At 39.4% G+C, this 72,089-nt stretch overlaps 3 protein-coding genes, 1 long non-coding RNA gene and 2 pseudogenes across 10 annotated transcripts in view; 5 read left to right on the top strand and 1 right to left on the bottom strand.

Moving 5' to 3' along the window:
* Positions 1 to 4,526, top strand: part of LOC146454587 (uncharacterized) — a 4,539-nt pseudogene extending 13 nt beyond the window's left edge. The window contains exons 1-2 of the transcript XR_014859239.1: positions 1 to 1,763; positions 2,349 to 4,526. The exon at positions 1 to 1,763 is cut by the window's left edge and continues 13 nt beyond it. The product of XR_014859239.1 is annotated as an uncharacterized LOC146454587 (transcript). The remainder of the gene's footprint in view (positions 1,764 to 2,348) is intronic.
* Positions 4,527 to 7,159: 2,633 nt separating this feature from the next.
* On the top strand, positions 7,160 to 9,210 carry LOC146454586 (uncharacterized; annotated as a pseudogene).
* Positions 9,211 to 14,780: 5,570 nt separating this feature from the next.
* On the top strand, positions 14,781 to 16,277 carry LOC146454585 (uncharacterized). Its single transcript, XM_085095320.1, has one exon. It carries the CDS (start codon positions 14,789 to 14,791, stop codon positions 15,710 to 15,712), a length of 924 nt encoding a protein of 307 aa, XP_084951446.1. The 5' UTR covers positions 14,781 to 14,788; the 3' UTR covers positions 15,713 to 16,277.
* A 6,368-nt stretch (positions 16,278 to 22,645) lies between these two features.
* Positions 22,646 to 42,607, top strand: LOC146454583 (uncharacterized). Of its 6 annotated transcripts, none has more exons than XM_085095308.1 (5): positions 22,646 to 23,347; positions 33,116 to 33,787; positions 34,535 to 35,074; positions 37,354 to 37,602; positions 38,862 to 38,972. In XM_085095308.1, exons 1-5 carry the CDS (start codon positions 23,146 to 23,148, stop codon positions 38,888 to 38,890), a joined length of 1,692 nt encoding a protein of 563 aa, XP_084951434.1. In that variant the 5' UTR covers positions 22,646 to 23,145; the 3' UTR covers positions 38,891 to 38,972. The 6 variants fall into 6 exon arrangements, with proteins under 6 accessions (XP_084951434.1, XP_084951436.1, XP_084951435.1 ...); XM_085095310.1 differs by lacking the exon at positions 38,862 to 38,972 and adding an exon at positions 38,244 to 38,840; XM_085095309.1 differs by lacking the exon at positions 38,862 to 38,972 and adding an exon at positions 38,241 to 38,840.
* Positions 39,155 to 41,832, bottom strand: LOC146454584 (uncharacterized). Its single transcript, XR_014859241.1, has 2 exons — positions 41,039 to 41,832; positions 39,155 to 39,766 (listed from the first exon to the last, which is right to left on the bottom strand). It is a non-coding gene; the product is annotated as an uncharacterized LOC146454584 (long non-coding RNA).
* Positions 42,608 to 49,673: 7,066 nt separating the features above from the next.
* Positions 49,674 to 64,720, top strand: LOC146454582 (uncharacterized; the record flags this gene model as incomplete). The annotated part of the gene is made up of 2 exons (XM_085095339.1): positions 49,674 to 49,711; positions 63,560 to 64,720. Coding segments are annotated over 2 exons (906 nt in total), but the record flags the coding sequence as incomplete, so codon positions are not given.
* Between the last annotated feature and the right edge of the window lie 7,369 nt (positions 64,721 to 72,089).

The following is a 72,089-nucleotide window of genomic DNA, read 5'->3' as shown; positions in this document are numbered from 1 at the left end:
TTTTTTTCCCTTGCCCGACAGGGTGGGGGATTAGCCTTGCTGGAAGTACAGTAGAAAGAAACAACAGACCTAAAGAAATTCTTGCAATGTTTGTGACTCCTTCATACTTTTGCATTGACAAGCATGTTATTTAAAGATGTTCCTTCTTTAAGGAAATGAGTGGAGGTTCTTGTAAAATTTGTTCTACAAATGGCTAGTTTTGTACCATGTTCAATTTTCCATTCTAACAAGTACATGTGTATGAGATTTTGCACCGGTAGTTGATATTAGAGAGATTAAGAATTCTTCTTGTAACGGCTAGGGATTTTCCTTCTTTGAAGAAATGAGTGGAGGGTCTTGTAAAATTTGTTCTAGAAATGGCTAGTTCTGTACCATGTTCAATTTTCCATTGAAACAAGTACAGGTGGATGAGATTTTGCACCGATAGTTGATATTAGATAGATTAAGAATTCTGCTTGTGACGGCAAATGGTAAACGTGAGATTCACGTTTTTGTTTTCTTGAAAAAATGAGTACATAGTTGATAATAGTGCAAAACAATTCTGGGCTATTGCAAAACTACTCAATTTTACTGAGAACTGAAAACAGTGTGTGGCAAATGAAGGCTAAACATGGTCACGTAGTCATTTGTGTCATCTGCCATAAACGTTATTCTTAACCTCTCTATTGTGTCACGAAATAAATTGTGCGTTGCTTTTTTTTTCGGTGCTGATGGCCTTTCTGTGAATATTTTAATATCTGATAACTGTTGTTCAATCAGATTCTTTGGATAACCTCTAGCAAGAAGTCATGTTTTAAATTTTCTAATTGGCATGTATTAAAAGGTTTTAGTCTGCTTGAAATGTGCCATTTTTATATCAAGAATGGACTGGTCTTGATCATTTTGTAATCACTTACCTTTGTCAGGGCTCAAAGTAATTTTTATACACTTGTCAGTCATGTTGACCGACCAAACAAATTTTAGCTTGGTCATGTCTTCTTTCTGACTGGTCAAAATATTGAAAATATTTAGTTTAAAGTAATAGTCAATTAAAGAAAAAATATTGCCTCGTATGTTCAGAAACTCCTTTCTAAAGAGTATAAAAGTATTTATCGCTAAAAGTATCACTTATGTTGGCTATTTCCATTTCCATAGGCAATGGCCTCTGTGTCCTATTCAACATAAAACTTTCTAGTTATTTATTTGAAAGCTGTGTATGCGGCCGGTCAAAATGACCACCAAACCAAAATTTTCTCGGGACAAATTGTCATCCTGACCAGACATTGTCCCATGACTGGCCATTGTTTTGATCCTTGTTTGTATACAGCTAGCGCTGTGTCCAGAAATGTCATTTCCTGTAAATTTAATTAAAGGGTAATGTTAATTTCCTTGTTTGATGAACCTTTCTATATCGGGTTTACTAATTACCCACAGAGAAAAATATCATCTATAGTAAATATTGTTTTCAAATAGTAGGTTTTAGATACTTTGAGCAAGAATGGATAGGAGCACCAAATTGTGAGATAAACATGATAGTATGGGAAGTTTGCACTGCAATATGAAGTGGTATCATTTTTCTTGTGCAGGGATTGAAAACAATGTGCCAGAGGCAGACTGCCTGTGCATTGTCTTTAGGAAAAATGAGGGTCGTTTGCATCACACATGTGAAAGTTATTAATTATTTATTTATTTTATTTTATTTTTTATGCTATGGCTTAGACAGTGAATCTGTCTTCTGTATATATATGGAGATACATACTCACTCGATAGGGACAAAATAACCGGTAAATATCAGTAATTTATGTACCCTATATGCAGAGTGTGATCCTCATTTGCTTTTGCTTAAGTGGTTTATACCTAATTTTTCCTTAGGGTCGGGTGGTAAGTAAAGGGTGGGGGGGGGGGGGTTGGTTGGCATTTTGAGTGGCAATTCCGAGTGGAACAGAGCTTACTTCTAACACAAATGAAGTTTGCGTCACAATTTCAGTGAAATTCAAAAATTCATTTGTTACTTTTATTACTGAGCATCTTCCATTTGGTGGATAAATAAGTTAACCCGTTTAATATCTGAACCTTTTTTTTTTGATCTTTTGGTTCTTTTTAATTAATTCATACTGCTAGTAAATAATTCCAGTATGAATTACTTAAGTAGCGTTAATTAATTATAACGAACCTTAAGATCACAAAAACTTGGTCAGATATTACACTGGCTGACTAATTTATCCACACACAGGCATTCTCCTTTCCAATAAAAAGAATGCATAAATTTGCAGATCCCCTTTCAATTCATCAGTTACCATTTCTTTTTTTTTGCTGTTTTCTTTTATTTGTAGTTATTTGTCACTGATATATACATTTCTCTTATCAAGAGTTTAAAAGATGAAAGTTCATTTAAAGGATACAGGCAGGAAAGATTTCAAAATAATGCAGCACCTGCCGCAAGTGTTTTAAACAGTCACAAGGTTTGCAAAGTCACCTAAAAGTACACAGTAATTAGAGGCCCTACAAATGTTCTGTGTGTCACAAGTCCTTTAAAAAATCACAAGATCTCAAGACACACCTCAGGATACGCAAATGTAAACAATGTTGCAAAACTTTCAGCTGCTCAACAACTTTGCAAAATCACATGAGGGTACACAATAGCAGTAAACCTCACAAATGTGGACAATGTGACAAATCTTTCAGCTGTTCATCGATTTTGCAAAGGCATCTGAGGATACACAGTGGTGAGAAACCCTACAAATGTACACAATGTGACAAATGCTTCAGCCAGTCATCAGAGTTGAAAAGTCATCTGAAGATTCACAGTGGTGAGAAACCATACAAGTGTACACAATGTGACAAATCTTTCAGCCATTCATCAAATTTCAAAAGGCATTTGAGGATACACAGTGGTGAGAAACCCTTCAAATGTACACAGTGTGACAAGTGTTTTAGCCAGTCATCAAATTTGCAAAGTCATCTGAGGACTCACAGTGGTGAGAAACCCCACAAATGTACAGAGTGTAACAAATGCTTCACCTGCTCGTCAAGTTTGCACAGGCATCTTTGGATTCACCGTGGTGATTCACCATACAAATGTACACAGTGTGACAAATGCTTCAGCCGCTCATCAAATTTGCAAAGTCATCTGAGGATTCACAGTGGTGAGAAACCCTACAAATGCACGCAGTGTGACAAATACTTCACCTGCTCATCAACTTTGCAAAGGCATCTGAGGATTCACAGTGGTGTGAAACCCTACAAATGTACACAGTGTGACAAATCGTTCTCTCATAAGTCTGGCTTGCTTTATCACGACAAACATTTTCATGGTGACTCATCCCACAAGTCCACTCTGTGCAGTGAATCTTTCAGCAATGGCTAAAGAGGCATAACTGCAGCAAACGATCTGCTATTTACGAGAAGTCATATGACAGGCCAGTGATTGTCACTGATTTTCACGCAGGGAGAGGGGGTGTTGTGGACAGGCAGGTGTTTTGCAGGAATATCCATGTGTTGAGTCCATTGAATGAAACAATTACTTGAGTACTTATATTTTTCAACACTATTTTGAACACTTAAAATATTATGCTCTAACATTTGAGTAAAGTAAATTCTTGGCCCATTTTAGGCTTTTATCTTTTGTTTACTTCAAAATGTAGTTGTTTGTTTCATGGGTTGTCAGGGTAACTCCTGGGCCCTGTTGCTCGAAGGCCGATTAATGCTAATCCATGATTAAATGTTAACAGAAGTTTTCATTTCGCTTGTTAAGAATGTTCTTTAAAGCTAATTTTAAGCTGATGGTATAAAGGAAAGTCTTCGTCGAAACTGAGGGGCAAAAAATCTTTTGGCAAAATCATTGTTTGATAAGAAATAAAACTCGAGTCAAAGTTCACGTTAACTCAGGATTAGCTTAATCATGCTTTGAACAACTGGGCCCTGGTTGGTAAGATTTACTACTCAAAACTAATTTTTGTGAAAGTAATTGCCATGATGCCATTAGCCTTTATAAAGTGGTGAAATGCAAAGATAAGTCTTCTGTTTTGTTTTTTAAAATTTTCAAGATTGAGTGTTAAAGAAGTCTTGATTGTGTCTGTTAGTTTTGAGATTGAGTTTGCTACACACGTTGGACAATAGTTGCTTTAGATTAAGTGAATATGTTTAGAGTTTAAACAGCTGTATTGAAGGTTTAGTTATGTTAGAGTTTTAAATGGTACCCTACCGCTATTTCCAGTCTTGGACCAGCTATATATGCCAAACCGACCTTGTGTTTTCCTGAAGAGGAATGTTGCCGGGACAGTAATTTTCCTCTTCTTTGTCAGACAAACACCCTTTCCCCGTTTTCCTGTAGAAGTTCTAGTGTACGAAATACATTCTTGAAATTTTTTTACTTTCCATTTCAACTTGCTATGTTGGCTTATGGTTGGTTTATTAACCAACATGGTCTGATGTCTGCGGGTATTTCCTATTTCATGTGGAAACTGGTTGTTGTTGTGCCCTAAATTAACCATTTTGTTGCTCTGCAAAAAATAAATAAAGAGATAAAGCGATTGATAGTTAGGAAAGGCACGTTTTCAATTGTGTGGGGGGAGGGGAGGAGAAGATGATACCTGTGGGATTTTTCATTTTTTCTCCAAGAAATTTCGTGGCCCTCTCCTTTTCCTTACCTGTCAAACTGATGACCCTTCCCAGACAAGAAAGAAACCTATGACCCTCCCCCATCCCTGTACTTCCGTACCTTGTTGTCCTTCATTTATTTTCGATCAATTTTCCCTGGTATTTCTCCAAGCTCTATGAGAGATGTAGGCCGTGACCTTTGCGTGAGTGTTGTAATTTGAGCGTCACGGCGAGCATTGCGTAACAGCGAAATTATAAGGATTTGTATGGGAAAAAAAACAAAAAACGATTCCTACTTTAATTTTAAAAAACCAACGAATTTTCAATAAAAATATCCCCACCTGGATTCCCTTCTCTGCTGTCCTTTCTCTTAGTGGTTTTTGAAGAAATTGAGCGCGATTTCAGTGATTTTTAGTTCCATCGCTTTTCTCTCTATATATATCCCAACCCAAGTTTGGGGAGTTGAAGCCGGTTCCGCTGAGGGAAAACAGCCGTACATTCCTTTCAGAGCCTCCGGTTGGGATATAGAGAGAGAAGCGGTGGAACTAAAACTCACTGAAATCGCGTTCAATCGCTCCAGAAACCACATAGGAGAAAGGACAACAGACAATGGAGTTCAGGTAGGGATATTTTTATTTAAAATTCGTTGGTATTTTTAAATTGAAGTAGGAATCGTTTTTCCCATACTAATCCTTATAATTTCGCCGTCACGCAAGTGCCCACGGTGGCGCTCAAATTACAACACTCACGCAAAGGACCTGTGGTTACTGTGGCTGTCCTCCGGCGAGGCACGCCAAACGTACAAACACAAAAAGCAGTCAACCAGTGAGGCCTCGAGTACAGGTAATCAATGAGCTAGTTTCCAGAATCAAACGACGGATACACTTAATTCTGAAACACAAGGTTGCTTGGTTTCTACCACTCCTTTTGGGAGAACGTCCCTTATGAGGGTAGCTTTCCCCATAAATTATTCAGGAAAGGAAACGTTAATGGGACAAGAAAGAAAGTATAATAAGAACACGCATACTTAATTCTCACAATTTTTTGCAGTTTTGTACCGAATGGGGCGTCGCCGTATCGTCCCCAATCTCTTTCGCAAGTTACGAACACTGCTTACATCTTCGGACGAATTCTATGAACAGCTTTGGGACCCAGCAACTTCTCTCCAGGTGTTAGCTGACAGTTGTTGGCAAGTCATTTCAGTGCAAGTAAATTTACTATTCACCCTAGCCGTCTCAGCTATCACTTAAAAAATCTTCCATTTCTCAGAAGTTCCCAACGACCCTTTTAGAGAAAATTAATGGTATGTTGCACTAAACACCAGCCGAACGTCCCTACGTTAATCTTGGTTACTATTTGACGTTCCTGGGGGAAAAAATTAGACTGCAAGCAGTCCCTTTCTGGTTAGTCAAAAGGGTGCGCTCACAGCGCAGCGAGACTCGAGTGAGGAGAAAAAAACGACTAGAGACTGGGGGAGAGGCCCCTTCCCCAAGCCCCCCTTTCGCTCGTTCGCTCCGGTTGTTTCGCGCTCGGCTATTTCGCGCGACCTCTCGACTATCCTGAAAGGAACTGCTTGCAGTCTAGAAAAAATACCCGTTCTTCACTGCCAGTAAGCAAGATGTTTTAGAAATGAAAATTCCAGCCAGCTGGAAGTGTCATCCTTGTCAACTGGCCGGCAAGTAAGTCAGCTTCTAGATACGTAGCATCTTCCTGAGACTTGTTTATATATTTTTGTGTCATCGGCAAACATGGCAACAAGGCTCGCCAGGGGCCCGTTTCTCGAAAGACCCGGTAACTTATCGGGCTCGATAAGTGATTTTGGTGATAGGTGTTTCTTAGCAGAAGTCAATTTTTGTTAGCTTTGAATACTAAATTTTAAAATCTTGTAATTGGGTAACAACATTGGCCAAGTACCATGTCTGTAATCACTATGTAATCGGCGAAAAAACATTTAAAAATATACTTATCGGGCCCGGGACTTTCGAGAAACGGGCCCTGTAGGACCCGAATTGGGCAACTTATTTATATAGATCAGAAATAAGATCGGGCCTAAAATGGAGCCCTGAGGTATTCCGCAGCTGACGGGTAAAGTATAAGCCTGGTTTACACGTACGAGGCAAGCATAAGCATAAACACAAGCATAAGCACAAGAAACCTACGTGTAAACCGGCGCGACGCAAGCATAACCGCCTTGTGCTTGCGCTTGTGCTTATGCTTACGTACGACGCAACGACGCAAGCATGAGCACAAGCACAAGCCGGAATGGAACGATTTCCATTCTCTTGTGCTGGTGCTTGCGTCGTACGTGTAAACCGGGACGACGCAAGCATAAGCACAAACGCAAGGAAAGAAAAGTGAAAAACGGTGACAAGTTGTCAGTTACATTCTAGTTACTCATGCGTTGCCATTTGCAAAATGGCTGCGGCAAATTTTGATGCTTCTGCGCTTGCGTATGTCACCTTATGCTTATGCTTATCGCACGTGTAAACACCCTCGTGCTTATGCTTGCTTGTGCTTATGCTTATGCTTGCGTTGTACCTGTAAACCAGGCTTTAGAGGTTTCACTCAGCACTGTTACACGATGGTAGCGACCCATCAGGTAAAAGCTAAACCACTGCAAGAAGCTGCCTCCAAATCCGAACTCGTAAGACTTTTGCAGCACGCAGCCGTGTAGTTCACCTAAACAGAGGCCTTAGACATATCTATATAGATCATGTCCACCTGTTTTCCGTCGTCCAGTAGGGAGCCCACGTGGTCCAAAACTTCCAAAAGGTTGGAGGTGCATGATTGCCCTCTAATAAATCCATGTTGACAATCTCTTACCAACTCGAACAGTCTATCTTTGAAGTGTCAAATACATTGCCTTATTATATACATACCGAGATTTACGCGCCAAAAAGCATAGAGATAAAAATAGTCTCTTTGCGCCAGGTGATTGGTGATACGATTTTTTTCACTAGTGAAAAACGACGTATCGACGCTCTGATTGGCTATATCATTATTTTCACCAGTGAAAAAGACCGTGTCGCTCGCTCGCCGCTCCTCTTGACTGACAAAAAGCACATTTCCTCTAAAATAAGAGCCTAGGCGCATTTTTAACCGTTTTCAGAGCCTAGATTCATCAGTAGAAGAATTCATAGATGGACAGGAAAATGAAAACACAAAGAAAAAGACCAAACACGATGTTGCTCTGTTCCACGAATTTCTTGTTTTAAAAGGCGAGACGAGACAAATGGACGAATTGACTCCTAAGTAGCTGAACAAGTTTCTCAGCGAGTTTCTTATAACGGTTCGCAAAAAAAGAAGACAACGAGGAATACGAGCCTAATTCCTTAAGGGCATTCTTGGCTAGCTTTGAGCGCCATTTGAAGACTTTGCCTTCTGAAAGACGTCCAGTTCGAGCAAACTCGGAAAGCGCTTCAATCAAAGCAAAGGGATCTAAGACGGAAAGGCAAGGGCAACAAGCCTAATGCTTCTGCTGCTTTAAGAGAGAAAGATATTCAAGTGGCTGTATGAAAAGAATCTCTTGGGAGGTTTCACGGCAGACTGAGCGCTTTTAAACACTGTGTGGTTCAAAGCACAATCCATTTCGGGTTACGAGGCTGTAAGGAGCACAGAGAAATGTGTTGGGGAGACGTAAAACTTTGTCAAACTTCCACAGGGCAGGAGTACCTCGAATTCAATGAAAGAGAAACCAAAACTCGTTTAGGAAGCGATCCTCGGAATGTAAGAGCCATTGCACCGAAAATGTTTGCTGTGCCGAACAACGAGAAATGTCCAGTAAACGCCTACAAAGTCTACGCAGAAAAGCGACCCGCGGAAATGAAAACCGACGATGCACCGTTTTACTTGGCAGTAAACAATGTAAAATCTGGTTCCGGCAAACCTGGGTTCAAAAAAGCTCCAGTCGGTGTAAATAAGCTTAATACTTTAATGAAAACGATGGCACAGAAAGCCGGACTCGGGCCAAACTTCAAAAATCACAGCGGCAGATCAGAAAAACTATGATTCAAACTTTAGTCAACAACGACGTGCCGCCAACTGATATTATGCAACTGTCAGGACACAAAAACGTTCAAAGTATCACTAGCAACTCTACCGTCTCACAGAAACAACAGTTGAACATGTCTCACACTCTCACTGGACTGAGTTCGGGAGAAATAGCTCCACAGTCTGGCTCTTCTATTCCGGAGAAAAGAAAGCACGAGTTTGACGAACTCACTTATCCAACATTTCGTCCAACGTTTTCTCAGCAAAGCAAGCAAGCAGCACAGCAGCCCCTTTCTCTTTTAACAGGTGCTGTTATAAGCGGAGGGCATATTAGTGTGGCAATAAACGCTTTAAATCAATCGCCCACTCTTTCAGTGCGAGAGGAAAACCCTAGCAAAACTTATAAAAGAATCAAACCTCTTGATTCGGATTCTGACTAAGCATGCGGGTTCTGATAAACATCAAAAAATGAAGGCTCGGGTGTTCACTTCTGTATTTCAAATTTTGAGCTTGCGTAGAACTATTTCGACATATTTTCAGGATGTCTTATTTTATTCTAACTAGTTCTGCCTTTTAACGGCATTTTTGCTTGATAATTTGGATGTAAAGTATTTTACAAGGAAGCCATTTCAGTGCAACTCTCGAACTGTGAGGCGGCTTCACTTGACCGCGCGTTGTTTTCCTTTCAAAGAAAATAAAGATATGTTTATCTTTGAGTTCTGTTCGCTTATTGAATCTCGGTGTGTATATAATTCCTCGCAAAGCGAGGTTAATAAATTTGTCGGGCCGAGCCGGCCCGCGCGGAGCTAAGCCGCGCGAATTCGAGCGAAAAATATATTTATATATTTCGTTGAAGGTGTCAGCACTGTTGCCTAGCAACAGTGAAAAACAAAGTATGAATGACGTCAGACTGTCTGGCGTCGTCTGGAGCAAAATTTGCATACATCGGGAAAGCTTGCATGCGGGTCAAATTTCAACTGCAATGTTCATCAATTCACTGGATACAGAACTATCTCTCCAGAATCTTTTCCCTTTCTTCCAGAAATCTTTTTTTGTGAAAGATTACATTGAAGAAATAACACGTTTTGTAGCCGCGGTAAAATAATTTTCCGTGGGAAATAAATTCATCGAACACGACAGCGCTTCACGCGCGTTGTTCATTTCGTCGCGTCAGGAATAGCCTAGTAAAGAGGGCTTTCCACCCAGCCCAAGCTTTGCGAGGTTTTGCGAGTCACGTATTTCTAGTAAATAAGTTATTTCACGGTTAGTTCGCTTGTACGATTTTTATTCACTCGTTGTGTAAAACAAACTCACTCGCTGCGCTCGTTCGTTTGTTTTACACAACTTGTGAATAAAAATCGTACGCGCTCACCAACCGTGAAATAACCTATAATTTTTTAATTTCCCTCTGTCGTACTCCTGCCTAGTCTCCCTCGCAGCTAACACGGCTGCGAGGAAGGCTAACTCCTGCCAAGCTAGCCCTTAAAATTCTTACCGTCTGGGGAGGGGTAGGTGGTTGTATGGAATGTCTGGTGATTTTACTTTGCGTACCTGTGCTCATGTGGTTGGAGAATGAAGTGGTGATTTCTTCTGGTGCCGTTTGTTCTTGCTTTCAAAATGAGGTAGGTATTTTAATCTATAACAGCTTGAGTTCATTCTGTCAAAGTAAACAAAACCGGTTAATTTTACTTCGATTGTTTAATCTGGTAGCACCGCTCGTCAGTTCAAGGCTTGTGTGCGGTGTAATTGTCCCGCGTAACATGTCGATCGAAATCGATCATCGTTCACCGACACTGAGGTGAATAATTGTTTTAGTATATACCACACAAGCTGAATAACTAGTGGACAAAAAGTTGTTTTACTTCTGACAATACAGCCACAAATGGTATAAAATTTTATAATCTCGCGCGCCACACGGTAAGCGATTTCTTATTGCAGTTGTTTAGGCCCGGTTCATACGTCGAACTTTACATGAGCCGAACCTAATCATTTGGTTCGGCGCATGTAAAGATCGACGTATGAATCAGTTAGGATCGACAGATTTGTATTTGGGTCGACCCACCGTTCTATTCGAATGCGCCAGTCGAATGGAACGGCGAAAGATCGACTTCGATTCATACGTCGAACTTCACATGTGCCGAACCAAATGCATACATTACGTATAAATTATATAAATTATATCTATCCCAGAGGTCTGCGCGTTCCATCGACTTGGCATGCGCAAAGGACTTCATTTTGAACAAGATGGCGGGAAAAGAGGAACGTGCTTGTTCTTTTTGTTTAGAAACAACTAAATATACTTGTCTGAGATGCGAACGATTTTAAAAAAAGAATATATTCTTGATGTGCACATGCACTTCAAACCGACAGAAACTTTTCAATACAGGCTATATCAAAGGCCAAGCGTCAAGACTTCTCAGAACAAAATCTTCAAAAACAACATTTGAAGAAAACATTACTCTATTCAAACAGAGATTACGCTACAGCGGTCAACTCGATAACCTTATAGATAAAGCTCTCTCAGAAGTCAATTTCAGCGAGAGAATGTCAGCACTACAAAACAAACAAAAAACGCGCAAAAGCATTTTGCCGTTTGTTACAGAATATCGCCCTTCTGTGCCTAACGTAAAACCATTCAGATGAGTAAATGGCACTTGATAGAAAATCAGCCTCTACTAAGAGAGATCCATAAAGACCCTTCCCTACTTTCGTACAGAAAAGGGAGATCTTTGAAAGACGTACTCGTAAGAGCAAATTAGTATTGAAGGTCATATTCTTCCTATCTCGACCAATAGAAGCAGTGTTTGGCCTGTCTTCATTATTTTAATAATAATAATAATAATAATAATAATAATAATAATAATAATTTATAATTTTAACATTAACTCAAAAGCGCTTTACATGAATTTAAAAATTTTATATAAAAATATAATAACTATAAAAATTATAAGAAATATCAATAAAAACTAAAACTAAAATAAACTATTGACCACCCCCAATTCAATTTACCAAACAAGCTTTTCCATGTCAGAACTAATCTTTCCCGTCATTTTGAATCTTGTTGAGAAAAAACAACAGCCGCTGACCACGAAAAACTACTTTCTCACTTGAGCTTTAATTAAGTTCGACTTCAGTTAGGTTCGACGTCTGAATCAACTGCCGAACTTAATTATTTGGGTCGACCTTAATAGGTATTAGGTTCGGCTCATGTAAAGTTCGACGTCTGAATCGGGCCTTAGTTCCTTCAGTGTCATTTTTTCTGTGAAATTCGTCTTGTTGTTGAAACCATGCTGAAAAATATTAGATGTTTCATTGTTTTCATTGTAATTTTAGTGCTAGGCAGTTTTCGTAAACAAGGGCAGTCGTATTTTCATTTTTCGCTTTAGAATAAGAGGTTGAAAAGATTTAATAAGTTACCATTTTATGCCGTCAAAACCAAACTTTGTTGCCATCTATGTATTTTGTTAACAGCCGACTCGTACATCGCAATAATTTCGTCTGAAGTAACCGTTGCGAAACGGGAAGCCATCTTGTTTCTGCATACTGCTAGGATTGGAATGTTATATGGACAGCAGCAGTTTGCAGAATGTTTGTCCCATCTACCTAGGTTTAATGGCCTTATATAGCTCGAACGAGTCTGCTGTAGCTCAGTGGTAGAGCATCCGAACTAGTAGTAAGTTGGAAGGTCTTAGGTTCGACTCCTGACACTGGAGCACTCCGATTTTATTTTCCGAGTATGATATGCCTGTGTCACTTACTGAACAAGAAGCTGTTTCCAGCTTATACTCGGGCCATATTTGAATGTGTGGTGCGTAAAGCCTACAATCTTTTAACAGTGATAACCTCCAACATCGCCAATTCCCCCAAATTGATAGCCTGCGAGCAAGCTCTCTTGGGGGTGGATCCTCTTTCCCCCTCCCGCCCCCCACCCCCAAGACAGCTTGCTCGCGGGCTACCAAATAGATAGATACAGAGATATAGTGAGGCAATAAGTAACCACCAGATAGAATTGCATTTCTTGCAGTCAGAATGAAATACAGGGGAAATTGACATTTGTCATGCGAATGCTTTTTATAATCCTCGGGCTTTAATCCTTACATTTTCACCTTTCGTTTAGAGGCAGAAACCATTTGTACGGTCCTAATATGTATGCGACGCCGGGTCAATGACGGATCGTAATTTTCGGTATGATCTAGACCCGGGGGGGGGGGGGGGTACTCCCTTATGTGACCTTAACGGGGACGTGCGGCCCGATAGGGTATGGTTTTCAGGTGTTTTGTCTTGAACGGGGTATCTATTTCATCACTTCCTGTCTTAAACAGGGTATCCCTACATGACCTAATGGCTTAAACAGATTGTGATTGCCAATGCATTAAAATACAGTAAGAAACTAGTGTATTCTTATTTCATTCTAGTCTTAAACAGGGTGTGATTTTGGGTTAAATGTCTTAGAAAGGGCCTGAAAATTTTGAATTCTGTCTTATATGGGATAGGGAAATCGGAGAATTGTGTCTTAAACAGGGTCAGGGTTTGAACGCCCGGGCTGCACCTCCCTACCCAAGCATCTGTTCAGTACCCCCCCCCCCCCCCGGATCTAGAGTAACGTTACACATCACACAAACGTTTGTATACTTGTACATTTTTCAATGTTTCACTGTTTTTATTTTTAAATGAAATTCAGGGGAAAGCATTTGTTATTCACCTTCCGTTTGAAGACAGAAACCGTTTCTACATTGATTGATTTTCTATAGTAAACATAAGACATGTTTGTCTATCTTGGCCTGCGAGGTCATACACTGATTTAGTTGCCAAATTTTCGGTTAAACAAAACTAACCTTGAGGCACTCAGGTTAGCCTAAAAACACTCCGGTTAGCCTAAAGAGCACTTAGGTTAGCTTCCCGGTTACCTTAACGGTTAGCAGTTTATGTTGGGGTTCATGCCTCGCATGCCTCGCATGTTTTGTTCATGCCTCGCATGTCTGGCTTGCATATTGTAAACACTCCTCACGGCCCGAAAACAAAGAATGCGACCGAGAATTTAAAGAATTTGATAACACGACAGAAAACGTAACTCGTACCAGACGAGTACAAAAAAAGAGACCGAGAACAATAACTAGTGGCCCAAAGTCTTATCTCTCGGCCCATCGCGACCCCAAAAAGAAAAAAGAATTTGATAATGCTACCGAAACCTTAACTCGGTCTGCCTTACGGCTCGAGTAATAACTATACATCATTCTCAAATATGTACTTGTATTTATACAGGGACTGTGGAGTGGGTGGGTCTGGGGGGTTTTAGCCCACCCACTTTTTGGATGGTTAAAAAAATATTTTATTTTATTATCTTAGTTATAACCACATCCATCACTTACAGATACAATTTACCTTACATATTATTAAGTACATCAAAGTTTTCTCCGACAAACATGACAATTTCAGGCAGTTTTTTATAAGTTTTGCTGCTGAACAAACGACTAGATTTCAACCGTGTTATAATGGGATTTCAGCTATTGTTTCTATTTTCATTTGTCTTGGATCAGTGTTTCACGAAGATAAAATTTCATTACTGAATAAGTGCAAGGGAGTTTTTGCACAAATTAATAAGGCATTCATTTATGAAAGCTTCTTATTGCCGTTATGCGTAAATATTTGAAACAGAGATTTATGTGCAGCTACGGTCATTCCAGATCATTCAATCCTGCTTTCTTAACGAATGAAGAAGTACAAATGATTCATGGAAACAGGAACAAGGAAACTGGATCTTCACAAACCACTCCAAAATTTCTGCCTCATCGGCCTGTTGTGTTGGTCAAATGTAAGGGCCAGACTGACGCATGCCCCCGGTCCCCCCTAGTTGTCTCACACTAACATTTCCGCTTTAGCCTCCCCCCCCCCCTCCCCCCTCACTCCACTCCGCGGGCCTTGTTATATCATATCTATTTGTCTGGGTTATAAACGTTGTCATCATGCACTTGTCACTGTTAATTTGCCCCATTTTTCTTTAGGGTGGATGGGGAGGGGGGTTCCCAAGGGGATAGGAGATTAGTACATTTCAGTCCTTTCCCTTGCCCAAAGGGGTGAGGGATTAGCCGTGCAGGAATTGCCAAAAGACAACAGACCTACACAACTTCAAACAATGGAAACATTTGCAGTGACTTCTTCGTATTTTTGAATTTGACAATGTTGCAAATCTTTCAGCTGCTCAACAACTTTGCAAAATCACATGAGGGTACACAGTAGCAGTAAACCCTACAAGTGTAAACAATGTGACAAATCTTTTAGCTGCTTATCAAATTTGCAAAGGCACCTAAGGATTCACAGTGGTGAGGAACCATACAAATGTACACAATGTGAAAAGAACTTCAGCCATTCATCAGGTTTGCAAAGTCATTTGAGGATTCACAGTGGGGAGAAACCCTACAAATGTACACAGTGTGACAAATCTTTCAGCCGCTCGTCACATTTGCAAAGTCATCTGAGGATTCACAGTGGTGAAAAACCCTTCAAATATACACAATGTGACAAGAACTTCAGCCATTCATCAGGTTTGCAAAGTCATTTGAGGATTCACAGTGGTGAGAAACCCCACAAATGTACACAATGTGAGAAGTGCTTCAGACAGTTTTCACATTTACAAAGTCATCTGAGGACTCACAGTGGTGAGAAATCCTACACATGTGAACAATGTGACAAATATTTCAGCCGCTCGTCAGATTTGAAAAGGCATCTGATTATTCACAGTGGTGAGAAACCCTACAATTGTGCACAATGTGACAAGTGCTTCAAGAATTCATCAACATTGCAAAGGCATCTGAGGATTCACATTGGTGATAAACCATACAAATGTACACATTGTGATAAATCTTTCAGCCGCTCGTCACATTTGCAAAGTCATCTGAGGATTCACAGTGGTGAGAAACCCTACAAATGTACACAATGTGACAAATGCTTCAGGGTTTCATCAACTTTACGAAATCACCTAAGGATTCACAGTGAGAAACCCTACAAATGTAGACAATGTGACAAATCCTACACTCATAATTCTGGCTTGCTTTATCACAATAAGACTGTTCATGGTGATTCACGGATTTCACCCCATATTAGTGCACCCTGTGTAGCGAACCTCTCAGCAATGGCAGTAGGCTAAGGAGGCATAACTGCAGCAAACGATGTCATTGATGAGGAAAGATTTACATGTTGGATGTGCCAAGAATTCTAACATAATTATTGAGGAATTCTTTATCATATGTACAAACATATGGCAGTCCAGTGATTGTCACTGATTTTCACGAAGGGGAGAGGGTGTGTTTTTTAACAGGTAGGTGTTTTACAGAAATATCCATTTTTTGAGTCCACTCAATGGAACAATTACTTGAGTACTTTCGTTTTTCAACACTATTTTTAACACTCAAAATATTATGTTCTAACATTTGAGTTAAGTAAATTCTAGGCTCATTTTAGGAGTTTTTCTTTTGTTTTCTTCAAAATGTAGTTGTTTGTTTCATGGGTTGTCAGGGTAACTCCTTGGCCCTGTTGCTCGAAGGCCGATTAACGCTAATCCGCGACTAAATGTTAACAGAAGTTTTCACTTCTCTTGTTAAGAATGTTCTTAAAAGCTAATTTTAAGCTAATGGTAAATGGAAGTCTTCAAAACTCAGGGGCAAAAAAATCGTTTGGCAAAATCATTATTGATTAATAATTAAACACGAATTAAAGTTCACCTTAACTCAGGATTAGCTTAATCCGGCTTTGAACAACTGGGCCCTGGTTGGTAAGATTTACTACTCAAAACTAAGTTTTGTGAAACTATGCCATGATGCCATTAGGCTTTATAGAGTGGTGAAATGCAAAGATAAGTGTTCGGTTTTGTTGTTTAGAATTTTCAAGATTTAGTGTTAAAGAAGTCTTGATTGTGTCTGTTAGTTTTGTGATTGAGTTGGCTACACACGTTGGACAATAGTTGCTTAGGTGAATATGTTTAGAACTTAAACAGCTGTATTGAAGGGTTAGTTATGTTAGTGTTTTACATGGTACGCTACGGCTACCTTCAGTCGTGGACCAGCTATATATGCCAAACCGACATTGTGTTTTTCTGAAGACAAAACAGTTGCCGGGACAGTAATTTACATCTTCTTTGTCAGACAAACACCCTTCTCCCGTTTTCCTGTAGAAGTTGTAGTGTAGGATATACATTATTGAAATTTCTTACTTGGCTTATGGTTGGATTATAAACCAGCATGGTCTGATGCGTGCTAGTATTTCCCATTTGATGTGGAAACTGGTTGTTATTGTACTATACTGGATTTCGCCCCAAATTAACCGTTTTGTTACTCTAAAAACAAATAAATAAATAAATAAATAGATAAAGCGATTAATAGTTAGGGACGTTACGTTTCTAATTATGTGTATGTGAGAGGGGGGGGGGGACGACGCTGGCTGTGGGATTTTTCATTTTTTCTCCAAGAAATTTCGTGGCCCTCCCCTTTTCCTTACCTGTCAAACAGATGACCCTTCCCAGACAGAACAAAAACCTATAACCCTCCCCCATCCCTATACGTCCGTACCTTGTTGTCCTTCATTTATTTCCAATCAATTTCCGGTCACTCCAGGTAATCTCGTTCTGCTACCATGGGCAAGGATTCGCGTAAAATTGCCTACGGAAAATGAACTTGTTGCAAATGTCAGTGCCTTGAGAGAGACAATGGAGTTTCTTGTAGTTATTGTGGCTTTCCTCAGGCGAGGCATGCCAAACGGACAGGCACAAAAAGCAGTCAAACCAGTGAGGCCTAAAGTACGGGTAATCAATGAGCTAGTTCCCAGAATCAAACGGCGGATACACTTAATTTTCAAACACAAGGTTGCTTGGTTTCTACCACTCCTTTTGGGAGAACGTCCCTTATAAGGGCAGCTTTCGCCAAGTGTTTATTCAGAAAAGGAAACGTTAAGGACAATGGCCGTTTTTATACTAGAGGACGCATTATCCGTCTGGACGAACTTGGGCAAACATTTGTTGCTCGTCTGGTTATTCGTCTCTAGTATAAAGACAGGCACAAGACGCATTATCCGTCTGGACGAATTATCTTCCGTTATTCGTCTTGAACGACGCACAACGGAAAACAGATTGTCCAGAGGGATAATGCGTCTTGTGCCCGTCTTTATACTAGAGACGAATAACCAGACGAACAACAAATGTTTGCCCAAGTTCGTCCAGACGGATAATGCGTCCTCTGGTATAAAAACGGCCAATCTCGTTCCTCGAGTCTTCGTTCCTTACTGCGCAGGCTTGACGAAACGAGCTTCCCGACCGCTGGTCAAGGAGAACGAAGACTAGGTAAGAGGTTACGTTACGGACGGTGCCTACTATTGTTACCGCGCATACGTTCTGCGCATCTCGTGATACTCGGGTTTCCTACGGGTAGTGCTCACTAATATAAGGATATTTTTGCGCGGATTAAAACTATGCAGAGAAAGCAGAACTTAGCAAGTGCTCTTGGTTTCCAAAAAGAAAATTGGTGGTAACCATGCATTTTTCAGAGATAACTAAGCAACAATTTAGGAAAATCTGCCATACATTGCTTTATATTTTGGCGCTTTTAGAAATATTTTAGAATTCTATGAACAGCTTTGGGACACAGCAACTTCTCTCCAGGCATTAACTGACACAGTTATTGGTAAGTCATTTCAGTGCAAGTAAATTAATTATTCACTCTAGCTATCTTAGCTATCACTTAAAAAATCTTCCATTTTTCAGAAGTTCATAACGACCCTTTTACAGAAAATTACGTCAACCTCAAGTTGACAACTATTAAACGTTCCTGGAAAAAAAATTAGACTGCAAGCAGTCTCTTTCTAGATAGTCGAGTGTAACATTGCAATTATGTCCTTTGTTGCAGTTATGTCCTCTGTTGTTCTCTGACGTAATGTGATATGATGGGCCAATCACGTAATGCGATCTATCTTGGTCGACACGAATTAAGACTGGTAAAGAGACTCCGTTACAGTTCGGTCTTCGAACAAAATTGTTATTCGACGGGGTGAGGGTAAGTGGCAACTTTATTTGACTTGATTTGAAAGCGACGTAAAGGTGGACATAGAAGATGGCGCATCGCTTGCCCCGAACGCGGTAGCATTACACCCGCAATGTATCCTTAACGGGAACAGTAGAGGGTGCCTACGTTCGACCAGTGTCTCGGTTGAGAAGTTCACCTGCACTGCGCACGCTTTCTTCATTCTAATGAAGCACTCTGTGCATCAACCCACAAAGACAATTCAGTGATAGTTCACTTATTTGAGATGAGGACCTGGAAACGAATAATACGAAGAGTAAAAATAGGTACACCAGAGGTACATGTGTTCACAGCTCGAGTTTTGAAACCTTGACACATTTTTTAAAGAGGTGAGTGCTGGCAAAGAATGCAGTACCACTACCTTGCACGTACACAATATTTTTTCACAAGGACTATATCTCGGTAGTGTTTAGTGTTCAATCTCGTAGAAATCGAAAAGTATTTTCAGTTTAGTGTTTTAGGAAATTGGTAATCTTACATGGGAATTACTCGTCGAGATGAATGTTTATTCTGCCGTGCTTCTTAGATGTTTTGAAATATTAGATCGAGCACAACTTAGCGTAGCGTTATTCCCAACGCTCCCTGATATTCTCTTTGTCCTTCATCCGGTAGCTTATCCTGCCTCAATAACGCCAATTATCTTTAAACAAGTTTCTTCTGACGCAATTGTGTACTTAAAGCATAAGAAACCTAAGAATGTTTGAAAATAGTAAGTATTGTTAGCAATATAAGCAATAAGTATTGTCAGTATCGTAAGTATGGTATTTATTGAAAATAGTGTAAGCAGTGTTCAATATTGTAATTATTGTGTTATGTAAAGCAAATAAAACAAAATTGAAACAAACAAAAAAAAAAACAAAAACAACAACTTAGCGTAGAGCAAAACTTCCGATCGTTATTGCGTTATGAACGAAAGGTGTTTAAATACAGGTTCTTAGATTTTCCGTTCCAGCGACCTTTCGGTAATCCGTAACAAGTGCCACGCTGCAAATTCTTAGCGCTCTCCGAAGCTTTTATCCGCCGTTTATCCCTCCGACAACGCCAGAGTTATATCGTTTACCTCCGTGCATCGCCCGCGCAGAAAAACCTTCTCGCCACAATGCGTGGAGGACTTGTAGCCTAGAGGCCCCGATTCTAAGTCCCCTCTCTGACCATGAACTCGATTTGTTTCGATTTGTTTTCTGGAAAACTAGGCCAAAACCTCCCTCCAAGCATAAATTAAATCCGCTAACTCTTGGAAGATATAATCAATATAAGTATATACCGCACAAGCCGAAGCCGAAGCCGAAGAGAATCAAGATGGCTTCCCGCTTCGCTACGGTTACTCAAGAGGAAATTATTTCGATAAACGAGGCTGCTTTTAAAAAAATACATAAATGGCGACAAAGTTTGGTTTGTTGGCATTAAATGGTTAGTTAAATAATCTTTTCAACCTCATATTCTAAGGCAAAAACGAAAATACAATCCCTTGCTTACGACAACCGCCGAGCACTAATATAAAATTACAATAAACATCTAATATTTTTCAGCATGGCTTCAACAACGAGACGAATTTCACGAAAAATTGAAGAAATGACACTTTAGGAACTGAATGAGTGTCTCCAAAAGTTTTATTTGCCTGCAAGAAAGCGAGACGGAACTTTCTACAATGGTGAAATTGCTTACCGCGTGGCGTGCTAGATTCTAAAATTTGATACCATTTGTGGGTATATTGTCAGAAATAAACTAATTTTTTGGTCCACTAGTTATTTAGCCTCCCACGCAGTCGTTTTTAGGGGACTCGTAATACCAGTCCCTTAAAAACGACTGCGTGTGAGGCTACTGGTCATTCAGCTTGTGTGGTATAAACTAAAACAATTATTCACCTCAGTGTCGGTGAAAGTGATAGATAAAATAGGTCCGCAATGCGTACAGGTGTCTTCTGCAAAATTTCAGGCAATGGAGCAAAATAACTCATGAAATTCACGTTTTCTTTTACCAAGAATTAGAGAGGGTATTTGTACTAATTTTTCGTTTTGTTTGGGACCTATATCAATGTGACAGTGTGTGCTGTGTGGTTGTTTTTGTTTTATAAAGGTAGCGTTTGTTTTGCTATTGTTATATAGATGCTCGGGTATCTTGGCAAGAGTGTATAAATGAAGTACGGTATTCACGTCAAACGCAATTAATAGTGGGGTCTTGTGGTATTTACGCTCTTGGCATTTTAGTTTGTGAGATGACCAGACTTTTAGCGGACAATTTGGCGATTTTGCTTAAGAAATGTTTCGAAATATATCCTGAAGTAGTGTTGACCTTAATGACATATGTAATTTGCTCTTTCTTTGACAAATTCCTGAGTGTTAATTTTAGAGTTCTTCGAATCATTCGTTTCTTCATTGCTTTTAAAATCTTTTTCAAATTTATCCTAGATGGTTCACGGCTACTACTCTCATACGCTTTGTAGCCTATTTGTCTTTGTCTCACTGTTTTCCTCCAATTATTATCATGAAAATCTACTTGATGCAAGTATACAACAGATACATCACGACCTCCATCGCCCTTTGGCAAGTGCAAGCTCACCATATGTTGACTTTTGTCACACAGAGTCTCGAGATCATCGATGAATTTCATACGATACTTGCATTTAACACATTCTGTAAGGCTTGAAGAAAATTGAAGATTTAGGACAGGAATATATGGAAACAGTTTTCTTGAAGCCAGTTTACTCTTGTGTAATGTGCAAACTAATTTGTGGAAAATCAAATTGACATATTTTGTGTTGCTGTTGCGTAAAACGGCAACTGCTCGCATGCCTTTCTAACTGAAACTCTCTGCAGCTTTTACACATTTGGAAAGATCACGAACATATGGAAGGTAAAAACAGTACCTAAAAGACAATAAATTTGAAAATAGCCCAGAATTAAAGTTAAAGAAAAAAACATACTCTTCTGGAGAACTCACAACTCGTAGTAAGTTTACTGCTTCTTTGTTTTTCTCTAATGGATAGGACATTTTATTTGTGTTCTGCTTTTGTAACCGTGCTAGTGTGCCTTGACTTTGAGACCAAAGTGGGTCGCTTTGTGAATTTCTAATTATCTTCAAGGTTCTGTGAACAACAGACAGCGTTGCTTCATTCGGTGCTAGAAGAGCACAGTTACGATTCATGACTAATTCATTGGCCGATTAAACTTCTGCGAAGAAAATAACGCTCCAGCGAAGTAAATAACGCTCCAAAACATTAAATTGTTCCTCCAACTTTTTACGTAAAAAGTTAATTACAAAAACAAATTAAAAAAATAAAAACACGCTTCGCTTATCCCCACCGCTACAAGTCTTCCCCGCACGACTACAGTGAGTAACCTCGTTCCATGACTTGAGTTTATAGGGATTTATGTTCGGACATATTTAATCGCTCTGTTTTCACTTGTGAAAGTGTGATAATTAATTGATTTCCTACGGATTATCGATTTTAACAAACTTTTTCTTCGTTTTCATGATTTGATGGCTTAGTGTCTTCTGCGCAAGCGCAGTAGACACAATTACTGATATTCAAGTCAAATTTGTGTCGAAAATAGGTCGCTCATCTTCAAAACATTGGGAGTTAAATTGTTACTAAATAAAAAGACTTTTTGAAAGACACAACCAATCGATTGAAACAAACTGATCGATTGACACACAACTGATCGATAAAAAGCTCACCGGATTAATTGAACCACTGCCACATCGCTGAAACAAAACTGATCGATAAATACTTATCCATTGAACTGATTGAAATGATCAAATGATGGCTAAAGTGAAATTACCCGACTGATCAATCAGTAATAGATAATAGATTGATTGAACGATAATTATTTAAGTGGACGATTACAATGAACACCGTGTCAAACAACTAATGATTACTAATTATTACTGCAACAGATCTACTTATTGCAAACAACTCAAGGAAGCAAGCATTTGAAGGGTTAATATTTATATTTGGACGACAGAGAAGATACTTTGGCATGATAATACAGTGACTAAAAAAATACCGAACAGTTTTGAAACAAACGGCGCGTAGTACTCAACACAATCACCCCCAATGACAATGATCTTGAATCGCTAAAACGCTTGGATGGAGTTTCTTGTGGTATGAGAAAATTGTGGTTACTAGTTACTAATTACTTGTAAAAGTTTTCTTTTCTTTTAAGGACAGCTTCAGGACTACAGGTAGCCCGCTGAACTGTTACAGCAACGTGCACGAGAGACCACATGAAGCAGGTATCTCGCGGGTGCGAAAAAAGAGTTGGCGAATACCCAACTCTGCCACGCACGTCCTCCATGAACTCTGGCGCCTTCTCATGTGTTTTGATATCAATTAAGAGAACTTGCCTAAACGGATTTGAACTTTGTGTCGGATATCATGAGAAGGAATATAAATAGGATAAACTTTGCCCAGCATCCACGCTCGTGATGTGAGTATCACATATCGGGCTGAAACAGTATTCAACACTGAACATTGCTTTGTACAGAAGTGCGGATTGTTGAAATCACAAACATGACGGCTCAGAAGCACAGTTCGCCTTCCTTTGCTTCCATTATTTCAGTTTTATCCATCGTGTTGTACTGTGCCGGGTTTTTAAGGGTGGAATTGGAATTGAAAGACCAGAAGAAGAGAATAAACGCTCTTGAAAACGTCGCGGACACTAAAGCATCCTCCAGCGATTCAGACGTCATTAAGGTCATCGAGAATGCTCACGGTAGGTTTGTGGTATTGTTCATGTAAGAACGATTTCAGAAAATGTGTCACTTGGTTTGCAAAGCACAGGCTTCGTAATTTAGCCGCAAAAGTAATTCAACTGTAAAACATAATAACTTAGGACTGACAACGCAATGTAAAGAATCTAGCCATTGCGTGTTCTCCTATGTGATTAAAAAAACAACGACAAACAAACAAAGAGCAAGACACGTTCTTTCTTCATGCTAAATGATCTGTAATAAATTATTTCAATTTCGGAGGGAATAAATCATGGTTAGAACTATTGTAGATCACAAGATCACAAGATCGCTCAGTTGGCACGGAGAGTCTGATATAGGGTACAGAATATTTTTTTTTCGTTCTCAAATCATTTATTTATTTGCAATACTACAGTACAGTACTTGCATTACTACATTAGTTGAATACCGCAGTACTGACAATGATACAGTACTTGCTTTACTACATTATACTTACAATACTACAGTATTTACAAAAACTAAGGTACAGAATAATTACAGTAAATCTGTGTAATTCTTTCTCAGTTACCTACAATGATTCTGCGTATGAATTTGAAATGGAACTCTTTGAGTTTATTCTCCTTACAAATTGTCTTCAATGGTTTAAAAATTGTTTGCCAATCGTTGTCACTTACTGAAAGAGACCTGCTCCATTTCATCGGGGCAGTATGACAGCGGGGACTGCCATTGATGAACAACCAGTAAAAATCTTTTGCCTTTATTTTGTTTAGGTTTAATTGAGTATTATCATTAAGCAGGAATTGAAAGGTGTTGTCCATACGCAAATTGTCCGTGATTGCCTGTTCACAGCTTTTAGCTTTGATCAATTAATGCCTGGGTATAGCGCTAGTAACTTGGTAGAGTTGACGGAAGCTTGAACGGCAAGAGTATTTTTGACTGAACTCTTGAAATGAAAGAAAAGCGCCATTTTCATTCAATCAGCAAATGCCTGCTTTTAGCCATTCATCATAATAAAAAGATTTTCCATCAATGAAAATGTCTTTGTCATTGAATATAATCAGTTCTTGAAATCTGGCACTACTTTACAAGCCTTTCAGATCATTGAAAAAGGTAAGGATACCTTTATAAAAAGTTGGCATTTTGGGGTAATCGTTTTGGGTCATAATTACGTCTTAAGAGAAGATTTAGGCCACCACACTTTTTGAAGAAATGATCCGGAACCGTTTTCCAGTTTCGGGTCTCGGTTGACAGTAGTCTCGGAATCCAGGCTAGCCTTAGAGCTTTAATCATCACATCAAAATTGACCATGCGAATTCCCCCTGCTGTTATATCCTGGTAAAGACTTTCCCTTTTTATTTTGTCTCTCTTAATTTTCCAAATGAAGTTAAATTAATAATCTCTTCTTGACATTGCGAATGATTTCATCAGGTACATTGAGGTTGGAGATTTGAAAGAAAAGGCGTAATTTATAGCCAATGGCTACAACTAAACACTAAAGGAATGTACAGAATCTACACATTACATGTTCTTCTGAAAACAAACAAAACCGAAGGTAAACAGGTCACATGGGATCAACGATTTGTCCTACCTCCACTGAGACATATGTAACTCTCGCGTTAGCACTTCGCTTGCAAAAAATATACAGCATTACATGTAACCTGAGTACCAGGCTTTTCACCCTCCGTCCTCCCCTTAGGAGGGCCTGATATTCAGGTTGTGTAACATACTAAAAGTGTCTCACAGCGTTGCCTAAAGCAGATGACTTCAATCAATCAATCCATCAATTATTTACCCACATTACCTCTAGAAGCTAAGAAAGCTCGTTCAAAATACGTACGTGCATCTACAAGTTATAAAAATTAAAAAGAAATCTATAATACAAACTTAAAAAGAATTAAAAAGTTGTTGACACTGGCTAAAAATATATATATTGGACGTTTCGGCCACTACTGTTGCCTTCTTCAGCAAAGATAAAAATGCAAAATTTAACGGCGTCCTGCTTGGAATATATACACAATGTGTGATAAATAAATAAATCACACCTCGACGGAATTTCAAAGTGTAACAGTGGTCTCTAGAGTATTATAAAGACTAAAAAAGACTAAAAACTCTTAATGTTATTGTATATGTTTGGAAGCGCTATATGTTCATTTATAGAGTTTCTATCGCGCACGGAATGCCAAGCCTCAAGAATCAGTCTTTGTCGCCACGCCGATGACCTGTCAATGATTTCAACATTCTCCAAATCTATTTGGTGACCGTGAAACACATGGTGTTTGGCTAACAAAGAGTTTTTATCCAATGTTGCTATGGCCTTTGTGTGTTCTTTCACGCGTGTTTTCGGCGCGCGTGATGTCTGACCAACGTAAACAGAATCACAGTCTTTACACTTGATCTTGTATACGACTAGCCTCCCACGCATTCGTTTTTAGGGGACTCGTATTACCTCCTCCTTTGTGGGGTTGAGGTGATACGAGTCCCCTAAAAACGACTGCGTGGGAGGCTAGTATACGACTCCTCTGGAAGCCTCTTTCTCGATCTTGTCTTTTGGCTTTTTGAGTATGTTGGAGATGGTGCGAATAGGCTTATGGGCAACCTTGATGTTGAAATCTCGAAGAACTTTTGTGATTCTCTCGGAAAAACATCAAATTTACAATCGAGATAGAATCTGAAGGTTCCATTACCTTTCTCGACACCAAAACAACCAGACAAGAAGATGGCTCGATCACCGTATCTGTCTACAGGAAAGCGACTAACACCGACCGTTACCTTGATTTCAAATCACACCACCATCCCCAACATAAACACTCGGTCGCACGCACCCTTATGGATCGCGCAAAGAACATTCCTTCCACTGAGGAGGAAGTCACAAGGGAAACTAAGCGAGTAGCGAAAGCCCTCGCCGCTAACAACTACCCTGTTAACTTCATTCACAGTGGCTGCCAACCGAATAGACAACAACAAATGAATGATACCGTCCAGCGTGGATTTGTTATCCTGCCCTACGCCAAAGGTTTTTCCGAGAGAATCACAAAAGTTCTTCGAGATTTCAACATCAAGGTTGCCCATAAGCCTATTCGCACCATCTCCTACATATGTGACGGGAGGTTTTTCCACTCTAAGCGAACGGGAACGTTTCGGCTATTCTGAACTTCAACGGGAGAACTTCTGTGACAATTCTTGGGGGAAGATTAACTCAAGGAGAGATCGCTTGCGAGAAAGGGCCGTCACTCCCTTGAGGTACCAAGATCTAGCCGCAACTGGATGCAGAATTAACAGCGACAACTTCACTTTTGGTTCCAACAGTAGTTTATTCTCGAAGGACGAACTGACATAAGTTCGTCCAGCAGCAAGGTTGTAACATAATCACTGATGTTCACCGATGTAATCAGCGATGTAATCACTTAGCGCTACTTACAGAGTTGTATATATATGATTGTACAAGTATCCATTGTTAACAGAATACAATGCGTGTGAATGTGAAAAGTAATTACAGAGGACGCGGCAGTACTTTGCCGATAACGCCTAGAAGATTAAAAAGCCAAGTTTTAGCACCAAAACCTCACTAACGACTAGCTAACGACTACACTCGTTAATAAGTAATTGTTCTTGAGGCGTGTAAACGTAGTTAATGAGTTTTCCGAAGTGTCAGTGAACGGCTCGTGCCGCGTAATTACCGTTTATCACAATTCACAAAGAAACCCACTTAGTATTCATAACTAATTGGTTAAGCTATTCATACAGAGAGCGGAGCGGGATCCGTAAAGGCTTAAGATAACGGCAAACTAACAAGTTGTTGATTAAGGCCCGGTTCATACGTCGAACTTTACATGAGCCGAACCTAATACCTATTAAGGTCGACCCAAATAATTAAGTTCGGCAGTTGATTCAGACGTCGAACCTAACTGAAGCCGAACTTAATGAAAGCTAAAGTGAGAAAGTAGATTTTCGTGGTCAGCGGCTGTTGTTTTTACTCAACAAGATTCAAAATGGCGGGAAAGATGAATTCTGACATGGAAGAGCTTGTTTGGTAAAATAATAAAGACAGGCCAAACACGGCTCCTACTGGGCGAGATAGGAAGAATATGACCTTCAAAGCTAATTTACTCTCACGAGTACGTCTTTCAAAGATCTCCCTTTTCTGTACGAAAGTATAAGGAAGGGTCTTTGTAGATCTCCCTTAGCAGAGGCAGATTTTCTATCAAGTGTCATTTAACAGGAGCCATAATCAGGGATGGAGACCGTAACGAGATGCCATTTTGACTTGCGGGCCTGTCCCCATGTATTGTACCAAAAAAATCTATTTTTAGAAAAAAAATTGCGCCATACGCGCGTGGGCGCACGCGTGTAAACGGCCAGGATCGCGCGTGGAGAAATTGAAATTTTTTTCCACCTGTTCAAAACGGCGTCCAAATTTTAAAATTCTGCCAGGGAATATCTCCTCAGTGCCAACATTTAAGGAATTAGACTCTCACAAAGAAAAGGTAACAATTGAAAGAAGACGGGAAAAGTTGGAATAGGCGGCCTATTGATCACATGACTCTCACAGTAAAGTCAAAAAGGCGCCAAAGCGGTGGCGCTGCGTGCTTTGCTACTGTTAAATGAATGAAAAAAGCTTAAACTCTACGGACATGTACTCAGACAGGTAAGGACTATTTTATCTTTAGTGAATTTTTTCTCAGCTGCTTTCCGTGTCACATATAGGGTAGTAGCCCCACGCAAATTTGCGTGTATTCACGCGGGTTTATGACGTGAGAAGGGGGGGGGGGCAATTTTTTCTAAAAATAGATTTTTTTGGTACAACTCATGGGTAAGCGTGGACCCCACGCTTACGGTCTCCATCCCTGATTATGCCTCCTGTATTTACTCATCTGAATTGTTTAAGGTTAGGCAAAGAAGGGCGATATTCCATATCAAACTTCAAAATGTTTGTGCGGGTTTTTAGTTTGTTTTGTAGCGCCGACATTCTTTCGCGGAGGTCGACTTCTGAAAGAGTTTTATTATAAGGTTATCGAGTTAACCTCTATTGCGTAATCTCTGTTTGAATAGAGTAATGTTTTCTTCAAATGTTGTTTTTGAAGATTTTGTTCTGAGAAGTCTTGACGCTTCGCCTTTGATATAGCCTGTACTGGAAAGTTTCTGTCGGTTTGAAGTGCGTGTGCACTTCAAGAATAGATTCTTTTTTTTTTTTTTTTTCAATCTTTCGCATCTCAGACAAGAATATTCAGTTGTTTCGAAACAAAAAGAACAAGCACATTCCTCTTTTCCCGCCATCTTGTTCAGAATGAAGTCCTTTGCGCATGCCAAGTCGATGGAACGCGCAGACCTCTGGGATAGATATAATTTATATAATTTATACGTAACGTATGCATTTGGTTCGGCACATGAAAAGTTCGACGTCTGAATCGAAGTCGAACTTTTGCCGTTCTATTCGACTGGCGCAGTCGAATAGAACGGCGGGTCGACCCAAATACAAATCTGTCGATCCTAACTGATTCATACGTCGATCTTTACATGCGCCGAACCAAATGATTAGGTTCGGCTCATGTAAAGTTCGACGTATGAACCGGGCCTAATTACTATTGAGTAACTCTAGAAAATGTAATTACAGAACGGAGCTCATTTCAAGAGTATTCCTTTCAACCGAAACCAATTTACCTCAAGTAACACTTCTAGAACTTCTAAGTTGATTAACCTTATTCAGGTCAACGAAGGTAAATTGAAAAATACTTCTTAGCATAGCTGCTGTTGGTTTTCTAATTATTTCCCTTTAGTAACAAGCATTATAGTGTTTCCGAAACATTTGCACAGCTCGGCAAATTATTGAAAAGCTAAAACAGAAACTAAGGTTACCATTTCCCTTTACAAATTGAACGATATACGATATAGAACCAACAATAACAAATTCTTAAGCCACAAAATATACTCGGACAAATATGAAATATTCCCTATAAATTCGAATATGAGTACAATAAATATCGACCAAAGTTTCCCTAACATATACTCAAAAAGCCAAAAGACAAGATCGAGAAAGGGGCTTCCAGAGGAGTCGTATACAAGATCAAGTGTAAAGACTGTGATTCTGTTTACGTTGGTCAGGCATCACGCGCGCCGAAAACACGCGTGAAAGAACACACAAAGGCCATAGCAACATTGGATAAAAACTCTTTGTTAGCCAAACACCATGTGTTTCACGGTCACCAAATAGATTTGGAGAATGTTGAAATCATTGACAGGTCATCGGCGTGGCGACAAAGACTGATTCTTGAGGCTTGGCATTCCGTGCGCGATAGAAACTCTATAAATGAACATATAGCGCTTCCAAACATATACAATAACATTAAGAGTTTTTAGTCTTTTTTAGTCTTTATAATACTCTAGAGACCACTGTTACACTTTGAAATTCCGTCGAGGTGTGATTTATTTATTTATCACACATTGTGTATATATTCCAAGCAGGACGCCGTTAAATTTTGCATTTTTATCTTTGCTGAAGAAGGCAACAGTAGTGGCCGAAACGTCCAATATATATATTTTTAGCCAGTGTCAACAACTTTTTAATCCTTTTTAACATGCCTGGCTACACACCTAACATTCTTAAATACAAACTTAGTTACACAAAACAGTTCAACTATAAGATCATAGATCGTGATGATGTTTCATAAAATATAACTGATTAAGAACGATAAAAACTTAGCCTTAAATTTAATACTACTTTCCTTGCAACTCACAACGCAAATGGGCTGTTACACACGCAATCCGGCTATTCCTGAACTTGTCTTGAAAAGATGCGTTACAAGTAACAGCAAAGATTGCCTTTATTTTGCCTTTTTCTTACAATAAGTAATCTGTTAGTCAAGAAATAACTTTTTCCATTAGTAATATAAAACAAGTCCGCTTTCTGTTATTACTTTAATATCTATTTTTAAGAGCCCAACAGAGCTTTCTGGATCTCCTGCCTATTGATTACGTAACAAGTTATATTAAAAGAATGGCAAATCTAGGCACTTCGATTTCTTCTTCAAACTAAACACCAAAGAAATGTACAGAGACACTACGTGTTCTTCTCTATAACAAACAAAACCGAAGGTGCACAGGTCACATTTTCTCTCTAAGCCAGTTCCCCAGAGATCAAAGACTTCCGCCAGACATAAACAGATTGAGGATGAAACTGTTCTTTTCTTCTGTTGGAATTATTGACCATTATTCAAACTTGTGGGATACATTTTAGAACCGATATAGAGACTTACTTACCGAGTATTTTTAAAAATCAGATGAACTTAACTATTATATCGATATACATCTTATCAAGATTATTGCTTCCTGCCTTGATTTGCGACATCTCTCTACAACTGTTTTTTTTTTTTTTTTGGGGGGGGGGGGGGGGGACTGTATGTATTTACGGTCAGTTGCGCAAATAAAGCGACTTGTTATCTAAGTAAACCAAATCAGGTGAAAGGCCGAAGTAAGACTAAGTTATCTCTGGAACCGGAATTTCTTGTTTTCATAAACAAACTCATCGACGAAAAATATCACCCATTGGAGGGTTTTTTGCAGTATTCAAAACCTTCAACCAGAACCATTTTTCGTCGCTTGGGTGTTAGGTCGCCGTTGCAATAATGAAATAATTATTCCCGCGTAAGCACGTCAGTTGCAGGAAATATACAGTAGTACATGTAACCTGAGTATCAGGCTTTCCCTCCTCCCTCCTCCCCTTAGGACGACCTGATATTCAGGATATTTTACATGGAGATTTACATGCTTCAAGGTGTCTTGCAAATGTTACCCAAAGTAGAAGACCTGCCTACTAGTACTTTCCTTGACACTTGCAACGTACATGGGCTGTTAAACGCGGTGCAATTATTCCGGACATTATCAGAAAACAAGAGGCTTTGCACTACGTTGCGAGTTGCTGATAAAATAATTTTTGTTTCGTTTTGTTTTGTTTGTTTGTTTGTATTTTGTTTGCCTCTTTTTATGCAACAGTCAATTCCCATATTCCAGCCCCACTGGGTATTATCATCTTGTAAAAATAAAAAACTAAATGCTCCATTGACAGGACAAAGCCGAACTAAGTGTCGGAGAAGTCCTTTTCTTAGTATTGTGGCAGTGACAGTTCGGCCTATAGAAATACCATCTTATGTCATGTAGTTAATTAAACATATATTGTCTTTGCTGATGAACTTGTCATATAATTCGCCAACAAAGTAGCAGTAAACACGAGACCGTCACAATGTCTAAGGGGGTGGTGCACAATACCACCTTTAGAATCAAACCTCCTATAAACTGTCGTAAAATGCGAAAAATAAGGAGAAAACCTACAATAAAATAAGAAGAAACGTGCCAGCTGAGAAGGGGGTGGACAATATTGGCGACAAGTATAGAATGCAAAAGCAAATAGTCGCATCTTTGGCGTTGGTCTCAGGTAAAGACGAACGTGGAATGAGTAGGAAAACTCTTTCCACTGTGCGTCACACATACGAGGACTTACACTTCAGGTGCCATTCCCCGCGCGTGAGTTCGCGTTTTCAGTCACGCGTGTCTTCTTCCGTTGCTGTTTTATCAGTCTCCTTTGAAGAATATAAAAATATTCACAGCTGGTCTTGTGAGCTAACAAGTTCCAGTCAGGAAAATAGAAAGACAGTTCTTTATATTCCTTTCCTGATACTCTCTAAACATTTCCCCTACGCACATAAAAGAAAACAGAAAAGGGACGTTAAAAAGGGAACTTAAGCAACGACGACGGCGTCGGCAACGACAACACCAAAAATAATAATAGACCTTAAGCAAAAACAATCGCTTTGCACGCGCGTTATAATTGTTTTTGTACAATTCTTTGCCGTCATCCGCAAAACAGCAACTTGGAATGTCCAAATTCAAGGTTTTGTGGAGAACGTGAACACACGACGGTGAATTTTTTTATTCTTCTTGCCGGCTCACTTGAACGCCGTTCCTATCAATTTACGAACGAATTAAAATAATCGCGAAGTAGAAGAAGTAACGCGAAGTTATATTTTCAAGCGACGTTTTCGTTGCCGTTGCCGCCGTCGTTGCTTAAGCTCCGTAAAAGAAACCACGACGGCAACGGCAACGAAAACGTCGCTTAAAAATATAAGTTTGTGTTAATTACTTGTACTACTTTGCAATTATTCCAATTTGTTCAACATGTACATTGTGGCCGAACTATTCTGTAGCAGAACAGGTAGAAACGGCGTTCAAGTTGAGACAGCGAATGGAAAATTTACTGTCATGTGCTCACGTTCTCCACAAAACCTTGAATTTGGTCATTTCACGTTGTTGTTTGGCCGTGTACGGTAAAGAAATGTACCAGACTTTATAATGCACGTGCAGAGCCTTTTTTTCTAATTAAATCCTAGTGTTTTATGACGCTCTCGTTTCCGTCGTCGTAGTAGCTTCTAAACATTTCTTGAAGCGTTCCTATGTAATTTTACGGCACTACAACAATTATGGTTTCACCAGTGCAGGTTTCAAACACCAGTATTTCTCTACGTAGATGGTGTATAAAGTCAAAAATCTTCATAACACCTGGCAGTGATAAATCCTTCTCATTTCAGCAGAGGGAAAGAATAACTCCCTCAAAAAATGTTCACAATCTGATTGTTGCCTGTTTTGAACGTTCAACCATATATCATGCAAAATCAACTCATAGAGTTAGAGACCTTACAATTTATGACTTTAATACTACCTTTGCATTTGACCTAGGCCATGCAAGGAAACTCTTTGAAGATTTTCACTTTTCTAATATGGTATCGTTTCCTTTTTGGTTGAAGGAAACCAATCAAATAAGCTTGAGAGAAACAGGCGCAACGATGATTCAATAAAGAACACAACGGAAGCTAAAAGAACGGAAGACACGATGCTAAAAATCAACAAACTGTTATCAGAGGGGAGACTGCAACTCTGCCAATCAAAGGGTGAGGCGTGCTCGTCAGGTCTACCAGGTCCTCCTGGTCTACCTGGACCAAGGGGAGAAAAAGGAACCCGAGGACGAAGGGGACAGAAAGGGAGAGCCGGAAACAAAGGAGATCAAGGTGTTATGGGATCACCTGGAAAGAGTGGCAAGCAAGGCATCATGGGACCTGAGGGACCACAGGGTGAAGCTGGACCCAAAGGACAAAAAGGAGACACAGGACCTACAGGAATACCGGGAACTAAAGGAGAACCTGGTGAATCTATTTCAGCCCCTGTTCTTGCTGTTTTTCCTTCAAAATTGACAGTTAACGAAAAAGGAACAGCCTCGTTTCAGTGTTCGGTCAGTGGTAATCCTCAGCCTACAATAACATGGAGTAAACGGGACGGCAAGTCAGATATAACTCAGTCAGCAGTTTCACGAGGGACCTTACTTTTACAAACGGTGGTTGGGAGTGACTCTGGTGTATACAAATGTTCAGCATCAAACATCTTAGGACAGGCGGAGGCCCTGGTACAGCTTGAAGTCAATGGTAAGGTTTGTATGTTACGGTATGAATCACTTTTTATCTTTCTTTAATGAGCTACTTGCTTCTGAAAACGTTACACGCTTAACAATTCAAGTACAAATACAGAGATTGAGAAAACGGATCTGTCCCGGAACTTTACAAAAAATTGAAAAATATGTTACTGAAAAGAAATTCAAACAGTTTTGCTGAAGTGACTCGGCAAGAGTGAAGTATCTTAATTGTCACAAAGGCAACAGCACTTATTACTTCATTCCGTTAGTAAGCCTTGGATCACTCTTTCAGCCGCTACATAATTTTTTTTCGGTGTTTAATACAGAATTGTTTACTACAATTTAGGAAGCAGACAACCGGCAACAAACAAAATACGAGCATTTTAACGGAAGACTTATGCAAGTACAAAATTAGAAAATAACAATCCTGAACGTATAAATTACTAGGTTTGTATCTTCAGAAATTTTGAGGTATTTTTATTCAGTGCTTAATCATTCCAGGCGAAGATTCTGTTTTTATGGTGTAGTGATCAGCTAATAAGAGACTAGTCGTTCCCTTAATTTGAACATCCCTACCTTGAACTCTTCATTGTTGTGCTGCTTGTTTAGACAAAAACCTCGACTTGTATTTCCCGCTATCCACCTATGCAGCTTTGTAAGTTCACGCCTCTGACAAAGTTATCTTAATGATCTCAAAGATATATAAAGTAAACAATAAGTAGAAAAAGTTAACGTCAATCAATAGTTTGCTTTGTTGCAGTTCGTCCTCGTGTTTCCCTTCATTCCGGGCCTCACTATGCCATTGAAGGGAGCACTTTTTCTTTTCCAACCTGTCACGTGACTGGGCACCCTGCCCCAGTTGTCACTTGGAGAAAGTCATCTGGCCAGTTACCCCAGGTGAGGGTGAGGTACAATGGCAGCGCATTGCAAGTTTTACATGTTCGTAAAGAGGACTCAGACTTTTACTTCTTTTCAGCGGTTAATCTCTTAGGAAGTGTCGAAACAAAAACACTATTAGTTGTTGTTTCCCTACCTCGATTTACAGTGAAGCCACCCGCAAGGGCTATTGCATCGCCTGGCGAAACTTTGACGTTAAACTGCAGCGCTAGTGGTGACCCACAACCAGTCATCAGCTGGAAAAAACAAGGAGGTCAATTGCCAGTTGGAAGGAGCCAGCAAAGCAATGGCCAATTAATTATTAGGAACTTACAACTTAATGATGCAGGGAATTACATTTGTGTGGCAACAAGTGCAGGAGTGTTTAACATTGAAACTGGGACCTACGCTGAAGTTCAAAGAGGTATGGCAATGTTAATGTTGATATAAATTGACTTAATATATACCACAGCCACTAGCTATTAGTAATTCTTACGTCGAGGTTGTCACGTTGTCATGATAACCAGGAGATTTTGGCGTCATGTCATCAATCTCCGTGGCTTTCTCCGTGAGGTATCGTGTACTCGACAAATCTCTGTTATTCCTAATATGAAGACCGGATGAAGTCGTACACTGTTTGGTATAAGTGATATTTTAAGGTAATGATCAAGGCTCACTCCATCGAAATGATCAGTAGTGTTCATTTATTCGTTATCGGTGGTTTAAAAGCTCAGTAGAACAAAATAGTTTGCAGTTTAAAGTGCTACTATGATCAAATTTTTACCTCTTGAATTTTAAGGTTTATCACATAGAATTCTAGGAAAGATTAAAAACGCCGTTTACCGTTATTAAATATCTGCATTGGTTCCGGAGATATTCACCTTTGAAAAATGTGTAAAATATGTAAATGAGAGGACTGATGACGTCACAAGCTCAACCGAAGTTTGGTCAAATATTATAAATAACGCTATCTCAGTCAATTTACAGCAGAAACCATTGGAACCTGGCAGGCTAATAGTTCTAAAGGCAACACAACTATGGCTATAAAAATTCGGTTCTCATGGCAACTCACGCATTTCCAGTCCCCTCCAACCTGATTTCAATATTTTATTGATTTTCAGCTTGAAAAAAATTTAACAAGGCCACGAGCTTGACCTAACATATTTATATGCTTGCTGGATCATGCAGATGAGGCACCATTGGCAAATATCAAAATAGAATGCCAAAGGTGGCCAGCAAGGCCTTAAGTATCAGGGAGGACTGGAACCCAGTATGTTGCTATGGTAACAAAACTGATAAGCTTATATTATGGAGCGCACCTAGAACAATGTCACTGCAAATCATCAAGCATTTCTGATACAAATTGGCTGGGATATCTTTTTTCATAATATTTGACCAAAATTCGGTTGAGTTTGTGACGTCATCACTTGGCTATTTTGCATATTTTAAAAACTTGAATATCTCTGGAACAAAAAGAGATATTTGAAAATAGTAAACAGCATTCTTCTTCGCGTACAGACTACTTGTTTATGTTTTAAAATAGTTCAGATTAGAAAGACACGAATTTCGTCATGGTAGCACTTTAAAATGGTAACCAGTTTCCATCATTAAGAAATATTGGCTGCAATTAGATAATGACGTGTCAGCGTTTATATAACATGTCCAAATTAATTTAAACTGACTTGGGCTAAGGTGTCCTGTTAATAATAGATAAATCGGACAGGTTATAATAATAATAATAATAATAAAAATAATAATAATAATAATAATAATAATAATAATAATAATAGCAAAAATTTGAGATTTTAAAGTCGGTACACACATGCGTACGAGGCTCCAGGACACCTTTTCACAAAGTTCCATTTGGGGATTTCATTGATGACTGCCGCTTAAACGCTAGCCAAGCGTGTCTCCGCTAATTTTAGAAAGTGAATGATGGCGTGACGTTGTAAATTAGTATTTTAGGATCTTTTTAACAACTTTTTTATTTCATCAAAATTTTAGTCTTACTATTGTTAAAAAATTGTGCTTGAAAATAGCTCTGTTGTACTTGGAAATAGTCGCTTTTTTTTTTTTTAATCGAAATGAATTTTGAATATTGAATTGTAAATAGGTTTTAATAGCTCTTTTTTTCTACTTTTAACTTGTAAATATCAATTTTGCTTGGAATATTATAATAGCAATAATAATAATAATAATAACAATAATAATAATAATAATAATAATAATAATAATAGTTTATTGATATCCCTCTCGCAGCTTAAAAGGCTGAATTACAAGGATGGTCAGTGACAATAATACAAGACACCACGGTATAAAGACAGGTTAAATCCCTTTGGATGAAGTTTTCTTCTTTGGATGATGTTATTTTGTTTTAGCAGGAATCCATGATCATTTCCTTCTAGTATTTATCATGGCTCATGGTCTTATTTCCGGAAAGTGAGAGTCGGACGAAAAACCTTCAACGTCTCTGAGGTCTTGGCGGGAGGGGGGGGGGGGGGGAGTGAATTCCCAAAACAAAGATCAGTAAAATAGACACATACGGTATAACAACTAGAGGTCATCTGTGATTCAGTGTTATTTGCTTAGCTACTGTAATTACAAATCTCACAACTCAGAATAATTTGATACTCCACGGATTCTCCACTGAAACACTCTTTTCGTTTTAAATGTACTACATATTTCACTTTTATATTTTTATAGGCGCCCTTAGTGCATCTAATATTCTTGGCAGCCTGGACAGCAAGTACCGTGACAAGTTAAATTCTTATTTAGCGCCAGTCCTCCAGAGTTCATCCCGTAGTAGGTTTGTGAGGTGTTGGCGTGCTAAGACAGATGGCTGGGCAGCATCTACATTTCACAGCAACTGTGATGGAAAGGGTCCCACCGTTACTATAATAAAAGTCGGCAGCTACATATTTGGTGGATACACTGACGTGTCTTGGTATTCAAGTATGTATCAATTTATGATAGCGCCATTCTCACAAAGTTTATTGTATTATTCTGGATTAAATATTCAACGATCAGATTTATTGACGCGTTGCACTCCGCGACTCTTTTTATCAATAAATTAGCATGCTTACTTAAGTTGTTTTTTCTTTCTCGGCCTAGAGCAAGGAAAGAAAGGAAATTGGGGCGAGGGGAGGGCAGGCGCTGTTCCATTTTTTCGTTTTTTAAGTTAGAGATCACGAAAACAAGAATAACCCCTGGGTGGGTACTTTTGTATGATCCATTAAGTTGAGTTTTAATATCTGCTTAGTTACCTTTGCAATTAAAAAAATATAATTGCTCTATAAATCTAAGAAAAAAACAAAAAATTAGGCGAATCCGACTAGTTTTCTTTTAATTCCTTTTCAGAGTAAATTAAGAAAAACCCACGGCCACAAAGTTAGCCTCTTGCACTTTTAGGGTTCTTTTCACTAACATTCCCGTCACTTTTATATATGAGAGTACATCGAAGGTCAATCCTCCAAAAAAACACTATACCGAGTCCAAAAAAATGACCAAAACAAAAGATGGCAAATTAAACAAGTTGAATTCTCTAAGCCTACCACCCAGCCTACCAACCCACTTTGTGTTATGTTGGACAGGAGTGGAACTCGCGCCTAGGAAATAAATCCTAACAAACTTTGTCCGAGGAAACCAGCGTTCAATTCAAGTAGCCCCGAGGAAGAGGAAGAATGGAATGGCCAAGATTTCACAGGAAGATAAAACAGTTAACGCATGACTAAGTCTCTTTTTTATCTGACCTTCTATATCTGTAACATTGATCAAAAAACCATATTTTTTAATTACTACTTTGAAGCCTCGTCATCCCAGAATCTCTTCAATATCCTGTTTTGTCATTATCCCTCCCGCCCAATAACCAGTATCTTTTAGTACCTGAAAATCCTGTATCCCTATAACCTTTTATGGGGCCTCTTTGATTTTTTGCGAACAAAACCTGGTAGTTCAATTAATGTTTTCTCATAATGTCATTTTGACAAATTTTTTCACAGCGCAACCACTTTGGTAAAACGTTTGCTTCAGACACCAAGTGACTACTTTACATAAAACAGCTTTCTTTTTGTTTTGAGAACTTAATTCAGAAAAATCAAGTGGTGAGCTGTCCGCATCAGGAAATCTTAGGAATGCTCAGTGAAACAGTTACTATGCTCTCTTTCTTCGTGGACTGTTACCATGGAAACTGATTGCATGCCTCTCATTCTCAGGATCACCAACACATCCCAATTTGAATTGAAAAGCGATTCACCAGGGATTTCTGAGAAAAAATTGAAGTGATTACATCATTGATTATCTACACGTGATCATATTACAAGTAATATTGCAGTGAGTTACAGTGAGGACAATAAGAGTTGATCTGAACAAAGGGACCAGTTCAGATTTGACTTTGAGTACGACATTGAGTACGAGTACGACGTTTTAAAGCTAGTTTGCGTGGCTTGGATAACCGCTTACCAATCTAGCCTTGTTTGTATGATCTCCTTATCTGCTGGTAAACAACGGAAAGGAGCAAGAGCTCTGGGGATGTGACTGATTTGAAATTTGAAAGTCGTACTCGTACTCAGTCTCGTGCTCTTACTCTGATCTGAAGGACCCTAATGCCCTAGTAAGAGAACGGTATTACACACAAATGCGTATTCAGACCAACACTGCCTTCGTTCAAGTATGTAATAGTCAACTTTGATAATATCTAAAACACAACAATTAAACTGGTACACAATGGAATCCAAACAAGATGGGACAAGAAAATTAGGGGCAATTGTCCTGCCAATGATGAAAATTAAATGTGTATCGTGATTGCCAGTAACAAAGAAACTAAAACGTATCGAAATTCGACCAAGTTAATTACTTTCGTGGCACATTTCTCACACAAACTGTTGTCATTATTAATTAACTTTTCTTCTCCTGGAAGCTTATGCCAGCGTAGGCAATCTATAAAAGTTACTAATTCTATATTATATAGTGACACGCTACCATAAGACTGGTTTCCATTTGATCGCTAACGATCGCTCGATTGCTGTAAAAGACTTTTATCAATCGTCAACGATGGAAATAATTACAAATCATACGATCATTGCGTCCGTTAGCCATGATCTGAAAACCAGCCTTTACTCTCATGTGTGCAAAGTCCTTGCACTTTTTTCACTTGTATCATTTATGGATAGCATTTGCGTTACATTCAAGCTTCTTAAATCGCAACTCCTATTTCCTTACTTTGCACGTCGTTTGTAATCCTTTGTTTTGGTCTATCGACCCACGATGCTTCTTTTATTTGTAGCGGGTATACAGTGTTTTATGGTGGATTTTTTTAAAAACTAAATTTAGAGCCTTGGGTACTCCCACATATAAGCCGGGAATGCTTATCTGAAGTAATCGGATTCGTCCAATGTTTTAAATAGTCTGATATAACAATGACACTGGTCCCTAACAATTCTTTTACCAAAAATTAAAACACTACAGGTGCAATTAAGCAGATATTAAGACTAAAACTCCATAAAGAGTGAAAATACCCGCCAAAGGGTTATTGCTTTTTTTCTGAAATGTTCGTTTTTACGTCTTTGAAATCCTTATCTTTTGAATGTTGTCTTCACTAGAATTAGAAATATTTTCGTTTTCTTTGTTTGCAACGATCTCGTAACTCCAACTCGGAACTGGCAGCTCCACAACTCGCATTCTTCATACACCCGAAATATTTTCATTTTCTAGGTTTGCATCTTGAAACTCTCAACTCGCAACTTGCAACTCATTTACGAAATGACGTCTGAGCAGCAAGCTAGAAAACAAGGAGGACCTATGACGTAACAAAATCATGGGTTCATCTCAATGTTCATTACTAAGACTTGTTATTGCTGTGAAGCGCATGCGCAACCTGAAAGCGAGACTAGCCGCAAGCCGTGATCTAAAGGGCCCTAGTCAGCCACACCTTCGTGTATGTTTATATGCCAGAGTTTGGCTATTGTATTTTATTCGGAGCATGTCGAAATAAATGAAATCTCTGTGAAACTACTGAAGATAATGGAACATACTTTCAGGAACACAACTTACAGTAAAGCAATAAGATTTCGCTTCACCATGCAATATCAATTATTTCGATGGCATCGAAAATGGCGGAGGCTAATTCACGCGAGCGGTGAAACCATAATATACTCTGAGTTACTCCGAGTCGCTTGCTTTCCTCTGTAGCGAAAGAGACTGTTTTGAAAATAAATTGTACTCCGACTTATTCATTTTATCTGCTGGATAAAGTTATTCCTCTTTGAGCAACTGGAGCAAGAAGGAAAATACGCTAGCATTTAAGTAAAATTAAAAGGTGTAAATGCCCTTTCTGTACAGGCCTCAGCGCAGAATCCGGCATAAATGACGCCGAACTTCTCATGAGCCGAACTTAATTCAAATTAAGGTCGGCCCAAATCACGAAAATCCCGCCTTTTGATTCAGACGCCGAACTTAATTAGCCGAACTTAATTTACTTGAAGCAAAACCAATTGAAATGTCAGCGTTTATTTTTTTATTATTATTTTTTTATTTGAAATACGTTATTATAATAATTTATGCAATAGGTTCGGCTCATGAAAAGTTCGACGTCTGAACCGGGCCTATCTTCCAGAAACGTTCTAAGGATCGCAGACCAAGTGCATTAACAGCAACAAATTAAAAAAATATATAAAATGATTTATTTTGCTTTATGTGACTATTACCTTTGGAAAATTGGTGTCCGGTTTATTCGTAATTCACAACCTCTCAACCAAATTTGTCTTTTTTCTTTTTTTCGTGGTTAATCCTCATTTAGATAAAACAGCAGTTACTTATTATGCAATTAAGTTATTATGAATTTATTATGCAATTTTAAAAGTAATTATGAATTTATTTTGTGTTAGAGGATGACATTATATAATTAGGCTAATATGTAATGAAATCATGTCAATATGTAATTATGAATTATATAAAAAGTATAAATTTGTTTTTATTAACTAAGTTGATAAGGTGATTTATCCAGTGTAAAAAGATTCCAGAGCTCTAGAATCTCTCTACGGTGGCAGAATTACCTTAGATGATAAAACCAAATACTCGTTTCCACTCCCCCACCGACCCAACACCACGGTTTCTTAAGAAACTAACCCTTGTCTATATATAAAAATATCTTTCCACAATAATGGTAAGCCAACTGTTGTTTTCCTTTCCTAGGTTCATACAGATATGCTTCATCCAGTAAATCATTTATCTTCTCACTGTATAACATCAATGGCTACGCTCCTGTTAAGCTGCAGATCAAGTCAGGGCGAACCGGTAACGCTATATACAGATGCTCTAGTTACGGACCAACGTTTGGTGGATTCGACATCTACATATCAAACAACGCAAGGAGCAACCGAAATTCTTACACCAATTGTGGCTCCACTTACTCCCTCCCCCGAGGGTATTCTTCGCTTTATTCTTCTTGTACATTTTATGCAGGAAGCTACCAGTTCACTCCTATTGATGTTGAAGTATTGTACGAAACAACAACTTAGGACAAACATGCAATATACTGTGCTTCCCGTTAACCGACCGACTCTTAAAATATTCAAAGTTTAAAATGGTGTTGACTGCTTTTCCGATCTTTTCATAGTATCTCCTCCTTTTCATTTCCACTTAGACAACTGCAGTAACTCTGTGGGTCCCTTTTCTTCGCAGATCAGGGTTTTTTTTCCTTTTGTTTTTCCTTTTTTTTTCCACATTCTTTTGACTGAGTTAACCAACGACACAGTTGTTTAGTTTGCTCTGAAGGGGTCTGGCGTTATTTATTTATTTATTTATTTTTTTTTTTTTTTGGGGGGGGGAGGGGGGATAGGCAAGCGGAGGAAAGGGCGAAGTGCAAGTTACGCCCTTCCTGTCGCGCGTGGCTTGCGCTCCGCGCTTGCCTCTCGTTTGCCTCTGGTAGCCTGAAAGATGTAACAATAAATAAATAAATAAAATAACGCCTGCTCTGCATACTAAATGATAAAAAACACCGGATGACGTAAGAGATAACTACTATGGCGAGCAGGGCCTACACATTGAGTTAGACTGCTCTCCACGCCAGAACATTCTGGATTGATAGCTGTCCATTTTTTTTCTGCGCCATTCTCGCAGCAGTCCACAAATACAAAAGGCAGAACCTTACTTTGTACAGATTAATTACAATTATATTCCACTATTACATTATTGTGACTTTGTCACCGGAGAAGAAGCAAAATACACTCTGTTTTTTTTATAAGAACCTTTCTTATAAGAACGTCGAGGCTGAGATTAACCAAAATTTTAAGAACGTATTAAGAACATTCCTCAGGCCGAGAGTCGATTAAGAACGTTTTTATTTTGCTAATCTGTATATAAAATCAAGGTAACAAATGTAAATTAACCAAAATACGTAAGGGCATGTTTTGTATAACATTAAAATTGGTGACGCACACTGGTCACGTCCGCATTGAGTTTACTGAAATACATAAAGTGCATACCATGTAATTTAAGAACATCTTAAGAACGTTTTCAGCCTCAAATCGCAAAAAAAAAAAATATAAGAACGTTCAGTCTCAGCTCCAAAATTAGACGTTCTTATAAAAAAAAACAGAGTGTATGACAGCGCCACACTGTATAAGATCCCGTATTTCTGAATGGATTTCATTAGCATACAGCTGAGTAGTAGAAAAAAGCTAAATGATGTGGAATAACCAATTTTAGTCGCGGACATTTTACTCATTGCTTCCACTTTAGCCAACAAGTGAAATATCGGCCTGTATTATATCTAAAAATTCAAGAATAGGGCACATATACTCGAAAATCCAAATTTAAGTGTCCCGTGTAGCCTTGAAAATGTTATTGTATTGCCATTGATTTGTGTTTAAGACCGGGTAACAAAAGCGCGAATGCCAGATATTCCTTAATTATGCATTAGAAAATTTTGTTATGCAAGCAAACTATTTACCTGCTTTTTCGGCTCGTATTTAAGAATGGTTAAAATTGTTATCGTCAATGTACTTTGATTACCTTAACTTTAATAAAAGAGCTTGTTGTTTAATGTTCCGTTTGCAGGCAATAGTGACAACTGAATTTGAACTGTCTTGCGAGTTCCCAATAGTTTAGGGTTATAAGGTTGAACCCTTGTTTAAGTTTCGGAACTTACCTCGATAGAAACAAGGCTTATGTCCAATAACCTTATAAAGTCAACGAGTCAACGCTAGCCTTGCGGACACCACGCCATTACGGACACCCCCGGCGATAATACGGACAGCAACTAATGTACCCTGGCTAAAATAGATTACAGACGTTTGAATGAAATGAATTCTAGCTTACGGACTCTTGCTATTAAGGGCACTAACTCGCGGTCCCGATGGTGACTCTAGTTTACAAAACGTTCAAAGAATGCATTATTGCATTGTAGAGTCCTCAGACTACGAATTCTCCTGAAAGAACAGGAGACTTGTGTTTCATTAAATTGTGTTCGTGCCAACAATCTCTCCAAATGCCTTGACAGATTAAAAAAGCGCAGGAGTCGTTGAAAGTCGCGCGAGAGTCATTACGAGAGTTGCAACTCTCACGATCTGCCGTCGACTCTCGCTTGAAAAGAAATTTGAAATGAGAAATTTATAAGAAACCACTCTCGCTTTAACTCGCAGAGCTATGACTTCGCCTTTGACAACCCGCTTTTTTTGGGCGTCTGCGAGTGATTTAACCGCGTGTTAAGCAAGTTATGGTTGGTGTGCGTTTTGTTTTCAATTTAAATGCGTCAGTATTTCTTACTTGATAGTGCATTGTCTTAACTAGCACTTAAGTACAGGAATCTCAAGCAAAAGAAAGTCAAAATTAAAGCTCCTAGGCTGAGTGTTTGAAAATTATTACAACAGTCTTGTAATTCCCAGAAATACCATTAGCAATTAGCAATCAATGAACTGCAATTCCGGTTATCCAAGAACTTCTTACAAATTCCAAGCCATAAAATGCACAGCATATTCTAGAAGAACTTCAAATTCCTAAGAATGCAAAGGTTTTAGAGATCTATGACACACCAGTTCCTAAAAAAATTTCAAAAATTCCAAGTAACCTCATTTGCACTTTATTACTTATTTCCAGAAATCCCGGAATCTATCTCAAACACAGGCAGCCCAAGCTCAATTTCAGAGAACCGTTGAGTTATAAGGATTTGTATGGGAATACAACGGATTTGTGTAAAATGGTAGAAACAAACATTGTTTTGTCAATAAAGTCAACTTACCTTACTGCTTATTGTATTCTTTGTCATTTACCAGCTTTTCAAGACGATTCGAAGCGATTTCGGCTAGTAAGCGTCATTCGGGTTTCTACTGCTAAGTGTAACGAAAGGCCGAACAGTATTTCAGCCATGCCCGAAGCACGAAACGGAATAAATCCGTTGAAATCATACCCAGTGTCCTAATTCCTTCATAGAATCAAAGTAGAGATGCATACTTATCCTGCCAGCGCAACTCCGACTCAATTGAAGCCGTATCACGTTTGCTAGGAAGATTTTCTTCCAAGTCAGCTCGCTTCTGAGATTTCGAAAGAAGCGCGGCCAGAGCGCCATGAACACATTGAACTTTCGAACAGCACGCTGGGTAACAAAGTTCCCTGGCACGGGGGGAACAGCGGCCAGTTGTCCACAGGCAAACAGATTTGTTCACGGGGTCTCCTCTTGTCTTTTTTGTCAAGACCGTAAAGGACCATTGTTTCCATCGACCAATCAAAATTACTACCGGACTATTCAACCTAAATTTCCGGTACAGTTTTCCTCGGAAATTTGGAAATTCCGAAACGAGTGAGAAGCGACGAGCTTTCGTTCTTATTACTTAATGTTAAGTAATTATTAAAAATCTTACGCACCTATTTTAGTGAGCTCACCAAAAAGATAATTAAGAAACAGCATATAGTGACAAAAGCAAAATAAAGCTTCGTCTGCTCAGAGGGTCTGTCAATCTCGTCAGGGCGCTTACCAGGAGGGAGAGGTCAATTCGTGGGCTCGGCTGTCTGGATGATACGGGCCATCGTGACTGACACTTCCTGTGAAGCGCGGGATTTTGTCCAGTTTCGAAAATGGCGCTGATAATTTTGTTGCATAAAACGACTTTTTTTTCCAGCCAGGCTCCGGATGGGGTTTGTTTTCTTGCTGAGTAGACTTTTAATCTTCTTTTCTCGATATAGGTAAGTGTTCATTTATTTTCAACCATGAATTATGCTGAAAATACTGCAGTGAAAAGTTACGTGTACTTGCGCTGATCGGAAAAGCTGAGATTGTCCGCGTCAGAAAAATTACATCTTATTAATTATACAAAGTACTGGTGAATTTGCCTCCAACATTATTAAAATGATTGATAGATACAAAATGATGATTCAAAGGAGCTTATTTTAATTCACCCATGCCATTTAACCTTTGTAAAGAAGACTTTTTTGAGTAACCCAGAATTTTGAAAAGCTTGCAAAACGAGCGGACGCCCGAGGGAACCGACTTTCTTTTGAACTGATCATTACTTTTTGCGACAAATTTCTCGAAATTTTCACACCAAATCGCGTACTCCTGAGCTCAGTTTTCTGGCCAAACATATTCACAATATCTCCAGCTTTCTCTACACTTCTGATACGGAGACATCTTGTCACGAAAATAAACTTATCACCTGAAATAATCAACAAAACAAATGAGCAAGGAGACGATGAATACTGTGTTTCAGTTGATTTTCATTAGTAAAATGATGTAAGAGTAGAAGCTGAGTTAAACTTAAGTACTAGTCCAGTGAATAATTGGACCCTCCTTATGAATTCTAATTCTAAACGTGTGAGAAAAAAACTTGTGCATTGCCCCTAGAATTGTGGTGTTTAGATACAGAATGTTTGGACTATTTTGCCTTGAAGCTGGCGTCAGCCGCTCGGCCTCGCAAGGAGAAGTCTTTTCATGTTTTCCTGTTTTTGTGAGATAATTAATCAAAAAGCAAATCCCGTTGCTCATTAACAATTATCAACTGGTAAATTACCTTGTACTGAAGGCTTCTTTGCAACGTAGCTTTTCCGATAGCTTTAGAAAGAATGCTTTTCGTCTTTCTTTTCGCGAGCTTTCGACCAGACAGTACCGGAGAAATGCGTTTAAACCCACTGATCATTTTTATTAAGTTGTAAGTTAATTGTTTTTAATGGCCAGTCGAAACCTCTAAACCACAGTAAGATCTCACTTGTCCCTCCTTGTTAAATTCTTTTGGATTCTCAAGTTATCTTTCTTCAAAGAGGCGTAGGCCGTCACTGTTTTGTCGCATTTGCTGTCAACCAGTATCAAACTTTTGCGTGTTTTCACACTTGAAATATTAATTTCATGAGCGATGATGCTGTTTTCATGTAATATGGTAACAGGTTTATACATAGCTATGATTCTTTGATGGCCTGGCGTAGAATTATTTGACTGATCATCCAAGGAAAAAATTTGGCGAGGTTATAGTTTATCAATCATTCAAACTTCCCGGGTTTTACGGGAAGTGACGTCACGATATCCCGCATCATCTCCGATTGCGAAAAGCCGAAGTTGCCCCCTCTTCCTGGTAAGACTCGATGGTTGGAGGACTGGTTGGAGATTTTCTGGTGCCGTTTGTTGTTGCTTTAAAAATAGTCAAAATAAGGTTGGTAACACCTTGAGTTCATTCTGTGGGAGTGAACAAAATCGGTTAATTTACTTTGATTTTTTAATCTGATAGCACTGCTGATCAGTTCAAGTCTTGTACGCGGTGTTTTGTCCTCGAATATTTGGGCACTCGATCTGAGTTATAGCCAGGAGATTTCCGCACGGCCCCATGCATTAATTATGTATACATTTTGCGACTCAAGCTCTATTCATGCTCGTTCTTTGTGTAAGATGGTTACTATGACAGTAATGCATGTATAATTAATGTATGGGGCTGTGCAGAAGTCTTTCCTAATCAAAGGCTCTTGTGAGCCGACTCGTGAATGTAAGAAGTGAATTGTGGTAAATACCGCCGTTACCGTAACGCAGTACTCGCGTAAACTTCGCCAGAAGGATTCGTGGTAGTGTAGCTAGATTGCAGAATACCTAGCCCACTAAATATTCAAGTTAAAATACTGCTTCGATTTTCCAGTCCTCAAGTCGTGACTGCTTGACTGAAGGTTATCGACTATCGTAACGAGGGACCACAAGTAGTTGTACAACCTTAGATTAAGTTAGGCCTAGTTCACACGTTGCATTTCAGTGAAATATAATGCGGCAAGCGATGTATGAAACTTTTCATGGAATCAAATTCGTCCAAACGTTTTACCTATCTGGGGCAGACGGATGAAATGTCTAAAAGGCATGTGAGTTCAGACGTCGTAGCATAAATTTGAAAATGCATTAACATAATATCGATTCATCGTTTTTTTGAATCTGGAATCGTTGTAGGTTGGCCACACCAAGTTCCACCCAATCCCATGTTATTAAAGTTGGTTAAATTTAATTTGTCATCTAAATCAAATCTCTACTATCGTCATCTTACAGGCGAAGTCAATTCGAATTATAAATTAATCCAAATTATATTCGACGTATGAACTAGGTCTTATACATTAACTACCGGACTGCAGGACTGAAGGGTGACGATTTCTACTAGCTTAGACTATTAAATTACTCATTGACTGCGGGGGCAGTAGATTGTCCTGTTTGACATGGGCCGGGTGTTCTGCAATCGCGCTAGTGAAGTGTGACTTGAAAGGTAAAAAACATTGTCTGCATTGTGTTTGGTTGGTCAGGACTTGAAACATAAATTGCTTAGATTTTTTAGCTGTTCCCCTCAGTGAGATTGAGCTCCTTAAATAGTTTGGATCCATGGTCCCAAACTTTTGTCACATTTTGTAAGTTTAGTATTTCTGAAAGGAATTTTAATTTTAAATTACTCTAAACTAAATTCGATTTTATATTGACGGCTAGTTGGGAGAAATAGATTCCGTATTGGGCGGAGTCGTGAAGCGACGGAGCCCAGTACGGAATATATTTTCTCCCAACGCCGTCGATATAAAGTCGTGATGCCGTCTCAAAATCGAATTTAGTTCTTTATCGCGATACTGACATTTTGTTTGAGAGATCAGAGTAAACGGATAAAGTACAAATCGTTCGCTGACTGAAAGAGAAATTCATGGTAATATCCGTGCGCGAAATTTTTTCTTGGGGCGGGTTATTTGAATTTTTGGCTTTAATTTTTAAGTCAAAACAAAGAAAATGCAAAAATTTACAGTCCATAAAGCATCAACCATTGATGAAATAGATGAGCTAGTAGCTTTGAACATTTTACCAGCAAATTTTTTTTAAAATTTGTTACCGCCGAGATATAAACAACAACGTGAAAACAGTGATAAATAAACCTCACAACCAGAAGCAAGAATAAAAAGAGCAACCATACTAGTACCCAAAAACGAAAACAGAGCATTGTTATCCTAGCTTAGATGCCGTGGAGATTTAGAAATTTGAAAGAAACCAAGCGGCGAAGAATACTGTAAAAATTACCGAGTCTGCCGTTCGGCGCTACGACAAGAAGATCAAATTGACAGACCTGAGCCATGAAAGAGAACGCAGCAGAGCTCGTGGAGCAATTTTTTTCTAGAGATAAGAGACATCAGAAAAGAAACAGATCCTTTTGCTTTGAAAATGACATAATTTATTAGAATTTAAGCTCATTGTTATTTATCGTGACCGCTTTCACACTCAGGAAAGTCTTTTAAGTAAACATGTTCACCACAAAAAAAGATATTATAAATGGTCCTTGAACAGTGTCAGAAGCTTTGTAAACTCAAATGAAAAGAAATAAACAACACCATCCAACGTCGCATGTTCATTCACAGAAGTAAAATTTTGATCTGTGCGCTCCAGAACCCATTTAAGTGCCGTGCTGTCATGCTCACATGACAGTTTTTGAGCAAATTCACTTTAAGATTCACAGGGGTGAGAAACCCTATAAATGTACACAGTGTGACAAATGCTTCAGCCAGTCATCAGATTTTTAAAACCACCTCAGGATACAATTCAATAACTCATCAACGTTGCAAAGGCATCTGAGTATACACAGTGGTGAGATTAACCCCACAAATGTACACGATGTGACAAGTGCTTTAGCCAGTCATCACATTTGCAAGCCACTTCAGGATTCACAGTCAGTGATGATTAACCCTACAACTCTTTGACAAATCTGTGACAAATCTTTCTCTCAGAAGTTTGGCTTGCTTTATATCACAACAGAACTGTTCATGTGGATGGTGATTCACCCCATAAGTGCACCCTGTGCAGTGAACCTTGCAGGAATGGTAGTAAAAGAGGCATAACCACAGCACATGATCTGCCATTGACAAGGAGAGATTTACGTGTTGGATGTGCCAAGAATACTGCCATAATTATTGCGGAATTCTTTACCATAGGTACAACGGGGACAGGCAGTTGTTTTACAGGAATATCCCAACTTTTGAGGCCCCTTGAGGTGGCTTACTATAGTTTTTGTACTATGCGAGCTTTGATATGCGTGCGTGCTGCCCAAGGCATGGGAAAGGATCACGCCAGGCAATATCACGGGAGCCAGCTGAGGAAATCCCGCGAGCACAAAAACAAAATGGCCGCTCCCTCGGAAAAATTTCCTGGTATTCCAGGTACGTTTCAGAGGTGCACTTATAGTAGCTAGATTGTGTTTGGGCTTGATAACTAAAAAAAAAACGTGTTGTCTAATGGTTGCCGTTCCTTAACAGCCTTAATTAAAGCCTTTGCAGAGTTGTGATTTTGCGCAAAATGTTTGAACACGAAGGCAGCATGCACTCACCAGTTGGAGCGCGCGCACGCTGGAACCTGGGTTTTCCCGGAACAAGCATGCGCAGAGGTCTTCTCAATGGAGGTTGCAATAACCATTTTTTCCTGCTTAATTTCAATCTCGTACCCAGAGTCCTCAGGCTTTTTGGTCAGCGGGGCGGCGCCAGGAGAGACTCTGGGATAATGGAATTTCTTATCCCAGAAAACGTGGGATTCCGGTCTTTGTGCGCATGCTTAAGGTTAAAACGGAAGTAAAATGCCCCAAAATGGCAGTCGTGTTGATGTTTTCGGGCCTGAAGGTTTTATCGGGCCTTGAAAGTGTTCGAGAAAGCCAAAGTTGGTTCTTACACGCGATCAAAGGAACTGAATTTTTTTCCCGTAAGAGCGGATCAAAGCAACTGGATTTTTTATCCTGTAAGAGCGAGCGAACGGTGGACTTGATTCGACATTGCTACAACACATACAGACAAGTAAATAACAATTATTTCTTTATTATTTTTTGTACTTACAAATAAAAAGGAACCATCACTTCTCCTCTCACAGAACTGTGCAGCTGACTGTGTGTTGAATTTATGTTTAAATTACCTTCGCCCTTCCCTTTACAGTTTATTTCCAAATGGGATTTGTTTAAGTTATGTCTGTTTATTAGTTATTGCTTCAATGAACACATAGTGTAAGTTATCATTTGACAATTTAAATCACCTCTTGATATTTACTGTTTTTGCCCCTTTTTAATTGCAATAGAATGAATTGTGTGCACGCTTTTCTTAAAGTGAATATAATTAGAATGTTATATCTGTTCAATTGCAAGCTAGTACAATTTAAACATCAGCACATTTTTATACATCTGTCCTGAATGACATGTCATGAGCAGCTTTGAAGTTTTTCTTTCTGAATAGACATTCCTTTTGCCAAGCTTCTGATAGTCTGAAATGTCAGCTGTCTCCTCTCCCTAACCCACTGGGGACGCGCCCCCTGTGGGTTAGGAAGAGGAGACGGCTGACATTTCAGACTAAACTTCTGACGAATCTGATAGAGAGTGCTCACATCTTGCATGGTTTTAGTGCTGTAGAGTTGCTCCCAGGTATACTATATATCTAGAAATAAAATGAAGTAGTAATAATTTTTTAACAGTGTTTTAAATGCATTCCAGTGCATGTTTGGTTTATTCAATTCAAATCCCAATACTACCTAGTACCAAACTTTTTCCTGGCACAGGCTATGAAATTAAGGACAGTGAGTTGTGTTGAGGTTTGTTAACTTTTCTGCCTAACCACAGAGTATTTACATGAGAACTGTGTAGAGAGTGGTCATCACCTCTCATCAGTAAATTAGTTATAATGTGATTGTTGAGAGACTGTTGATATCCTGACTATGATATATTTTCACTTAGTCAATTTCTATACCATGTATATAATCTCCTCAGTCTGTCCTTGTATATTTAATCAAGGTAAAATTAAAACTATCTTATGTGAGTTCTCATATTTTTGGGTGTGTACAATAGGAAGCACAGGGAAGGGGTTAACAGATTGGGGAATTTGTGTTTATATTATTAATTTACATAAATTGGTGGGGCCCAACTTCATTTGGTTGTGGAGTGCACTCTTTAACTAAGAGCTGAGTCAGATAGCTCAGGTACTGACACACATTACCTAATTTATTTTGATTAAAGGGTACAACTGGTAAATTGATAATTTCTGAAGGATTTGCCATTTCTTTCCAGTACTGGATGGTGATCTGATTTGGTATCACACTTTTAATTATTGACTTCAGGCAAGGGAAGTACTCAACCAACACTCTGCTGAATAGTATAACATAATCTCTTCTCTGATCTTGCTGCTCTCGTGTTGACAACAGATAATTATTATTGTCAAACTCCCCAATATCCTGAATGATTGGCACAGTGTTGTTGAGACCTTTGCTGGACACCCTGTCAAAAGTAATGAACTGTGTAAATTATCCAGTGCTTGTGGGAATTTGTTGTCCCTTGACAATAATGTTAGCTAAGACCTAAAAATAAAACAACTATTGACTCTTAGTTCAAGCCCTTCCTGGACTCTAATGGTCTATCATGCCACAATCTAGGTCATCCAGCATATTGCAGAATGTTTGGTGGGACTGGGCCAAGTCTAGTGAGCTGCATTGACCAAAGATCTGCAGCAGCTCTGTTTAGGGCATTAGAGGCGTCAACAAGAAGAACAGCGTCTGTTTCATTGGCGTCAAAAATATTGTGCATTGCATGAATAACAGCCTCACTCCCACTTTTATGGCCTGCGCACACCTGCAGTGAGCTGCTTGCTTTGACGGCATTGGGTTTTGTTACTCTCATCACCCACTTCCCAATTATCCTCCGTATTACTTCACCAACCCCAATCAGCCGGACCGCGCTCTCTCCTTAATAATAATAATAATAATAATAATAATAATAATAATAATAATAATAATAATAATAATAATAATAATAATGATTGTTATTATTATCATCATAATTTGTGGAAAATATTTAATATTTTTGCTGTTTAAATGAGTAATATTAAAAGAGAAACGTTTTAAGGTGGGTAATTGATTTTAGTGTCCTTTGTGTTAAACTTGTTTTAATAATAACATGAAGAAATGATAGGAAGGGTTGCCAAAATAATTACGTTAGTTAATCTCCCCATTACAAGTGGAGTGTTTGATACCAAGGATATATGATGACAGTGGTCACTTTCTGTACAAGGCTGTGCAAACATCATCTGGTCGGGGGGTACTTCGCTCCCATGTTCATATTCAACAGGTACACTTGCAGTAGAATGAAATCGAGCAGAGACCTTCTCCTGTATCTCCTCAATAATAATTGTGTCCCAATTGAACCCTTCAAGGGAAGACTTGGTGTTCTTCCTTATGACATATAACACAGAAGGTCACAGCACTGCTCATCTATTTTTTTCCAACAACTGGTACTTTAGGCATGATTTCACACTTTGCAATAGCATAATTGCTTTGGAAATCTCAACAGGAATATTTGTCTGCAAGGGAACCCACAGTTTTCTTGTCTCATCCTTCTTCAATGGAGTTTTTGCATTTTCGTGATCAGAAGTAACATTTTAAAAAAGTTAAATCATTTTTACTTACATATTAATATACAGCCTTTAACAGAGTACAATTAAACCATCGTTACCTTTAAATTTTTGCCATCTTAATTTAAAACTCAGTGTGCATTATATGTTTGGTTATATAAAAACTCCAAGCAATATTATAACTTTTGTATTTTAAGATTGAGGAGACTCAATATTCATAAGCCCCATGGTTTCTTAGCCTCCTCTCCACTTATACTTTTCTTTTATTTGTTTGTCTCTGTACGTTGGGAAATAAATAAATGTAAATATTTTTAAAGTATATCTGCATTTGGAAGACCAGCTTTCTTCAGTATTATCTACACCTGTTCTTTGACAGGTCAAGTTGGGTGGCTACTTTACTGTCACAATGTGTTGACTTTCTTGCAGAGAAGATGGTTGTAAGTAGCAGACTCACAACAAGTCTTTATTCTCAACTGCCCCTCTACTGTAAATCTGCATGTACTGGCTATTACATTTGAGATTTAACTTTCATCTTAAGGTAACCTATAAAACAACGGCCTTTTACACTTTTAAACGTTTACACTCAAAACAAAATCTCTCAACATTTGAGAAAATGTTCCACACGCCATTATAATGCTGAAAATAAAATAGATTACCTCCGCCTCTAAAAGGGATTTTTTTCTGAGTGGTTAGCTAGCTTTGGCAAGATGGGCCGCGACTGAAAAAAGTGAAACGTTTGCTCTCGTGTGCGGCGTTTGATCATCGTGGAGATGTGTTCAGCGTTTCCCTTGTGGCAAAACCGAAGGGGAAGATGGACTTCGCTCCACAACAGATCTCTTCATCTCCAAATTTTCATCCACAACAAGGTAAGTAGCTGCTTGCATTTTGCCGTGTTTTACCATCGTATGGCAGTAGTGCAACTTCCCACGCTAAAACGACTGATGTTTCGTCGGCTAGAAATTGTTGCACTGACAATGACATAATTCAAAACCCGTCTTTGAATTGGAGTGTTTCTAATTTTTGGTGTAAATGGAGGCGATAGGAAAAAAAAAACGTGACACACACACAAAAATTACAAAGCTCCGAGTTTGACATTTCAAATCTCCCTCCAAAACAGGGAAGTTGGTTCGGGGGGTTTCCGGTTTGGTTAACTTCCGCAAATGACCAACGGACTTCCTGTCGGTCTTCCATTGTTATGCAGACGACCAATCAAAAAAATTATATTTTTCCATTATCCCAGAGTCTCTCCTGGCGCCGCCCCGCTGACCAAAAAGCCTGAGGACTCTGGGTACGAGATTGGCTTAATTTCTTCAAATCTAGCCATACAACCTATGTTCAAATTTTTTCTGTTGACAGAAAACACTATTTAAAATGGAAACATGAACATCTTTTAAAGAAAATCTGCCAGAATTTTTTTAGGAATTTCAAATAGGGCAAAATTTCCCAATTTTGTCATTTGCCAAATTTCTCCCAGTTGACAGAATTTTGGGTTTGTCCCTGTAAATACTTTTTTTTTTCCCACTTTCGAAATCCTGAAATTTTGAAGTGGGGTCATACTGCTAGATTTAGAGCCAGACAACTCTAAAAGGTGTAGTTTCCAGGCCCACACTAAGACTCGTTCTTTTGTAGGGTGTCTAGAAACCTAAGACCTAAGACCTGGAAACCTAAGACCCGGAAACCTAAGGCCTGGAAACCTAAGACCCGAGTATAATAGGTTATTATATGAATCCCTCTTTGAATTAAAAAATAATAACCATTCTTCAACTTCCCATATCTGGATAACTGCTTCTCTGAACGGTTTTAAGGGGAAAAACTTCTACGGTCCAGCTTTTTTGAGGTTGTCGCTATTTTGTTTTCTCAAAGATTGGAAACTAGTTATGATCGGTAAGCGGGCTGTGAGCGAGCATAGGGTTCCCGGGAAGTAGTGAGGTTCAAGAGTAGGCGCTTTCCCTTGCAAACCAAAGCCAGGAAAGGTGACCCGTTTGTAAGGTTAGTAGAGGAGGAGTAGGAGAGAGGGAGCAGTGAGTGGGAAGGGATTCGTTTCCTTTCCTTGTTGACTCCCCTCCCGGCCACCTACTGCATTTTGAGTTGTTGTTGCCCCATTTCCCTGAAAGCTTTCGTTTGCTTTTCGCGCTCGCTTGGAGATAACGACTGCTATGTAGGATCAGCCGGTTGACAAGAAGAAAAATATTCAGAGATTCAAAAATTCTACTGAGGTCATCGGAAGAATAAACAATCAAGTGTAAAAGTTTGTATTTAAAAAAACACATCACGGAAATGGGTTATAAATAAATTAAGTGGCCGATGGATGTGGGTAACAATCGTGGTTGGTCGGTATGATAACATGCGACCCATCGCCTTTAAAAGAGGTTAAATATAAAATGGAAATTAATCCACTGAACAAAAGTTATTGAAGTTATAGTTTTATTTTGACATGGTTTTAAGGCAATAAAGCAAAAAATTGAAAATTTTAGCTACAAAGGGAAGGTGAAACTTTACCAATATTAATTTCCAAGCTATGCGGGGTATGTTTTTTTTTGGTCAATTTTAGTGCAATTGAAAACTTACTAACTTGGCGGACTTACCGGCAAGCAAGACGTGTGATAATGAATATACCACAAGCTGTACATGCTTCTGCAATCAGTGACTTTTGAATTATAGGGAAAACGTCCGATGGAACCGCAAACAGTTTCTTAATCGTACTGAAAGCGGCATGCGGTTAAGGTATTTTCCTTTCCCACGGCCGTTGACGTTTCTGCAGGCAACTTTTAACATTCCATCATGTTAGAATTCTTTTTTTTTTTTTCAATACGGCTAACTCAGAAGCTCGTGTTTCGCTAGCGCTGTGCTGTACAGTTTTCTCGCTATGGCGTTTCAAATCCCTACGATCCCTCCTTCAACGCAGAAGGAGGTCGACTGCACAGGATTGCCGGTGCTTCCATTTTAGCAGTTTTGCAACAAGGAGGAGATCATTGTTTCCCAAGTATCTTGAATATACTTTTTTCTGTTTATACAGTCTATCCACGTCACGCGTGACCAGTATTTCCGAGAATGAAAGGAACATGTTCAAGATTATATGCAAATGCCGGACATTACAAAGAGCAATTCTAATGTTCATACCAGTATTTCCGAGAATGAAATGAACATTAGAATTGCTCTTTGTAATGTCCGGCATTTGCATATAATCTTGAACATGTTCATTTCATTCTCAGAAATACTGGTTACGTGTGACGTTAATAATTGACTGTAACTATGGAGGAAACCCGAAACAAAACGGGTCTTAGGTTTCCGGGTCTTAGGTTTCCAAGTCTTAGGTTTCCGGGTCTTAGGTTTCCGGGTCTTAGGTTTCCGGGTCTTAGGTTTCCGGGTCTTAGGTTTCCAGGTCTTAGGTCTTAGGTCTTAGGTCTTAGGTCTTAGGTTTCTAGACACCCTTCTTTTGTATTTAACACTTTTTGAGCATTGCCAATTTAATTTTTTGGCTCAAAATTATCTATTGTATTTATTGTACTAGGAGAAATCTCTAAGAAAATTCCTGTTGGCGTCTTTCTTAAGTTTGATTTAAGGCCTTCTTTCACTCCGGAAAATTGTAGTAAGCCACCTTAATGGAACAATAAATATTACTTGAGTACTTGTTATTTTTCAAGAGTTTTTTGTAACACTAAAAATAATTATTATTTTCTAACATTTGATTTAAGTAATTTAGTGCTTTTGTTTTTCTTTTGTTTACTTCAAAATGTAGTTTTTTGGTTCATGGGTTATTAGGGTATCTCTTGGTTGGTAAGATTTACTACTCAAAACTAATTTTTGTGAAAGTTCACATGTATGCTATGATGCTATAAGCCTTTATAAAGTGGTGAAATACAAAAGTGCTACCGTTTTGATGTTTAGAATTTTCAAGATTGTTAAGTGTTAAAGAAGTCTTGATTGTGTATTTTAGTTTTGAGCTTGTCGGTTGGCCACACATGTTGGCCAATAGTTGATTAGGTGAATATGTTTAGAACTTAAGCAGCTGTGTTGAACTAGGTTTAGTTATATGTTATATTGTCTTGGACCAGCAATGTCAAACCGACCTATTTTGTTTTCCTGAAGAGAAAAACTGTTGCTGGGACAGTAATAATAATTATTTACTTCTTTGCCGGGAATTTCCTTTCCCTTTGCTTTCTTGTAGAAGTTGTAGTGTATATACATATTTTATAGAAATTTCTTACTTTCTATCACAACTTGTTATGATGGCTTATGGTTGGATTATTAACTGGTTGTTATTTATGTTAAAATTGATTTTCCAAAGCGTTCTGGCAAATTGTGCATTCTACTACCTTCACATTATGTGATATAGAAATGATCTTTGGCAAAACTCTATCAACAGTATCTCTACCATGTAACTTTATTGGAATCCTATATGCCAAGTACTATCTGTATCATAAAACATGTAACAAAAAGGAGTTAGATCTCTGTGAATTTTTAAGTAAACTTAACTATAAATACTGTATAGAGGAATTGGTCTAACTCCTATACATTTATTCTGCTTTATAGTGCTTAAAAATGCATTGTTATGTGTGGTAGTAATGTAGCACTCAGTGTTTTCTTTAGTCTAAACTGCAGTTTAAGGGTAGTACTTATTGTACATTTGTGCTATGATGCAAATTAAAAAAAGTATTGAAGGTTTAGGTATGTTACTGCCTTGGATCAGCTATGCCAAACTGACCTTGCCTGAAGAGAAAAACTGTTGCTCCTAATTGTTAATTTATCTACCTATTTGTCAGATGATCTCCTTCCTCCCTTTCCTGTAGAAGTTACGACTGTACATTCTTGAAAATTTCTTACTTTCTATTTACAACGTGTTATGTTGGGTTATGGATGGATTATTAACCAGGGTAACCATGCCTGCTGGTATTTACTAGTTTGTTTGGAAGCTGGTTTTTGTTATATAATACTTGATTTGCCATATATTAACCGTTTTAGTTCTCTACAAAAATAAATAAATATATAGATAACGCAGGTAATAATTGATAAAAGGTACGTTTTTAACTGGGAAGGTGCTGGTGGATTTTTCATTTTTTCTCTAACAAATTTCGTGGCCCTCTCTTTTTCCTTACCTATTAAACTTATGACCCTCCCTTAAAAGATAAAACAAAAACCTGTGACCCTGTATCATCCCTATCCTTCCTTTCTTTGTTGTTCCTATAAATTTGCATTCACTTCACGATATAAAAGATTCGGTGACCCTTAATTTTCTTTTGCTAGATCACAAAACGTAGAAAAATGGTAAAGAAAAATGATAGAATAAAAGAAAAATCTATTTGTTAGAAGTTTGACAATTTTTGTCCCACACATCTTTAAAATGCACGGCCAAAAATGCCAACAAAAACATATAACAAAGAAGTTTGTCAGGCATAATAACCAATATATTGCCTTTTTTCCCTCTGTCGTACTCCTGCCTAGTCTTCCTTTGCAGCTAAAACGGCTGCGAGGGAGACTAATGCATCGGTCAATTCCAGCTGTGCCCATCCCCCCCTGGGCAATAGTGAGGCATTTTCCCACACTGTCCATCTCGGGGGTCGGGCATTAGCCTTCTACCCAATTACCCCGGGGCATTTAACCATCTCACTTTTTTCACCCTACAGCATTGTCGCTTTCTTAATGACAAATTCATCAGCAAATACAGTAAGTTTCTTATTGAATGCGTCTAGATAGGGCATAAAATGGGACGCTAGAGCTGTAGAATGACCTATGTTTGCACTAACTACTTGAAACAAGACCCAGCTAGGACTTAATTTGGTCTGAATTAGCTTAGATTTTACTGAAAGTAAGACAAGAAACGAAGAAAATAAAACATTTTTGACACGTTTGAGCCATTACCCCGGGGCATTTGAACAACTATTTTGTCCCGGCGGTGGGGCATTTGCCAGTTTATTTTCAAAAAGTCCTAATTCCCGGGGGTCGGCCCGGGGGTGGGGGGGGGGGGATGGGCACTGTTGGAATTGACTGATGCATAGCTGCCCCTCAAAATTCCTTACCGTCTGGGGAGGGGTAGGTGGTTGTAGGGAATGTCAGGTGACTTTACTTTGCGTACATGTGCTCATGTGGTTGTAGAATGCGGGTTGTGATTTCTTCTGGTGCCGTTGGTTGTTGCTTTCAAAAAAAGGTAGGTATTTTAATCTAAAACACCTTGAGTTCATTCTGTCAAAGTAAACAAAACCGGTTAATTTTACTTTGATTGTTTAATCTGGTAGCACTGCTCATCAGTTCAAGGCTTGTATCCGGTGTTTCGTTCTGCGTACATGTCGATCGAAATCGATCATCGAAAAAGTCGATAAGTCGATAGTACTCGATATTTGTCGATAATTGTCAATCAACAAGTTTAATTTGTCGATAAAAGTCGATAATCACAAGATTTTAAACTGAATGTCGATGGTTATAGACAGAAATTGAGCCAATTTTCAATCGGCGGCTCCGATGCGGTCAGTACTAAAATGCAGACTGCAGACTGGGTATAAAATGCAGACTGGAGACTGCAGACTAGGTATAAAATGCAGACTGGAGACTGCAGACTGGGTATAAAATGTAGATTGCAGGCTGCAGATTGGGTATAAATGCAGACTGGAGACTGCAGACTAGGTATAAAATGTAGACTGGAGAATGCAGACTAGGTATAAAATGCAGACTGGGTATAAAATGCAGACTGGAGACTGCAGACTAGGTACAAAATGCAGACTGGAGACGGCAGACTGGGTATAAAATGCAGATTGCAGACTGCAGACTAGGTATAAAATGCAGACTGGGTATAAAATACAGACTGCAGACTAGGTATAAAATGCAGACTGGAGACTGCAGACTGGGTATAAAATGCAGATTGCAGACTGCAGACTGCAGACTGCAGACTGGGTATAAAATGCAGGCTGAGACCAAAACCGCTTCTTTGTCAAATACAGGATACATTTTGAATTTTTCAACTTAACTTAAGCTAGTGTCATACAATCATCTTTTCAAGATTATTTCCCATGAAATTCTTTTTGAAAAGCGTCAACCTTGAAATAAACCTCGGCGATATCAACCAATGAAAATCGATAATAGATGAATATCAATATAATCAATAATAATTAATTGATTGATATTGGAAATTGATGGAAATCGAAGCTTAAAAGTTGAGTGAGTTTGGATTTTCATTGATTATGATCGATTTTTATTGATAAGTATTGATTATCATTGATTATTCAAATCTCGGTTTCCTTTTCAATAAAATGCATCACATGAATTGACAAATGGTTTTAACAAGTTTATTTGTTCAAACATATATTATAACTAGTTAAACGTATCCTTTAATTTTGGCATCATATTAATATTAAAAAATTAACTAAAACGAGTGAGGGTCTGACTCTCAAAGCAGCATTTTATTCCCTTTTCCTATATTTTCTTCCTCAGTATTAAAAGATCCCAAATGCAACGGTCTGAACACAGGCATCCGCCCTTGTATCATTGTTAAAATCATCATAAAAAGACAAAGCATTTGACAGATTGACAGAAACAGGAACAATGAAACTGGGTCTTCACAAGCTGCTCAAAAATGTCTGCCTTATCAGCCTATTGTGTTGGTCCAATTTTAGGGCCAGACTGAAGCATTGACTTCTTACTTCAAAAGAAAAGAAAACATATTTTGGTTGATACAAGCACTTGTAATTGTATTTTAACGTACTCCATTTTCTTCAGGGTGGGTGTGGAGAGGGGTTCCCAGGGAGGCGGGGGATTAGTACATTTTAGTCCTTTCCCTTGCACAAAAGGGTGGGGGGTTAGCCTTGCCGGAATTACCAAGAGGCGACAGACCTACACCACTCCAAACAATGGAAACATTTGCAGTGACTTCTTCATATTTTTGAATTTGACAAGCATGTTATTTTGGGATTTTCCTTTTCTTAAAGGAAATGAGTATAGGGTCTTTGAAAAGTTGTTCCACAAATGGCTGGTTAATTTTTTGTACCACGTACTTCTTCTCCATTGAAACATGTGTAGAGATTTTGTTACTACCAATAATTGATATTTTGTCACAAAATTAAGGCAAGATTTGTTTTAGTGTGTCGCTCTTTTATTTCAGTGCTGGTGACCTTTCTGTGAATATTTTAATATCTGATAACTATTGCTCAATCAGATTGTTTGGATAACCTCTACTTAAAGAAGTCATGTTTTAAATTTACTAAATAAATTTGGATATACATGTATTGAAAGGTTACAGTCTGCTTGAAATGTACCATTTTATATAATCCAGGATGGACTGGTCTTGATCATTTTGGAATTATTTACCTTTTTATACAACTGTCCAGAAATATTATATCAGGTGCAAATTTTATTGTAGGGTAATATTTTATTAGTTTCTTTGTTTGATGAACCTTTCTGTATCAGGTTTAAAATATTTCACACAGAGAAGGAGAATGGGGAGGGGGACTTTGAAATAGCGGTTCCGCCCCCAAAACTTTATTTTGGGCATGCCTACAATACCGCCAGCTACACAGGCTAAAACATGATAGGACGCGTCAGTTTGCATTGCAATGCGAAGTGGTATCATTTTTCTTGTGCAGGGATTGATAACAATGTGCCAGAGACAAACTGCCTGTGCATTGTCTCCAGTAAAAATGAGGGTAATTTGGATCACATGTGTGAAAGTTATTAATTATTTATTTATCTTATTTTATTATACTATGGCTTAGACAGTGAATCTGTCCTCTGTATATATATAGAGCATTACACTCACTTAGTAGGGGCCTATAATAATATTAATAAGCAGTAAATATCAGTAAATATGTCCCCCATATGCAGGGTGTGATCCTCGTTTGTTTTTGCTTAGTGCATGGTTTATACCTAATTTTTCCCCAGGGTCGGGTGGGAAGTAAAGGTGGGGGGGTGGTGTGGTTGGCATTTTGAGTGGTTTAACACAGAGCTTACTCCTAACACAAATGAAGTTTGAGTCACAAGTTCAGTTCAATTCAAGAATTGTTTTGGTACTGCTGAGAGTTTACCTTTTGGTGGTTAAATTAGTCAACCAGTTTAATATCTGATCATTTTTTTTTTTGGTGATCTTAAGGTTCGTTATTAATAATTAATGCTTTTAGTAAATACTTCCAGCATGAATAAACACAGAACATGGAATATCATGTTTTACTTATGAGCAAGCTGTAATCTACAGTCAAAAATGTGAATTAGAACATATAAGTACAAGCACAGTCCAGCCACTTACAGTGCAGACACTCGAACCGTGAACGGCTGAGGCTTTTTTTGACTTTTTCTCTCTCTGCAATGTAAACAGACTAAAAAAACGTCTCACTCGCTAAGACCTTTACATGTTTTTTCTGATTCAATGCTGTTAAAAAAAGGTCAGATTCATTGGTTTCAAGGGAGTTTCTGATTGGACGGATTGAAAAGGCGAAGAAAAGCCTCGACTGTTCACGGTTCGAGTATCTGCACTGTAATAGCCTGCATCGCAGACAGTCTATACAATCCCTCACGGACTATATCGAGTTCTCTATAGGTCTTGAGTGACAAGTCCGGCTGCAACGCAGGCTACACTGTAATGGTTACATTCTCCTTTCCAAGATTATAAAAAGAATGCATAAATTTGCAGATCCCTTTTCAAATCATTAGTTACCATTTGTGATTTTTTGCTGTTTATTTGTAGGTACTTGTCATATAGCTATATACATTTCTCTTATCAAGAGTTTTTGAAAGATCATTCAAAGGATACAGGCAAGAAAGATTTCAAATGCAGCATCTGCAGCAAGTGTTTTAAACAGTCACAAGGTTTGCACCGTCACCTAAAAGTACACGGTAACAAGAGGCCATACAAATGTTCTGTGTATCACAAGTCTTTTAAAAAATCACAAGATCTAAAAACACACCTCAGGATTCACAGTGGTGATAAACCCCACAAATGTAAACAGTGTTGCAAGTGTTTCAGCTGCTCAACAACTTTGCAAAATCACATGAGGGTACACAGTAGCAGTAAACCTTACAAATGTACACAATGTGACAAATCTTTCAGCTGCTCATCAAATTTGAAAAGGCATCGGAGGATTCACAGTGGTGAGAAACCCTACAAATGTACACAGTGTGAGAAATGCTTCAGGCATTCATCAACTTTGCAAAGTCATCTGAGGATTCACAGTGGTGAGAAACCCTACAAATGTTCACAGTGTGACAAATGCTTGAGCCGCTCATCACATTTGCAAACTCATCTAAGGATTCACAGTGGTGAGAAAATTAAACCCTACAAATGTGCACAGTGTGACAAATGCTTCAGCTACTCATCACATCTGCAGAGGCATCTGAGGATTCACAGTGGTGACAAACCCTGCAAATGTACACAATGTGACAAATGCTTCAGGCAGTCATCAGATTTACAAAGGCATCTGAGGATACACAATGGTGAGAAACCCTACAAATGTACACAACGTGACAAATGTTTCAGCCGCTCATCACATTTGCAAAGTCATCTGAGGATTCACAGTGGTGGGAAACCCTACAAATGTACACAATGTGACAAATGTTTCAGCCGCTCATCACATTTGCAAAGGCATCTGAGGATTCACAGTGGTGAGAAACCCTACAAATGTACGTGGTGTGACAACTGCTTCAGCCGCTCATCAACTTTACAACGTCATCTGAGGATTCACAGTGGTGATAGACCCTACAAATGTAAACAATGTGACAAATCTTTTACTCAGAAGTCTGGCTTGCTTTATCACAACAGAAATGTTCATGGTGATTCATCCCACAAGTGCACCCTGTGCAGTGAATCTTTCAGCAATGGCAGTAGGCTAAAGAGGCATAACTGCAGCAAACGATCTGCCATTGACGAGGAGAGATTTACATGTTGGATGTGCCAAGAATACTGCCATAATGAATGCGGAATTCTTTACCACATGTACAAACATATGACAGGCCAGTGATTGTCACTGATTTTCACACAGGGGAGAGGGGGTGTTGTGGACAGGCAGTTGTTTTGCAGGAATATCCATGTATTGAGTCCAATACATGGAACAATTACTTGAGTACTTATATTTTCAACACTATCTTTAAAACTCAAAACATTATGTTCTAACATTTGAGTAAAGTAAATTCTAGGCCCATTTTAGCCTTTTTTTTCTTTTGTTTTTTTTCAAAATGTAGTTGTTTGTTTCATGGGTTATCAGGGTAACTCCTGGGCCCTGTTGCTTGAAGGCCGATTAACGCTAATCCATGATTAAATGTTAACAGAAGTTTTCAGTTCGCTTGTTAAGAATGTTATGGTATAGGGAAGTCTTTGTTGAAACTGACGGGCATAAAAATCGTTTGGCAAAATCATTATTAATTAATAATTAAACACGAATTAAAGTTCACGTTAACTCCGGATTAGCTTAATCCGGCTTTGAACTACTGGGCCCTGGTTGGGAAGATTTACTACTCAAAACTAATTTTTGTGAAAGTAATTGACATGATGCCATTAGCCTTTATAAAGTGGTGAAATGCAAAGATGACAATGTTCTGTTTTGTTCTTTAGAATTTTCAAGATTTAGTGTTTAAAAAAAGTCTTGATTGTGTCTGTTAGTTTTGAGATTGAGTTTGCTACACACGTTGGATAATAGTTGCTTTAGATTAGGTGAATATGTTTAGAGTTTAAACAGATGTATTGAAGGTTTAGTTATGTTAGAGTTTTAAATGGTACCCCTACCGCTATTTCCAGTCTTGGACCAGCTATATATGTCAAACCGACCTTGTGTTTTCCTGAAGAGAAAACTGTTGCCAGGACAGTATTAAATTTACCTCTTCTTTGTCAGACTAACACACTTACCCCCGTCTTCCTGTAGAAGTTGTAGAGTATGATATACATTCTTGAAATTTCTTACTTGGCTTATGGTTGGATTATAAACCAGCATGTTCTGATGAGTTCTAGTATTTCCTATTTCATGTCAGTTGAAAGTGATTGTTATTGTACTGTACTGGATTTTGCCGTAAATTAATCGTTTTGTTACTCTACAAAAATAAATAAATAAAAAAATTAATGAATAAATAAATTAAGAGATAAGGCGATTAATAGTTAGGGAAGTTACGTTTCTGATTATGTGAGAGGATGGGCGGCGACGCTGGCTGTGGGATTTTTAATTTTTTCTTTCAGAAATTTCGTGGCCCTCTCCTTTTCCTTAAGAGATAAAGCGATTAATAGTTAGGGAAGTTACTTTTCTAATTATGTGTATATGTGAGAGGGGGGGGGGGGGAGGGGGCGATTATGGCTGTGGGATTTTTCATTTTTTCTCCAGGAAATTTCGTGGACCTCCCCTCCCCACGACAATAATGAGGTGCAGGCACGCAAAAACCACCAGCGTGTTTGTGGTCTTTTTATTACTTATTGCTGCCTCCCCTCTGAAATACGACCACGAGGGTACATGTGTAAGACCTCACACTTTCTACTGGCCGGGTTTGGAGTTGCCTGCGCATTTTACTGGCTGGAACATTGGGATATTTGGTTGTCTCCCGTTTTCAGTGATCTGCTGGACTGAGAGCCCTATTTGCATAAGGAACAATGCCACGTTATTAGCTGGAGCTGAAGTATTGTTTCTCTCTTCATGGAACAGTGATCTCCCTAATGGTGTTGTTCATACCAATCTGCTTAATGGCTCAGCTCGTATTACATTCTTCCGATGTCCACGGATCAGCTACTACGTTCTACCCGAGTTCCTGGGAATTTCGCATGTGTTTGATTTCCCGTGCCAGTTACGCCTACGTAGGCACAGGCGTCCAACAGCCTATTATGCAAATTCATGTGCCTCATTCCATCAAGTGTTAATTGGCGATCTGGTCTTCAAACTCAATCCTGGTCCTGAGGGATGCGGCATATCAACAATTGTGAAACCACGTCATCAAAATAGTGGAACTTTACGCGCGCCTCAATCGCGTTCTTCATTGTTTAAATCTACAACTAGGAATGTCTCAAACCTCACTAAAGTGCATTGTTTGTCTGCCAACTATGTGAATGGGGTCTTTTTGTCATTTTGTCACATGAACGCTCATTCGGTGCGCAACAAGACAGCCGATTTTGTAGATTACGTCTGTGAACGTAAATATGATTTGGTTGCGATTACTGAGACGTGGCTCCAGCCCCATGATGATGCCCTAAGAACTGAACTGTGTCCTCCTGGTTACAAGTTTATTGACTTCCCACGACAAGAACGGATAGGTGGAGGCATTGGACTACTGTATAAAGATTCACTTCGTGTCAGCAAGACTCGAGACGGAATACAACAGTCGCTTGAATTTTGCGAGTTGTTGGTCCAAACGTCATCTTCCCGCAAGATACGGCTTGTGATCGTCTACCGTCCACAGAATTCTGATGACCACCACAGGGTTCCCATTAACACTTTTCTGATGGAGTTTTCTGACCTGATGGAGCCCACTATTCTATCTAAAGAGCCTTTGATTGTCGTTGGTGATTACAACATACATGTGGATGTTCCTAATGACACTGATGCACTTAAGTTTTTAGATCTGCTTGAGTCTCTTGGTTTGGAGCAGCATGTGACAGAGCCAACGCACATACATGGTCACACCCTGGATCTTGTTATGACAAGAAAGATTGAGGATATTTTCGCGAGTCCGCCACGCGCCTGTCGTTATTTCTCCGATCATGCAGCTGTTCGTTGTGATGTTGCCATCAGTAAGCCTTCATTTCAGACTAGGATGATAAGGTTTAGAAAAACTAAATCCCTGGTCGCTGAGAGTCTATCGAATGATGTAGTACTTATAGGGCTATGTGATCGAGGCAATGGCGAACCCATCACCCCACTGGACTTGGATGTACTTGTAGAGGATTACACGACCACACTCTCTCAAGTTCTTGACCGTCATGCACCTTTAAAAACCAAAACTGTGCGGGCCAGGCCCAAGGTACCCTGGTATACCAGTGAAATAGCTGAGGCAAAAAGGCGACGCCGGAAAGCAGAACGGAGATGGAGAGGAACACGATCACAGGAAGATTTGTTGGCCTTCAAGAAACTCAAGAACCACGTTACTTATATAAGTACACGGGCTAAGCGTGCTTTCTACTCAGACTTTGTGAACGACAATAGTGAAGACCAAGGAAAGCTATTCAGGGCCACTCGATCATTGTTACTTCCGAGGAACGAGTTGTGTTTTCCAGAATACACGGACAACTCAATCTTAGCCAACGATATCGGGAGGTTTTTCGACCGCAAGATTGCAAAGATTCGGGCGGAGCTTGATGCGTGCACTCTTCACCCTGGGGCGGTGGCTGAGGATAAAGTGTTTACAGGCGATAGGAAACTTGATCATTTCAATACGTACTCTGTGGAAGATATGAGGAAGCTGGTCAGTAGATCATCGAAGAAAAACTGTCAACTCGATCCTATGCCGACCAATTTAGTAGTCGGCATGTCCGATACGCTTCTCCCTATCATCACTAATGTCGTGAATTCTTCTCTCTTCTTGGGACACTTTCCATCTGATTGGAAAACGGCCCTCGCGGATCCAAGACTGAAGAATACCAAGAAAGGGACTTCCTTATCCAATTTAAGACCTGTGAGTAATCTACAATACCTCTCTAAACTGGTTGAAAGGGCAGTTTATGATCAGACAACCGATCACGTTACTCAGTCGGGCTTGTATCCCACCCTCCAGTCAGCCTATCGGCTGGGTCACAGCACAGAGACTGCCCTACTGAAGATACAGAACGACATACTAACTGCAATGGACAATCAACGAGTTACTCTGTTGGTATTGTTAGATCTGAGTGCAGCATTCGACACGATTGACCACCAAGTGTTGCTGAATCGCCTGTACGTGACGTATGGAATTACAGGTACCGCTCTCAAATGGTTTGACTCGTATTTATCAGACAGGAAACAGCGAATCCTGATTAACGGGAGCTATTCGACTGACTTTGATCTGCCACAAGGGGTACCTCAAGGTTCATGTCTAGGTCCCTTACTTTTCATGCTGTATGCAAGTAAGCTCTTCGATGTTGCTGAACCCCATCTTCCTAATGTTCACGCATATGCTGATGATACGCAGCTCTACATCTCATTTAAGCCAGATGGTTCTGCTACTGAGACGGATGCTGTTGACGCTTTACAAGCTTGCATCAGGGACATAAGAACTTGGATGGTCCAGGACAAACTTCAGCTGAACGATGCTAAGACCGAGTTTCTTATTATAGGTACACGTACACAGTTAAACAAGGTTACGATAAATGACTTGCAAGTAGGTGAGGTAAAGGTTTCTGCTGTCCACTCTGTTAGAAATCTTGGTGCTTGGTTTGATGCAAACATGAATATGACCACACATATTAACAGCATATGTCAGTCTATTTATTACCATCTACACAACATCCGGCGCATTAGAAAGTACTTATCATATGACAATAGGAAGTCCATTGTACAGGCTATTATATTGTCACGAATAGACTATTGTAACGGTCTATTATATGGTACGCCCGCTGTTCATCTTGGTAAGCTGCAACGCCTACAGAACGCGGCAGCTCGGCTGGTATGTACTGTATCCAGGTATGATCATATCACACCATCACTGATCAACCTGCACTGGCTTCCGGTTACCCACAGAATAGAATTCAAGATAGCAATGTTAGTTCACAAATGTATCTATGGCGTCGCACCACAGTATCTTTTAGACTTGATAAAAATCAATGACAGCTCGCGGTACCAGTTGAGATCACACCGGGGCATACTTCTAATGGATAATACCTATAGAACAAAAAAGACACTAGGGGATAGGGCGTTTGAAAATGTCGCGCCCAAAGTATGGAACCGACTCCCTTTGGAAATCAGACAATGCCAATCATTGAATACTTTTAAAGTTTTACTGAAGACACATCTTTTTAAATTAGCTTTTTATTAGTTCTCTTATTAACTCATATTTTAATTTTATTGTTTTTTCCGGAGATTGTAAATTATTATTATTGTTGTTATTATTCAGATTAGCCATTCATTACTTTATATTAAGATTTTGTAATGCGCACTCGATCATATCTAGCATGTTAGACTGCGCAATATAAGAAATAAACATTATTATTATTCCTTACCTGTCCAACTGATGACCCTTCCGAGACAGAACAAAAACCTACGCCAGTACCGGTCAGCGGTACTATGAGTAAGCATGCGTTATCTGTTGTTCGTAGCCTGGCGTCCGCCATATTGTTACTTTTACTCGGCCGCTAGTGGTATTCCAGTTTGATTAAAGCCTTACACTAATTGGTCGTGCCTTGGTTCTTGCCCTATCTTCCTAACTGGCGTGGTGCCTGCGTTCGGTTCAACCCAAGCCTCACCTTTTTACCGTACACTTTTAAGTCTCGACCGCAGAAACCAAAACAGTGTATCCTTCACTGTGAAAACACGTCTCGGAGTTTTACCTCGTATGTAATGGCGTCTTCTCACCGCGCACCGAAACAGTGGTGCCTTTCTAAGGTGGAAACTATTAATAGCTTTGAGAATTGGAAGCAAAATCTGCTTTACACATTATCATTGGACAGCAACTTCGCTCCCTTCCTAGCCGATGGCGTTGAATGGTTGAAAAAGACCAAAGCCCAACCACTTCGAGGATTTGAAGCCGATGGTGATTCCATACCTCTTGCTCGACGCCTCACCGCACGACAAAAAGTCAACTTTCTCGAGCTGATGCTAGGTCAGATTGCGAATTACTGCCCTATCATTTCCCGAAGCACTTTGGTGAAAAATTCAACGTCACTCGAATACATCTGGCAAACTATTCGCCAGCACTTTGTTTCCAAGCCACCAGTGACGTTGAATAGGTGCCACCCTCTACATAACGCGCGGAGATAAGTTATGTGTCTCTGGCTTCTTTAGCGCCAAGTTACGGGGCTCCCAAACAACGTGGCTTCCGTGCGAAGTCGAAGCCCCCTCTATTGCGGCGGCAACTAAGCACTTCAGCCCGTATCTTATCCAGTCTGTCAAGAAGGCCTGCATTCTTACTGACAGTAAGCCTTACGTTGAAGCCTATGAGAAGCTCTGTCGCGGTGAGTTCTCTGCCAGCTCACGCGTCTCCACCTTCTTGTCTGTCGTGAGTCGTTACCAAGCATCTGTCAGGCACGTCTCCGGCGCTGCAATTTTCCCGTCAGACTTCGCAAGCCGAAACGCCGCCGCCTGCGACAACGAGACCTGTGAGGTGTGCTCTTTCATTTCTCGAACCAGAGACTCTGTTGTCCGAGCCGTGTCTGTTCAGGATATCCTCCAAGGCAATGTTCGCCTTCCCTTTACCAGCCGACCTGCCTGAGTGACCGTTCAGTCTGAGGGCCCAGATCTACGCCGCATCCACGCTCACCTCGTCCAGGGTATGAGACCATCCAAAAAGCTCACAAACATAAAGGACGTCAAACGTTATTTACAAGTTGCGTCAGTTGCAGATGATGGCCTCCTTGTTGTGCGGCGTCATGAACCCTTGTCACCGTCCAGAGAGTGCATCGTTGTTCCACGCCAAGCTTTGGACGGCCTTTTGACTGCCCTTCACATACAACTCAGCCACCCGTCCTGTCACCAGTTGAAAATGGTCGTCAAACGCTATCTATACGCTCTCGATCTGGACAAGGCTGTCTCTTGTGTTTCTGATGGGTGCCACTCCTGTGCAGCAATCCGCAGCTCTTCAACCGTATTGACCAGTCCACTTCCTCTCCACCCGACGCTATTGGTCGGTCCTTTGCCGCAGACGTCATCAAACGCTCTCGCCAGCTCATCTTTGTCCTCCGCGAGACTGTGACCTCTTACACTTCCAGTGTATCTCTTGAAGACGAGCGTCATCAAACGTCACGCGACGCCATTGTAAAGCTCTGCTTAGAACTGCGCCCTATGGATGGCCTACCTGCCGTGATCCATACTGACCCTGCCCGTGGCTTTAAGGTTCTCGTTAACGACCCTCTCTTAAAGAAGCATAGAATTACAATTGAGCTTGGTCAGGCCAAAAATCCCAACAAGAATCCCGTAACTGAGAGAGCAGTCCAGGAGTTGGAAACGGAACTTCTCCGCCAGGAGCCTTTAGGCGGTGCCGTTTCTCCCCTCACTCTCGCTGTAGCCACTTCTGCCTTGAATTCTCGTATCCGTTCACATGGCTCATCCTCGCGAGAAATGTGGACACAGCGGGACCAGTTTTCAAACCAGCAGTTACCCCTTGCCGACGACCATTTAATTGCCCTCCAGCACGAGCAGCGTCTATCCAACCACCCCCACAGTGAGCGCTCCAAAGCTCCGTTGCACAGCAGGCGTCCTACTCCTGTAATTGACGTTGGTGGCCTGGTGTACCTTCATTCCGATCGGAACAAGTCTCGAGCCCGCGACCGCTACCTGGTTGTAGCCATAGATCCACCATTCTGTGATATCAAAAAGTTCATTGGATCCCAATTACGCAGCTCATCTTACCATGTCAAACTTACTGAGTGCTTCTAGGTCCCTTCCGACTTGGCTGATCCCTTACATCCTCCTCGCCAGTGTCGCGGCCATGACTCAGATGACGTAGAGGATCCTGATACCACACGTCACCCCCCACCCTTGCTGCCTGACATCCTTGATGCTATTTCTGCTTCAGCCCAGCATCTA

This window comes from Pavona decussata, unplaced genomic scaffold (assembly GCF_977016875.1).
Source record: "Pavona decussata unplaced genomic scaffold, jaPavDecu1.1 SCAFFOLD_300, whole genome shotgun sequence".
Classification (NCBI taxonomy): domain Eukaryota; kingdom Metazoa; phylum Cnidaria; class Anthozoa; order Scleractinia; family Agariciidae; genus Pavona; species Pavona decussata.
Note: the sequence above shows the minus strand (reverse complement) of the source record. Positions and strands in the feature narration are given on the sequence as shown.

What these genes read in the sequence shown, in the direction of transcription:
- LOC146454585 (XM_085095320.1), top strand. Translation starts at nt 14,789, where the DNA reads ATGAGGGTACACAGTAGCAGTAAACCCTACAAGTGTAAACAATGTGAC.
- LOC146454583 (XM_085095304.1), top strand. Translation starts at nt 23,146, where the DNA reads ATGACGGCTCAGAAGCACAGTTCGCCTTCCTTTGCTTCCATTATTTCA. An exon ending in GGTCATCGAGAATGCTCACG is followed by an intron (nt 23,348 to 33,115) that starts GTAGGTTTGTGG and finishes TTTTGGTTGAAG; the next exon opens with GAAACCAATCAAATAAGCTT. An exon ending in GGTACAGCTTGAAGTCAATG is followed by an intron (nt 33,788 to 34,534) that starts GTAAGGTTTGTA and finishes GCTTTGTTGCAG; the next exon opens with TTCGTCCTCGTGTTTCCCTT.